General features: G+C 38.7%; 3 protein-coding genes across 3 annotated transcripts in view; 1 reads left to right on the top strand and 2 right to left on the bottom strand.

Annotated features, from left to right (window-relative positions):
* Nucleotides 1-214, top strand: part of SAMD14 (sterile alpha motif domain containing 14) — an 18,041-nt gene extending 17,827 nt beyond the window's left edge. Inside the window, exon 9 of the mRNA XM_015810414.1 lies at nt 59-214. Within this exon, the coding sequence (XP_015665900.1) occupies nt 59-214 (156 nt within the window). The remainder of the gene's footprint in view (nt 1-58) is intronic.
* An 8,513-nt stretch (nt 215-8,727) lies between these two features.
* Nucleotides 8,728-30,791, bottom strand: PDK2 (pyruvate dehydrogenase kinase 2). Its single transcript, XM_015810415.1, has 12 exons — nt 30,561-30,791; nt 24,867-25,008; nt 17,963-18,034; nt 17,448-17,632; nt 17,175-17,264; nt 15,932-16,009; nt 15,737-15,766; nt 13,305-13,381; nt 11,823-11,921; nt 10,283-10,390; nt 9,147-9,260; nt 8,728-8,945 (listed from the first exon to the last, which is right to left on the bottom strand). The coding sequence occupies exons 1-12, from the start codon at nt 30,679-30,681 to the stop codon at nt 8,805-8,807; spliced, it is 1,257 nt and encodes a 418-aa protein (XP_015665901.1). The 5' UTR covers nt 30,682-30,791; the 3' UTR covers nt 8,728-8,804.
* Nucleotides 30,792-41,998: 11,207 nt separating this feature from the next.
* Nucleotides 41,999-72,089, bottom strand: part of ITGA3 (integrin subunit alpha 3) — a 71,838-nt gene continuing 41,747 nt past the window's right edge. The window contains exons 3-25 of the mRNA XM_029283050.1: nt 70,929-71,011; nt 68,704-68,944; nt 65,771-65,854; nt 63,889-64,096; nt 63,602-63,795; nt 62,524-62,612; nt 61,737-61,870; nt 59,756-59,842; nt 58,128-58,195; nt 57,415-57,548; nt 56,694-56,840; nt 55,351-55,448; nt 54,469-54,634; nt 52,314-52,382; nt 51,833-51,912; nt 50,988-51,065; nt 50,187-50,289; nt 48,651-48,831; nt 47,958-48,067; nt 46,780-46,893; nt 46,357-46,455; nt 43,664-43,789; nt 41,999-42,109 (exon numbers count right to left, since the gene is read on the bottom strand). Coding sequence (XP_029138883.1) covers nt 41,999-42,109; nt 43,664-43,789; nt 46,357-46,455; nt 46,780-46,893; nt 47,958-48,067; nt 48,651-48,831; nt 50,187-50,289; nt 50,988-51,065; nt 51,833-51,912; nt 52,314-52,382; nt 54,469-54,634; nt 55,351-55,448; nt 56,694-56,840; nt 57,415-57,548; nt 58,128-58,195; nt 59,756-59,842; nt 61,737-61,870; nt 62,524-62,612; nt 63,602-63,795; nt 63,889-64,096; nt 65,771-65,854; nt 68,704-68,944; nt 70,929-71,011 — 2,804 coding nt within the window. The remainder of the gene's footprint in view (nt 42,110-43,663; nt 43,790-46,356; nt 46,456-46,779; nt 46,894-47,957; nt 48,068-48,650; nt 48,832-50,186; nt 50,290-50,987; nt 51,066-51,832; nt 51,913-52,313; nt 52,383-54,468; nt 54,635-55,350; nt 55,449-56,693; nt 56,841-57,414; nt 57,549-58,127; nt 58,196-59,755; nt 59,843-61,736; nt 61,871-62,523; nt 62,613-63,601; nt 63,796-63,888; nt 64,097-65,770; nt 65,855-68,703; nt 68,945-70,928; nt 71,012-72,089) is intronic.

Below are 72,089 nucleotides of genomic sequence, written 5' to 3' on the forward strand. Positions count from 1 at the left end.
ACTAAGTTTCCTCTGCATGACTTGATTTTACAGCTATATCCTTCCTCCATTTCCACAGGCACTTGGTGTCAGCAACTCTCATGATCGGTCTCTTTTAAAAAGAAAGCTGAAGGAGCTGAATGCAGCTGTCGAGAAAGAGAAGAAAGCCCAGGAAAAGATGGAGAAGCAGAAAGAAAAACAGAAAAAGAAAGAACAGGAACAGAGGAAGAGTTAAGCAAAGAGGAGAAGGGGGGAATTACCATTTCCCAACATAGGCTTAGACTCATTTTCCCCTATTCCTATGGAGCATCTCTGGAATGAAGGGGATGGACATCAGCATTCAGGAAAAGGGAGAGCAAGATGCAAGCATGGTCCTATCAAAGGTTATGGGTTTGGGTGGGACATTGGGCGAAGCTGAACTTGCTCTGGGACTAGATAATGGTGACACCAGCAGTAGGAGCTTGGCACATCACTAATGTTGGATTGGCCACAAGGGACAGAAAAGACAAAGTTGATGCAAATAGTATCTCCTCTACTATGCCAGGACAATCCAACTGCACTTTCAGGGGATCAGCAAGACTCCCTTCTGCCAGTGGTGCAACGTGGAGGTGGGTGATGATGCTATCTCCCCAGCCCCTGCTCTGTGTAATACCTTCAGATGACACGGCTATATCTCTATATTTCCCTGTTGATCTTATTCCTCTACACAAAATTGCTCACCTCAAAGGCTTTGATGGGCTCATATTCTGTGTCAGTTAGATATCCCATCACATCCTCCCGCCATTTACCAGGGGAACATAGCTGCCTTGCAAGACACAAACAAGGGACACACAGACATGCATGCACACACATACACAAACACTCTCAAAACACAAGGTTGAGACAATTGCATAAGTTTCTTTTAGGTTCCCATCTACCTCCCTCCCTCCCTCTGCACCAGGAGGGCAAAGCAATCTTTGCCCATTCTTCGCATATGCCTACAGAATGATATTGCTGGGAGTGGATGGGTAGGTTGCTCACCACTTAAGAGACCAAACTTATATGGGGGGAGGAGGAGCTTTAGATGCCTGGCAATATACAACAAAGAATCACGGTGGAATAAAAGAAATGTTGCATTGTCGGCTGGTTTTGTGCATTAAAGTTATTGCACAGATAAGTGGAAGGGCTCCCCTTCTCCCCGTTATTTCCTAATAGTCTCATGCTGGCAGGACCGCTTTAAGGTTGTTTCAAAAGGAGAGGGCAATGGCATAATCTGACACTTCAAAAAGACCATTTTTTTTCTTAATACTGAATTTCTTTGACTCATTAAGAGGACATTCCATTTTCTTCTTTGAGTTTTCTGGGGGGAAGGGGGAAGGGAAGAAAGCTGGGCATATGGGAGAAAGAAACCAATGCATAAAATGCTTTCCCTCACCCTGAGAGAAAGGGCAAGCAGAGCACTTACTAACCTCAGAGGTTTTGCATCTTATTTCAGAATATTATTTCGTATTTACTATGAAAGTGGAAGTCAGAATGAAAGGAAATTAAAACTACTTCACTGCATATATTCCACTATAAGGTCTGTTCTCAGATGCCTTCTGAAAATTTAGGTTTGTTTTATCAAATTGGCACATAATATTCGCACACAGGGCAACCAGTGCATGTCTGCAACCTGCAGCCCATCATGCAGTGAGACACACACACACACACACACACCCTGCTCACTTTCTGTCTCATTTTGCTGAATGTGCAATAACCTTGTGGGATTGGAGGTGCTCTCTAAACCTTTCTGGGATATTGCTGATGAAAAACAAACTGTGTTCTGTTAAGAGAATGTAGGTGGCTCAGGGGAAATGCACTTTGCCTTTCCCGTGCTTTTAAATTGCATGGACAACTCAGCTCATATTTGCAGCTCCTTCCCTCTTCTGGAAGGAGCAGAACAGCAATATTTAGACTCTTGTCTTTTCAACTTGGGGAGGTTCTACGGCTTAAAATTGATGCTTTAAATTTTGTAAAGTGCCACTTGTTCCAAGAAAGGCAAACTATCCAGTTCCAGTCATTGCACAGATCTGCTCCTCAATATAGCCATCCGTTGAATTTCTCTCACAACTGTGTTATGCCAGTCTTGAATTACATTCTACTACTTCACAGAAGCCTATAAACACCCACACTCAGGACTGTGCAGAGATGTCTGAGCCCACATTGATCTAAATCTCTAGAAAGAACTGGTTTGTTCCCAGTTAGCAAAGGGGAAAATAAATCTCCATTCTTATTAGGAAGCTTCTCCCAAGATAAGTTTTTCAAAAGGTGAACTGTAGAAATCAATAACTATAATGCACAACCCTTCCCACCTAGGCCACTAACTATCAAGAGTTTCTGTAGAAATACAGAAATATGAAAAAACTCGAACTAAAATTTGCAACTGTGGAAGGAACATGCACCTCATATTTGTTTAGGTGTTGCTCCCTAGAGAGGGAAGGATGGATCAACTGAGACTGCAGAGTTTGTCTTCATTAAGAGGACATTCTGTTTTCTTCCTGGAGTTGACTTTCTTTGGGTCAGTTTTCAAATTAAAGAATCCTCAGTGGATTCTAAGAAACCTGCAACCCATAATCACAGGCTTCACTCTTCTTGTTTTGTTTCATTGTTTATGGATATTAACTGTCCCTCAGTCCCTACTCTCTGAAACGTCTTAAAAGCTCTCAGTGCTTTGGGCAGTTGGACAGCAACCTGTCTCTTTTTGTCCAAACTCAGTCTTTCTGCCAGGATCCTGCATTCTGTAGAGAACTTCCCCCATAGATTCATCACCCAGATATCTGTTGCAGTTGTGGGAACTGTAGGGTCATTCTGAATTGAGGGCAGACCTATTAGAAAACAGAACCTCTATCACAGTGCTTATACTGACAAGAACCAGAAAGCCAAAAGGCCCCTATCCCGCCTTTCCTTGGGTGCAACTCCTGCTCTACCACTATTTCTCAGCTAACGTAACTGTACAATGACAAATATGAAGCAATACTTTGCAGACATTTTTAAATAGGGATAGTAAAAACAGAATAAAAATCTGTCCTGACTTATCAAAACTGCTAGATTTGTGCTTTGACCAAAGCCCAAAGGGTCTTGGCAAAAGATCCAAGATATTTGGAGGGAATATATTGACTTGGAAATTGGGGCCCATTTTATCCCTGAGAAACCAATGATGGCATAATGATGGCATTTACCTTCCCATCTCAGCCCAACATTTTACTTCCTTCATTGCTAAATGTTCATGCAAAACAGGGGGAAGCAACAGATATTGCAATAAAGCCACTATGTGCTTATGCATATTGCACACAATATTTTCTTTTTAATTTCTACTTTGCTCTAAAGTATTGCCATATGTACCTTTGCATATTCATAAAAGAATATTCTCCTACTGTCTGAATCTCTGTAATGACTGACCTCTGCCCACACAGCAGGGACTGCTGGCAAATCTAGCCTGGTTCATCTTCAGAACTTGAAGTGTCAAACAGCTCTGTGATTTATGTATAAAATATTTAATATATGCAATTTTAAAAAGGCAACCACTCTCTTTCTCCCCCACACATACATTAGTAATCCCTGCCTCAAGTCCTGAACATTGTGAAGTTGACCATTTCACCATAAGCTGCCTTTGTGTATTTGGAAATACCACTTGTTTAGACAGTAACATCTAGGAATCCTTTATTTATGGGAAATTATTTAGATTAAAACTTTGTTCTTTAAACTTTCGTTCTTTAAAAAAAAATCATAGCAAATAACATTCTAGGGAAAGGTCATCCTAAGGTGAACCATTGTTCCAAAATTACTCCTATGTAAATAATAAAACAGCATCACCTTGCCAGCTTCCTGCCTTGAACATGACCTTCCATGAACAGGTTGGCAGGCATTGGATGCCAGTTTGAAAAATGGCCCCAAACTTTGAAAGAGAACGACTCAATGATTGTACTGTATCCAGCATGGGAATATCTTGGCACTGACCATGTCACGTACTTCTCCCTAAATACACAATATCTCAAGACATTTTGCAAAGTATAGGGACTTGAAAAAGAGACAGAGGGAGGATGCTTCCTCAAGGATGCTCCTGCAGTTAAGGAAACATTGCATCAATTTGCACATGCTCCAAAACAATGGAATAAGGTGGGGTGTTTGTTACTGACCTTGTTCCAAATTGAGAAGAAAAAAGAAATATTTAACTGCTTGGCTCAGTGCTAGTGCGAGATATTCCTTAGGGTTCCTCTGTCCACAGAAGAAAAGGCTCTGCCATTTTTGGCCAGCAGGCCTGAGAGCCTTCTTGTGTTCCTTCAAGGGACTAGGAGGGAAGCTGCTGCTTTTCTGTTGATCAAGTTGACAAAGCAAACAACACCTGATTCTCCCTAAAATAGGCCTTGCATGAAATGTTTCTTGTAACATTTTATTATGCCACTTGCTTTAGTTCCCACAAGAGTGGACAACCTGAGGCCTCAGGACTATATAGGGTTTTTGAAGACTTTTTAAAAAAAAAAATACTCAAGATGCTCTCCCAATCATAATTGCTAAAAAAAACAGTGGCCCAGTTTGTCATTTCAACTTGAGAAACTTTAAGGTAGGCTGAACACAATTTTACAAAATAAAAAAGGTTCTCACCCAAAAAACACCCTCCTTCCCCCTATGAAAATCTTGCCTTGAACTGTATGTCTTATAATTCAAGTTGAACATTTAATATAAACTTCTAAAAATGCAAATATTCTTCTAATGACTTTAATCTCTCATAAATTGACAGTGAAGTGATTAAGGCATCAGGCTAGAAACTGGGAAACCATGAGTTCTAATCCTGTCTTGAGCATAAAGCCAGCTGGCTGATCTTGGGCCAATCATTTCACTCAGCCCTAGAAAGGAGGCAATGGCAAATTACTTCTGAAACATTTGCCAAGTAAACTGCAGAGGTTTGTCTGGGCAGTCCCCAAGAATCGGACATCATTGAACAGAGGAATTTTAAAAAGGAATAGTCTATATGAGCTACTTGGCTAAATTTTCCCCCTTACTCTTAAATAGCGAAGGAGTTATTCCTCAGAGAGCTATGGAAAAAGGAGGCTTTGAAGGAAGTAAGGAATGTTGAGTAAGGTAACCGATAAGAGTATTTATAGCTCAGGGTTGAACTGTGGGATGATTGCTACTCTATGAGCTTCATTGTTTTCTTGCAGATATTTCATTACCAAATTAGATAACATCATAGTAGGAGGGAGTGGGGTTTGCTCTTATTTTAAGTAATGTAAGTAAAGTCTGAAAGCCAACTTGGCAACTCTGGGCAAGTCAGCCTAACCCACCTCATAGGGTTGTTTTGAGGAAACAAGGAGGAAGGAATATTAGACATGTTTGTAGTTTTGAGTTATTTATAAAAAGCAACACAGGAGGACAAAAACAAATAAGTACAAATTTAAGCCCATCATTCCTAAGTGGGGGAGCAACGTTTTTCAGGACTTAGGAAGGAATCTAACCCATACAGGTTTCCAAGTATGGTGAATAATGGCGAAGTGGCAATAAGATTTGTTCTGGCTTTGTACAGTGCTCAATGTAAGCATCTTGTTTCTCTCACAGCTAATTTTTCTTTGGGATCTAATCATCCCCTCAACCAGGTCTCCCTAATCTTCCCTTGCACACATTTCCTTTGTGGAAGCCCAATCTCTTGCTTTAAATCTAACACCCAGCCCTATTTGTTGTTGATGTTGCATATCCTTAATAAATTTTAAGCACTACCTAAATAGGTATCTGGTCAGAGATGCAATCTGGGAATCTGCCTTACAAGACCTGTGAATCTGGTGTGCAAATTATGTATCACACATGAGCATCACATAAGGTGTGTATATGCCAATTGCAAGTTTAAAAAATCCAAATGCTGTGCAGTATGATTGCACATAAAGACACCATCCAAAAAAGGAAGAGGAAACACAGTATTCTAAATATTTTTTAAAATTGTGTCTTGGGGAAAAGGAGAAGGGATAGCTATGGTAAGTGGAGTTTTTGCACAAAAGAGCTTTGTAAGTCAGTACCAAATTGACAAAGGCTTTACAGAGTGATTTTCAGTAAATGAGGTGAAGGTGATCCAGTGAATTTTAATCAGCAGAAAAGGAGAAAGGGATTTCTCTTCTTTTGGCCTTGCTTCTAAAAGCCTAACCGAGGGGAAGAAAACTTGGTGGTAAACACCAAATAAAGAAAGTAACTGATAGATCAGCCTGGATTGGGAAGGGCATACCTAGTTGTCAGAGAGACAGCCTCATACATTTTATCCATGGTCATGCCCTTCAAAATATAAGTCTTTTATGCCTTTTAATAACATTTGTTAGTCAGAAAAGGCGCTACCAAACTCCTCCTGATTTGTTGCTATTATAAACTAATACAACTCTCCTTCTACAATATCCTTCCAAGAAAATGGTAAAGTTGCCACCAGCCAAAATGCTGCCTAACTCTGCCTAAGGAGAAAATGGACAATTTCCAGATGTAGCCACATCCACAGCAGATGAAGTTTCACCAAAATAATGAAATGTGTATTGTGATGACACAAGATAAGCCCTGCCCCTTAGTACCTGCATATGAGGTTGTGATCTAAGTACAAAAGATAATTTCATTTGCATTGCAACATCATGACACACAGATTGTCATTTGCCCTCCTCGTGCTGCCACCTCAGATGCCCATACCTAGATGTTTTCCCTGGAGGATTTTGCAACCGTTTATTGATTAGGAGGAGGAAGAAAGGCAAGTCAATTCACATGGGCAAAATTTCTCTTTCCTCTTCCAATTCAAAGCTTTGTGACATGTGGTCCTCCATAATTACAATTATTCTTAGCCCCATGCCCACTGATGAAAGATTACAAGAAAGAAGCTCAAGACCAACTCTTATCCAAATTTTATGTGATTCACATATATCTCCACTAGGTGTCATCATAACATGTTTGAGTAATAAACATCTCTCCTACTCATATCAGAAGCCAGCAATACTGAGGACAGCTGCATCCTGCATAATTGAAGACAACATGTTATGAATCAAGAGACATAATTCAGGAACAAAGGTGAGCTTCAAGCACACAAGTAGAATGCATGTTGTTTTACTACCATGTACTACTATTGATGCCAATGAAATCAAGTTATACAACCAGGAAGATATATTTAAATTTAATGTTTTTTTTCTTAGCTCATCAAAAAAAAATTGATACTATAATACTGTAGCAGCAATGGGACCTTGGCACATATCTTGTTCCTCCCAAAGAATTAAAAGTACATTTAAGCATACAAACACAGGCCCTTTCCTGGTCAAAGTGCCCAGCACAGAGGATGGGGCAGTGACAGAAGGGTGGTTTATTACTACTTAAAATGGTAAACAGGCGAGTGCAACTCTGGGGGATTTGGGCAGACCCCTTAAGCATAACATCTGCTTAGAACAATAGCACAGGATAAAAATAGAAGGCCGAAGCAGTTTTCCGCCTACAAAACAGTTCCACTTGTTTTGAAATGGGGATTAGAAAAGTGAGATCATAGCAAAGAGCGGCTGGAAAGCAAACAGCTGCCAAAGGAGTGGGGTGGGTGGGCTGGGGGGGGGTCTATACAAGAAGGGAGGAGAGAGCTTCTCCCTGTATCCATAACATAACTGATTGCCTCTGAGTTTCTTGGCTAAAAAGCCCCTTTTTTGCCCATAGCTTCTAAGCACTGGAGACATTTGAACCAGAAATATATCCTACAAATAAATATATTCCGTTTATTCTGTTGCAGCTGGAGGACAGGAATGAAGCTTTCAGTGTTCCCAATTTACTCTTCAACAGACTCTTTCTTTGGCATTTCTTCTGCCTCCAGTTTTCTCCCATAAGCCACCCAATCCACTCCCCAAATGTATCACAATACTTTTTCTGTGGGGAGGAGTATCTCCTCCAAAATAAGCAGGACCTAAGGATCTATATTCCATCACAAGCCAGTCCAGGAATTGAGCCATGGTGAGCAAAAGTGCAAGTAGTAAATGAAACAAACAAGCACGAAACCATAAATCTCAAACCATCTGCAATGCTAGCAAAACCTTTTCCTTAGGTCTCAATGTATCTAGTGCAATCTAAGTCTGATTCTTCCAGGGCTAAAATTCCTGGTTCTTGTGCTGCTTTCCTCAACTTGCCTGAGATTCAGACTTGTATTGTGAAAAGCACACAGAACATAATGCAAAAATATCTACCACTGAGAGAATATTTCTTACTTCCAGAGCAATATACTAAGAAATAAGCCTGTGTTTTCTAATGTCCTTGGCTCTTTGCAATAGATGCACTGAACTCTGCCATCCCTATGTCATGTTTTAAACTTCTTTGTGCCTTCTGCTTGGATCTTGGTTCACCTGAAGAAATGCAACATAATCACATCCACACTTTTAGATTCTTCTTTTCTCTCTTCTTGCTTCCCGATTTTTCTCAACATATTAATGCTTAGTGGTCAAGTTCTCTCTGCTTCATGATTACAATGCAAACATAATAAAAAGGTGATGTGCGCAAATATTAAAATAGGAACAAAAGGAGATCCTTCAGAGCCTTCCAATCCAATAGATCAAAAGGCAGGACTGTAGTGAGGCAAAGAAATTCCATGCAGAGTTATGTTGATCTAGACTACACATTTCTGAAAAGAAATCTGAGAAAGTGACCAGGATGCTGTCTAACAGGTGAAATGGCCAGGCAGCCAAGGGGAATACTCCACAGAGGTCTTACAACACAAGGTGGGATTTATGCTGGTGATTATCATTTGTTTCTTTTTCTCCCCTCACCAAAGTTTGGTTTTTCCCCTTCAGAAGCAGGGTAGTGCCCTTTCTGGTAACAGAGAGGCTAGCTTAGGTGACTCGATAGGTGGACGTGTTCTTGGGCTCCGTACTGGGCACACACCAGTCATCTGCCTCCTGGATGGTCTGATAGTGACGCCATGCGGACTTGTTATACACTGGAAGCCTTTCCACAGAGTCTGTTGACAAGGCCTAGAAGGATGTAACATAGATTAGGATGCAGTTTTGATAAAATCACATGCAGTGACCCACCTGGTATCACTGGCAGATTGTCTGCTTTTATTTTTAGGTAAGGCAAATGATCTCAGGAATGAGAGGCAGAATGAGTAGGAAATAGGGACATGGGACTGGGACTGGGAATATGAGCAGGAAATGAGCAAGACACCAACTCACTTTCAAATAGATGACAGCATCTGTTCCAAATCCTTCCATGGAGAATAACTGAAGGTCACCTTGGAAATACTTGGCATAGAGTCTAGAGATAGGTAGCCCATAGCCAAAGCCGGCCTTGTTTTTGAAAGAAGAAGAAAAAAATGGGTTATTCATTGTCAATAACACCACATTGTTAAGCATGCTTGTTACTTACCTCAGGAGCAGTGTTTCTCAACTTCAGCAGCTTTAAGATGTTTGGATTCAACTCCCAGCATTCCCCAGCCAGATCTTAGGAGGGGACGATCATGGCTGGCACGCTGGGAATGTTGGGAATTGAAGTCCACACATTTTAAAGTTGCTGAAATTGAGAAACGCCGCTTTGAAGAATTAGTTCTGTGCAGTCTTATGAGTCCTATTATGCATCCCTAACTTCGTTGGCATGAAGCACACCGGGAGCCAAGATGGTTGTCACAACTGGTGATTCACCACTGCAAACACACCCACTTACAAAAATATAAAGAAATGAGGGAGACCAGGGGATTCCAAATTTTATTTGAGCAATGGTGATGGGGAAGGGGATGTTTAGTCCTTCTCTTCCCTGCCATTTTCATGTTATAAATGGTTCCCCAACCTTAATTTTAGTCTTGATAAGGAGAAAAAGTAGCTACTTTTATTCTTTTCCCTCACAATGTTGTAAGTTCTGAACAATTCAAATCATGAAGATGGCATGAAAAAAAGAGATAATGAACTTCCCCTCCCCCAGATATAATTTTAAGTCTTATTTTACTGTCACCTATATAATTTTAAGTCTTATTTTACTGTGGCTTTCTTCCACATATTGTTCTCAGAATTTAATTAGAAATAAATAATATTTTTCTTTCCTTACAGTCCTATTGCTCTAACATCAGAACATTTAAAGTGATCCCCACTTTATCCCTTTGATGATCTTTTATATTTGATCCCATTTCTGCAGTGATTTCTCTTAAGACTGATAAAGCACAGATTTCTACTGGTCACTGGCAAAGGACACTTTAAGGCAACATTTATATTTTAAAAAATCAAATTGTTTGAAGCCAACTGCCATGACTTTTTAAAAGACTGTTTGCAATACTAAATGGCTTGACATCCACAACTTTGGCCCACTTTATAACACATACCAGGGGTGTCCCTCCGGAGCCCAGCTCTGGTTTGGGTGCTGTGGAATATAAGTAGCTGAAGAGTCGATCAATCTTGCGGAGAGGAACCCCACCGCCTCGGTCACTCATCTGCTCCACAACAGAAGGATTAAAAAAAACAGATACAGGCAGAAGTTGTACAGGGAGGGAATGGAGCTAGGAAAGCCATGCACCCTTATTTTCACAGACCAGATCTTCATTTGAGGAGCTTTTCTTTAAGGAAACCAATTAGCTGGCAGTACCTAACTGGCTATAGCCAGTCTTGAAAAATGAAAGCGGGTGCGCACACACACACAACACAACACACACACACATTGACAAATCATTGCATATTGCTGCCAAGAAAACCTCATTGTGTCAATGAAGTCTCCAGATATGGGGTCTGACTCTAATCAGAATTTACATTTATATTTAAAGAGGTAACTAACAAGTCCAATTAAAGGTTGAGAGAGAGAGACAGACAGAGAGCGAGAGGGAGATAGGTAGATAGGTAGATAGATAGATAGATAGATAGATAGAGAGAGAGAGAGAGAGAGAGAGAGAGAGAGAGAGAGAGAGAGAACCAGAAGTGAATTTGTCTTTCACCAGACTGAGCAAGCAAACAGAGTATATGGACCCAGCCTTCTGTTCTACAATGATGTGTTTTGCATTCCTATTTAAATTATAATAATTATTTCCAAGTTTGCATTTTTACATCTAATTTACGCAAATTTATGCAAATTGATTTTCTTCTTTATTGTCTTTTTTGACAGTACTGAATTAAGTAAAAACATCTTGATATCACGATCAAGCCAAGACAGTACAAGCTGAACAGAAACTAGAATAATGTGGTGCTTAGAAGTAACAGACTCCAATGTAACGACCAGAGCAGCAGTTCAGGACCTGTCTGGCCCAGATCCAAAACTTGTTATCAAATTGTTTATGCTGATACCTTTTATCATGCAAACGGCCAATCACAGAAGCCTGTAATATTCATTCCTTCCAAACCATCCAGTTGTATTTTTTTGTATTATGTTTATATTCTGTTTTTTTTTCTAGGATGGCTTTTTCCAACCAGAATGTCCTGCAAACAGGTGGGCTCCCAGCATTCGCTACTTAGGGAGTCGCTTCGCTGATTGGGAAATTCTGAGGATGAATTCGACACATTCAGAGGATGTCTGTTTGGGAAAGCAACATTTATGATTCTTTCTCCTCGGCTCTATTTTACCCTCACAATTATTCAGTAACTCAAATTATATTGAGAAATAGTAACTGGGTCACGGTCACCCAGGATTTGTAGCTGAGTCAATAACTGTATTTCTGTTCTCATTTGCTTTCTCACTTTGGAGAGAATTGGATGTGAGTGATGGAGAAACCTTCTTCTCTCCTAGAAACTTGGGACTTTGAATATGAAACCAGAAATTGTAAGAAAACTATGAAACAGAGTGATATTCTTTTACTGCCTCGCAAACCACTAGTAGCTGCAGCTTCTGCCTCGCCTGTTCACTATTGTATATCCTTCTTCTTCTATCGGTTCACTTGCCATGATGGAGAGATCCTCCTGGCCCAAAGCCACCATCACTTTGATGGGTGGCAATGTGGGGCTGGACTCGTGGCTTTCTACAGTGGCCCTCATGGCATTCTGGAAGACAACAGGAGAAAAAGAGAAATACGTTAGAATGCTCTAATGAACGTCCCCGGGCCCAGCAAGGCCCTCTATGTACTTATTCTTTAAAATTATTAGGGTTGCCAGGTGTCCACTATTTGAGCGGACAGTCCACTTTTTTCACATTATGTTCACTATTTTTTTTCACAAAATAGTGGACATTTTTTTTATTCAAAAGCTTTATGATAGAATGGTACGTAATCTAAAGCTGTACAGTCTACTTTTTTTACTACTTAACCCCCCCCCCCGCTTGTCCGCTATTTTTTGGAAGCAGACCTGGCAACCCTACAAATTATGAATTAAAAAACAGAAAGAGAATATAGAAATCATTTGGTCCAGGCCTGCAATACAGGCTGGAAATATGGCAAGCAGCTCAGAAAACCTTCCAGCCTCTGTTTAAATACCTCCAGTAAAGGATAATCTCTTTTACATTAGTCTTTGGCCAGATGTAGACACTGAGACTGGTGCTCTAGTTATAGCTTAGAGCTGTGTGCGAAGCCATCCTCTGCTTCATCGTCAAATAAATCTTGCTGTCAGGAACTCTTGTCTTAATGCTTAACCAACATCTATCTCTTGCAACTTCCCATTATGCTCCATTGGTTTTCTGTTGTTGTTGTTGTTGTTGTTGTTGTTGTTACAATTGTTCAGCATTCTAGAGCCATTGGATAGATCCAATCCTCAGTAAGCTATTTTCATGGCACCCTTCCACTTACTATTTCTTTCATAACATTTTTATTTTTCTGCAAAATAGAAGAGGCACTAACTGTGCTAGACACTAAGTTCTGCTTTCCTAAAGATCATCACTTCGGACATTAGAAGGAATTGGAGAGCTCAGGGGATGAAGCAGAAAGTTAGACTGGTTAATTAGGCCTTTGGCTTAATTAACTAGTTAATTATCTCATCTCAACATTCTATGGGCAATGGATGGAAGCTTCCAAGCATTTATGATGTGGCTGCTGGAACACAGGCGTACTAGCCTGAAGCATTTGTCAGAAGTTGCAAATGCTCAAATAGAAAATATGACTGAACAGAAAATCAAATACTTTTGAGTATCCACTACACAAGTGGGACCATATATGAGTTGGTATAGCTCTATGATCTTCGTGGAGTACCTAAATTCCTGAGTCACTCCTTATTGGGCAATCTCAAGGTAAAGACTAAAATTCCCCAAGGTGCTAGGATGATCCAATGTTGCATCTGAGATACTCTGACACTAAATGGAGCAGTACTCACTCACACACACACACACACACACACACACACCGTAATATTTGACCTCAAGTTATAGACCTGATTTCTGGCTTGAATAACAGCACCAAAACATTTTACAGAAACAGACTCCAACTCCAAGAGAATTACCTTGAACAGTTCAAAGAGCATGTGGTACAGGTGAGATGGAACATAGACCATGTGGATGGGTTGGTTGGGTTGATTAGCTAGAAGCAGAACAAAGGTAATTAAGATGGCACTTTATTATTTTGTTTCTGTTATTTTTTTGCCATATGCCAAACATCCATGCTCCTTGCTGCAATAATATAGAAGAAATAGGGTTCTTCAACACAAATTTGAAGTTCATAATCACATCAGTATGACTAGATGCACTAGTCATGACTGGTCCCATTACAAGTAGTCCTCAACTTATGGTCACAATTTAGCCCAAAATTGATGTTGCTAAGTGTGACAGTTGTTAAGTGAATTTTGCCCCATTTTACGACATTTCTTGACACAGTTGTTAAGTGAATCACTGCAGTTCTTAAGTTAATCACACGGTTGTTAAACGAATCTGGCTTCACCATTGACTTTGCTTGTCAGAAGGTTGCAAAAAGATGATCACATGGCACTGCAACTGTCATAAATATGAGTCAGTTGCCAAGCTTCTGAATTTTGAACATGTGATCATGGATATGCTGCAACGGTCATAAGTGAAAAATGGTCATAAGTCACTTTTTTCAGTGTCATTGTAACTTTGAACTGTCACTAAATGAACTGTTGTAAGTCGAGGACTACCTGCACTCTATAGTATCTTCATGCTAAAGTAAAGATGCCTCAGCCATATAACTAAGTGCAGAAAACTTCACAAGACGGGCAGCTTCCTCAAACTTCATTGGTCCTCTGCCTCCCCAGGCTTTTTGTTTGATTGTAAATTCTCAAACTTCTTTTGGTCAAGTAAATTATCAGGTTTACCTAACTTTCTGAAAAGTTTTACCTGATTTATTTTAATCATTTTTCCAAAGACACTTACATTCAGATACTCTGCCCAACACTGCAGTTTGGTTTCCTGATATGATTAGGCTATTTCAGAACTTTCCTTGGATGATTTCAACATTATGTTTACACATTTTGCCACCAAGTCAGGAATATTTACTTATCACATTTACCAAGTCCCCAAACTTTATATTATTCCACAATGAGGCTATCATATTCAAGCTGCAAAAATCTGGACAACTATTAGATGACAACAAAACAATACCAAAAAATCTTAAAATTTGGCTGTGTGATGATTGTCTGGATTTTTGCAGCTCAGATATAATAAATTTACTCCATCTGGTCTCTCTTTAGGATGATTTTCCATGCAAAACTATATCTATGGAACCCCCAGTTCTAAAAGACTCTTCAGATCAGGCAGTTGGTGTAAAACAGAAAAAAACATTTATATATATACATCTGCTGGTTTAGACCACGGGCCAATGTTTGTGCGCGTGTGTGTGTACGCACACATGTATGTTTGTATTTTTCTTTCCTTTGAAGTGCCAATTGGGGGCTATTGGGATTTTTATCTATACAAAGGTCAATGACTTATCTAATCCAACAGCCTGCTCTTGAAGTGAGCCAACCAGATACATTCAGAAAGCCAACAAGCAGATAAGTCATGAAGACAATAGTGAACCCTGACCACATGCAGTTGCTCCAGGCACAGATACCTAAGGCCATGATACCTTTGGTCATGAAGGTTTCATTTACCTATTTAACAATCACTGAAACTATTGATAAATTTCACTTTCAGAAGCTGAACTAAGCTGTAGACTTAGAGAAGGATGGATTACATGACTTTCATATCATTTATCTGTTGCCATAAAAAAAGAAGAAAGAGGTAGTGACTGATTTGAAAGCGAGGTAGTAAGAATTAAGCATCAGGCAAGGATTAAAGTTGTACAAGCTTAGGAGGCAAAGAATAATGATGCACAGCTCTCAACTAGTTTCCTGTCATTCACTAATTATGCATGGATTTTGGAAGAAATGCTGGAATGCTACTATTACCCATGTGAAATTTGTTGATTAAAACCAGAAATAATTGTGCTTTCTCAACCCAGCATTTTCAGGGACTCAAAGAACTAGCTTAAAGTAACATAAGACGATGCCTGTTGGTTTAAGCCAGGGAGCCATTCAGCCAAGCATCCTGTGTCAGGCAGTGACCAACAGCTGCAGCCAGGAAGTTCACAAGCACAGACAGAAGACAGAAGTCTCTCTACCACTGCTGCCCTCCAATAACTGCTATTTAAGATATGCTGCCTTGGATAAGATTCCAACATATCTGGAAGATACAGATTACCTGCAATAATCCAATCTCATTTTATGCTCTCCTGTATCTCCTCTTATTGCAGTTTTGGGGTATCAATTGTCCATACTATTTTGCTGTTAAAAAGGCAGTCACTGTCATCTGTTTTAAAAGGTAAGGCAAAAAAGAAAGAAGCCCAAAGGAAGGGAAAATGGGATTCTAGCAAAGCTTTAGTTGCCAAGCCACAACAATAACTCTAGAGTAGCTGCTTATCAAAGGCTCATCAGCTACTTACTATGCCACTTGTGAGGTGTTGTTCCACTGGCTAAATAGAAGAGGAAAAAATGGAGAAGGCTAGCAGTCCCTCTAAAATCCCCTGTGCATACAAGAGGCCATTGAACAGCCTGTTTGGACAATACCCTCCCTCCCACTTGGCTTATTTGTTCCTCTTCTTAACTTTCCCACTTTTATCATAGCTTTGCAAACTCACCATTCACCTCCTGAATCTCCAGGTCAGGAGATGCCAAATAGTACTTGTCACATAACAGTTTGGCCATGTCATAAGCATCTGCAGCAAGAAACACAAAACATCCGTTATTACAGAAACACAGCTGCTCTTCTTTGTTGAATTCCATAACCTGTCAGCTTTATCATAAATTGGCAAAGATCATCTACGTGATGAGCAGATTAAAAATTCCATATTACTTTCATGCAAATTACTGTAATTTGGGCTAAATTAGCCAGGGAAGGAATATATTGCCTCCCCCAAATTTTCAGAGCTTTGAATTTTCTCCTCCTTTTTAATCCACATTTCCTTCTGAATTCTATTTAAGAACCACCTAATTCAACCAGGAGGGACTATGAAAGAACAGCCTAGGTGGGTCAGAAGACTATTAGAAGATCTTCTCTCTTTTGCGCTAACCCCATGCAGTAACAGGAAATCCAGCTTCATGAACTGTCCTTCCAGAAATACAGGACCATATTATATTCTTTTTATATTGGCATGATATAGATGCTTGCAATCCTTTTTGAGCAGGGATTTGCATTTCCAAAAACAGCAAGGGAAAAGATAAAGAAGTGAAAACATCCTAAACTGGTATTTAAATTGTACTTTAAAAACTACAGTTTAGCAGTAACCATTAAAAAGTTCTGGTGGCTGCATAAAAGATTTTGTAAAAACTATGTATGTCTTGGGTGTAGAGTACAGGGAACTTTTAAGTTCCTCCAAGTTTCCACTATAAGATAAACCCTAAGAAATTGCATCACAAATCTGTTTCAACTTCTGTTTCCAACACTGATACTACAATTGAACAGTTTAGCTGTAGTAAATCTTTGTACTTGGGAGGGCCCATTTTCTTAGATATTGCCTGGGTTACCTATTATATTAAACTATAGCTTGTTTAATCATGATTTATTAAACAAACTACAATTAAATGCTTAGCACAACCTACTAACTTAAAACCAAAGTACTCACATTATGACCTACAAAACATATAAACCAACCACTGTTTCTTCTGTGAATTTAGTCAATTGCCTTTTCAAGCAAGCCACACATCTTATGTTAATCCAAGGTAGGCAACTCCTGGCCAGAGAGCTGCATATAATCATGGGATACCTTTTTTGTGGCTCCCTATTTTTGGAGACTGGAGACGAGTTAAGGAGCAAAATTTATTTCTTAAGGATTCCAGAGGGAGAAATTGATGCTGCTGCAGGAATCAAGGAAGAACACTCACCTCTAACCACATCTGATACGTTGCAGTGGGGATCAATGCTGCCAATGTGCTTGGGATGGGCTGGATTGGTGCTGCCATCAAAAATCAAGGCTGTGAAAAAGAGAAGATGCAAATGAAGGGAGGTGGCCATCATATGTCAAAAGTAGGCCATTAGATGGTGCTGCCTACCAAGATACAACTCTAATTAAGAATTCATCCCTTAATACTAAAACCAAGAGGAAGGGAGAAGAAAAAAGGAAGAAAAACAAATCTGAGGGGGTTAAGATAACTCACTGTGTTGGTTGAGCAGCATGCGGATAGAAATACGGCTAAGATAGAAACGATCGAGGAAGTACTGGATGTTTTGGTTGGAAACCGGGTCATCACCATAAGCTTCCCTATATTCAATTACACCCTGTGCCATGGTAGGGACCACATCATTGTGACGGTTGCGAATTGTGACCAGAGCATTGGTGAACCTAGAGTGAGACAGCAGCATTCCACAGAGACTGAATTTTCCATCTATTTATATCCAGAAATTACACTTTGATTTCAGAATTCATGCAGAAATAATCCAAGGGTGATTCAGACTTAATCAATTTATCTAATCTGAGATTTTTCAGGTGTCTTGAATTTTCACTCCCCAAATTCCTAACCAATGAGGGTAATTTGGCCTGTAATTTGTGATTTTCATTAATAAGACACTTGGAACATGCCAGACTGGAAGTTTGTATCAGCTCAACATTAAAACTAAGAGTTCTAATGATACATTTGTGTACATCTTAAGAGGTTTCTAAATTCAAACTCACTGTCCCAATATCCTTTGGTCCTCTGGATCTTTGTCAAGGAACACCATGATGTCCAGCAAGCTCTGCACATACCTGGTGGAAGGAAAAAGTAGGGAGGGGGAGGGAGGGAGGGAGGGGGAGGGAGGGAGAGAGAGAGAGAGGAGTCATATTTATTATATAAGAACAACTGTTTTTTATTCTGATTCTGTTAGGACGTAATTGATAACAGATAAGCAGTGCATCATTTAAAACAAAACTATTACATTGACTCACTTGTCCAAAGATGGTTTAGTAAAATAAGTGAGCACAAGACTGTAGTCCTACAATCTTTGAATTTTTGCTACCGAAAGATCTTTGATATACTTTTGCTTGACTTACAACTATTTGTTTAGTGACTGTTTGAAATTATAATGGCACTGAAAAAAGTGGCTTACGACCAGTCTTCGTTCTTATGATCATTGCAGAATTATGTGATCAAAATTCAGGTGTTTGGCAACTGGTATGTATTTTTGATGGTTGCAGCATCCTGAGGTCATGTGATTGCCATTTGCAACCCTCCTAACTGGCTTCCAACAAGCAAAGTCATTGGAAGAAGCTGGATTTGCTGAGCAACTGCCTGATTCATTTAAAAGCTGCAGTAATTCACTTTACAGCCAAGGCAAAAAAGGTTACACAATTGGGTGTGATTCACTTAACAACCACCTTGCTTAGCAATTAAAATATTGGTCCCAATAGTGGTCATAAGTGAAGGACTATCTACAGATGTGATGCTGGTTGATTAATCTGCATGTGCATAAAACATGCCTTCCATACGTGTTGGGTATAATTTTCCTCGTGTCAGTCAGGATGGTGCAAATTATCAGATAAGAAGTAGCAATATAAAATAGCAGTTGCAGAAAAAGGCTGTTTTCTTTGTACTTTGATGAAGCATGTATATTATACATGTTTCAATGAGAACCATCTTAAGCATAGTGTTTTCTTGTGCATGAAAGATTAGAAAGAGCAGGACTTCCAGTTTGCGTTGCGGCGAGATGGGATGCAGAAAGGCAGGGCTCTGCCTTCCGTGCCTGATTTCGCCCTGCTGGGGGCCTTAAAAAGGGCCTAAAATCGCCCCGAAGAGGTGATGAAGAAGGGAATCTTGTTGATCATGGAGAGATGGCAGACTTTCCATTCGATCTGAGGAAAGCCCTCCAAACTGGTAGGGGAAAGACCGGCTACATTCTTGTGGCCGGCCCTTACCTGCTGACAACCGAAGAAGAAAAAAGCACTACTTAATACTCATAAACAGCATTTTTGGAACTGGGTGAGAATATTGATCCTTTCTTTACTATTTTACAACTGAATTTCCTGGGAAAGGCTCCCAAGAAACTAAAAACGTCCGAACAAAAATGGAAGCGGTGTTTTAATTTTATGGGGGACAGAAACATACAATAAAGCTGTCAATAAAGGAAAATATTTTGGCATACCTATTGCCCTGACCTTCTTGGATTATAAATACCTACTGAGCTTGGACTTTTAACTTCAAGAGCTAGTGGGAGAGAAAGAAAAAATTGACCTTGGACAATGCCTGGCGAGGAGAGACTTTTGAGCTGTTTTCAGAGAGGTTGAATATTTTGGGTAGTATTGAACAGATTTATATTGAAGAAGTTAATGTTAAATACTTTAACCCAGACAACATGTTGTTTACTAAGCACTAAAGACTGTAATTTTTAAAAATTAATAAAATGTAAAAAAAGATTAGAAAGAGCTTGTCTTTGAAGATCTAGCACTTGGTGCAAGTTCTTGTTTTAAAAGTAAATACCTGAGAAGAAAGTAAAACATCAATTAGATCTTAATATATATATATATCAGCACACTGGATGCCATACCAAACATTCTTGGATGGCATTTATAAAATTTCCATCTGTCACTTGCAAAAAGGCCTTGTTGCCAGATGTGCACAGATACTACAACTATACATTACAATATCGTAAGTTCTTGGGGAAAAAAGTGAGTATGAAGCCCAACACCAGCTGAAGAATTGGCAGCTGGGACTTCACATTGTTGTGAAGAGATAATAAAATCAAGCTTATTTGACAATTAAGTCTTACAAAATGAAACCATTTTTTATCTATGACAGGTTGGAATGTCTTGGAAAAAAGGAGGTTAGGATTCACTCCTCTAGCTTCTTACATATTAACAGTGACTCCATTTCTCCAAGTATTTCTAAATAATTAAATATACATATATAATATTAAACATTATTTGCTCTAGCTTTGGTGAATCCTTACAACTCGACAGATAATTGACTTGTATTTATTGAGCACATATAATGACAACAATTACAATTATGCAAGCACTGGTCTAAAGGCAAACCAAACAATATTAAGTGGGAAGTATCAAAATAACAGCATGAAGTGCAGAAATAATCAATGAGATGAAAAAGTATTTTGAAGAAGGTCTGATAGATAGATCCAAATCACGGTCACATATTGCCTCCGGTATCACAGACAATATAAAGTTCAGTTGCTACAGAACATGAGTAGGAGAAAAGCAGCACTATCCTGCCTCCTATTTGGCATCTGGCTCATTCCTGTAAGAATGAAATGCAAGATTAGATTAGCATGATGTTCTCAAATAAGGTTCTTATCAGCAGGTTTGAGGAAACCCAAATTTGTAAAAATCCAAAATAGTTAGGAGCAAAAAACTCAGCAATTTTGTTACCTCTATTGGTGCTGTCTGCATGCTGACTATTTATTAGAAATACCCACATATTCATAGAAAGAAAACTAGGAGAGGAAGAAAATAAAGTGGAGTATCCTGGAAGAGGAGATCAGCTGATGGTACCTGAAGAAGAATATACAACAGAGCTGCATTTTGTTGCAAATCCTTTTTAATCACGAGAAGACATTGCAGATGTAAGCCATGTACTGTTTATTCTAATTCGTTCCTCACAGTTGAAACTCTGCAGATAGAAGATCAATATATCAGGGATAAGCTAGATGGAATTTTAATGGCAGTATAATATTATTTTTCTCTTGCAGTGGATTAGTCCATAATGCAAGCCCTATTTCTCCTACTGTGCAGATTCAATTTATTCACAATCTGTTCCTGGTTGAAAAGATTACTTCCTTTTTTGAAATCATCAGCATAAGCCAAGATAAAGGTTCATTTGTTATTTTTATATTTCAAGCATAGGCAGGGATAAGCCTTGTCTTCCTTAAATCCTTTTGATAGCAACATTAGATTTTGTTTTTCATTCTGCATCCTGGAAGCCCGTTTTTGTCTGCAGTTTTTCTCACACTACTCTCCTTTCCAATTTGAATGAACTTTGGACTTTTCCCTGTAAATTTCTTCTCCTGAGTTCCATATAGGAAAGCAGTCTTTATATTCATGTATTAATTGCCATTCTGTAGCTGTTTCTATGCTTGAGAGAATTCTGACAGAAATATGTTGCACAAGTAGGCTGAAGGTTTCCTCGGTCTTCTCAGTATTTCTGGAAATCCCTTGGTCTGTATTTGTAGCATTGGATTTTACTATGTGTCCTATGTTTGATTCTGAAGATCTACTTGTGCTTCTTGTAGTACATAATTCCTTGGTTGTTCAGTCCAGATCTATTGTTTTAGTCTCACATCAAAATAAGCCATTTTAATTGCTGTACTTTAAAACTTCTAGTGGGTAGATCTAGTGGGTAGTATCCAACCATGATACCTTGTTCAATTCTACAGTTCAGTTAACTACAGTTGCACTAAAGATGTTACCTAGTTGGGTAATGAAACATCTGCAAGAAATCAAACAAGTTTAGAGAACACTAAGGACTCCACAATTCAATTCCAAGCTACAATATTCTCTTCTATTGGTACAGTTGTTGTTTCCTTTTATCTTTGGAAAGATAAGCATACATTTAGATCAGGGGAGTCAAACTGCCAGCCCGTGGGCCGGTTGCATCATACAGAGGCCACACCCACCCTAGCTCCGGCAATGCAGAAAAAGTCGTGATACGTCGTGACATGTCACATGATGCGGCGAGTTTGACACCTGTGATTTAGATCCAAAAATCCTAAGGTGATTTAATTTTTTTTACTAAACTATAGTTTATAATATTGTTTTCCTCCTGCAATGGATTAGTCCGCTATGCAAGCCTTATTTCTCTTACTGCACAGAATCAATTTATTCACAATCTGTTCCTGGTTGAAGAGATTTCTTCTTTTTTAAAATCATTAGAATGAGCCATGATAAAAGTTCATTTGTTTGTTTTTAATTTCAAAGGATCAGCCTTGCTTTCCTTAAATACTTTTGCCTTCCTAATTTCTAAGGAATGCCTCTTATGACTTTACCAGTAACTCATTTGGAAGGTAGTTAATTGCTGAAATCTTCTCATCAGGCCTATCGGCTAACATACGGTAGCTCTGCATGTGTACAATGGGGATTTATTTCCTTCCTTCCTTCCTTCCTTCCCTCCCTCCCTCCCTCCCTTTCCTTCCTATTTTGTTATAGTATAAAGGGAACAGATGTCTCATAAATAATCAATTTTTTCTTTAAATCATAAGACATCTGTACATATAAAAATTCTATTCCATTATCAGAATGTAAACCCTGTGGCTTTCTTCCAAATTTTTTTTTTTTAGGTGAACCATACATTGTATGACTTTCTGAATATTTCATTCTAATGCCTTATCAGAAATAAACAGGAAAAACATGATGCTTTATTCAAGAAAAAAAATTATAAAAACTCCATTTCCTCTATTTGACTTAACAGGAAGGGAATAAAGGTCAATGTGGATTTTCCCACCCAGTCTTATTGTGTTGCATTTCGATGCTTTCAGCATAGTTTGCACTCTGATTCCTGAAGACAGTTATATAAATGCATCGAACAGTCCTGATTGGCATATTTGCATTTTGGAAATTTTGGAAATTTTGAATTTTACAGAGACTACCTGTAAAGAAGTTTCAGCTACATTTGTGTTTCCTTTTTATATCTTATGCCTTTATCCCTTTGGCTTACTACTTGTTATTCTTTTTTACGCATTCTTCAGACTGTTGTTTACACGAGAAGGGGAATAGTGTGACTGATTCATAAATATGTAATTAAATTCAAATAATGTAGCTAGTCCCTCGATGTCTATATTTAATGACGTTTCTTGTGCCACATTAAAAATATGTATTGTGATTCATCCCTTGAAGGGAGATATTTTTTAAGCATTTTATGATTTTGAGGCAAGGATTACCTTGTACAGGACTGTAAAACACCTGGGTGTTCAAGACCACAAGGCCAATAATTATGACCCACCATGCCTCTGGAGGATGGCTGCTATGAGGAAGTACTGCCATGGAACTGCAGGCTGCAAAGGATTAGCAATCAGAGCTTTCCCACAGGAAAACAAAAACCAGCTCAGAGTTGGGATCAAGGGCAAATAAGAATTAACTTGGCTCTCAGTTCCTTATGTGCCTTTTGATACTTCTCCTTGGCACCTGCTTGTTTCCCTGACAACCGCAATGGGATGTGGACAGAAAAGAACAGGGAAATTCAGAGAGGAACAAACAAGCTCTCACATGTTGCTTTCCCCAAGTAGGCCAAGGGTCATGCTGGCATGTTAAAGGGCCACATCCTATTTCTTTTGCCTCCTCAATGCTAATGTAAAACTCCAGCAAGAGAGATTCATTCAAAACAACAATTCCTTTTAGCAAAACCGTGGAAAAATAAAGAGCAGTAAATAAAGAGAGGATAAGTAAGGAAAGAGAAAGAAAATACATTTAAGGCCTCCAGGCTTCCCACTGTTCAGTTATAATCTTTTTTCTCTAGAGGTGCATCTATTGTTCTATGTCCAGAGGTGGTATCTTCTTTTAAGCATGGACCATCAGCCATTGTTAACTGCATATTGTCTGGATGAGGCTGAAAGTGGTGGAAGATGCTGGACAACCACAACTACAGCAATGGACACAAACATGGTGCCCATAAGGAGCTGAAATTTCCAGCCATTCTTGTTTATTATTGTTTCCCAAGACGGCCAGGGGATTTATGTAGGATCTATGAAACCATGGCTCACTGACATATGAGATCTTTATGATCTCTGGAAATCTCAACCAACAAATTTCCTTTAACAATTCTGCTTAAGAAAAATAGTAACTCTTATGCAACTGAACAAATGAATCCTGCAGCCTTAAGTTTATGCACAATATAGATGATTTGGGGAGAGAGGATTGGAGACTCTTGAAATTTTTCAAACATGTTGTGATCATTTTCACAAATGGGTTGTCCCAGAGAGGTTTGCTACTTCACAAAATGGCTATCATGGCCACTGTAACTAATGTCAAAATGGTGAGGTTGCTCGCTGCTACTTTCCTTACATTTCTTTGGGGGGAGGGAACTGATAGATGAAACTTTGGACAAAGCTCTGGACTGCAACTATATATAGTTTTCAGATAGCCATAAGACCCAGAAGAATTCCAGTAAAATTAGGCAATGCTAATAGTTGGTGTTTTCCTCTGAGCAACGCCAGTTTTTAATTTAATCTTTTTTCCAAAATTAAAATTACCTAAAAATAAAAACAGGAGAACAGGTAACCTGTGTCCCACTGAGTAAAATCTGTCCACTGGGATCATTTTACCTGTCCCTGCTTTACAGAGTGACAGGATTTTTTGGGTATGAGATGCAAAGAGGCCACTTGCAATTCCTTGTAAGTTGAAGGAAAAAGGTGGGGCAACTATTGTGAGAAGCTGAAGGTGGGAAGTCACTTCTTTATATATTTCTTTCCATTTTCTATAGTTTTAGTTTTCTTTCTTTCCCACAGTATTTCTAATTCTTTTTTTCCTGCACCTTCTATTCTTTGTTTTTATTCTATTTTGTTACTGTAGTTTATATTAGTTTTCACTATTATAATTATAATATATAATAAAACTACTATTTAAAAAAAGAAAAGAATGAGAAAAAAGGGCAGGAACTCACCAACTCTGCACCAGCTGAACAGAGGGAGTACTCAGTACACGGTCAGGGAGAAGGTTGATCTCTTTCATAATATTGGCCAGTCGGACAGGAAGCTCTTGGCGAAGGAATATGAAGGAGGTCTTCTCACAGGCATTGCTGGATCCTAAGTGAAAGAAAAACAAAAAGACACACAGAGCCATTAATAAATCTGCATTATTCAAGTAATATGTTCTTTTTTCGAGATTCCAAAATTATTATGTACTACTATAATTTCCCATGTAAAGAGTGTAATAGGACGATAATGATTCAAATGATAGCCTTCTGAGATTTAGTTCCTGTAATAACTGATGGGTCCAAATAACTACAATTTATTGCAAATACTGAACATGCTAGGAGAACGAAATATCTTTTCACATTCTCTTCACGCATCAGATATTTATGAACAAACTGTGAGAACACATGATTGTAGAGAATAACTTTAACAGGAAGACATGATAGTTTTAAAAAAATAAGGGGGACTACACTGAGATTCAAATATTATTTTTATTTATTAGATTATAACTTTTCTCCAAAAATTCAAGGCTTATATGAGGATTGCCCTTTATTTTATCTTCATAGTAACAGTGTGAGTAGCTTGGGCCTATTAATTTATCCAAAGTCCTACAGTGAGATTTTGCAGCACAGAGTGGACCAAATCTTGTTTCTCCTCAACACATCAATCATTACAGCACATTAGTTCTTACGCTGGCTTTCAGGAATGGAAATTTTATATCTAAAGCACTTCCCTTTTATGGCTGCTACAAAGTCCATATATTTTCCATGCTTCATCAACACTTAATTGCTGAGATTTTTAGTATCTGACTCATGTCATCTCCAAGGATGGAATTTCCATGAGATGTTTTCTCAATGTTATTCCTTTACCCATAGTTTCATAGTTAATACTAATGGGAAAAGGCCACATTTACGCTATATAATTTTACAGTTATAATTCAAGATTTCCAAGTGTGTAAGAGAAGAGGTTTGAGAGGCTGCCACAAGAAGGAGGTGGTCAATTTATTTTCCAAAGCACCAAAAGGCAAAACAAGAAACAATGGATGGAAACTAATTAAGGAGAGAAGCAACCTGGAATTAAGGAGAAACGTCCTAATAGTTAGGATAATTGACCAGTGGAACAGTTTGCCTTCAGCAGTTGTGAGTGCTTCATCACTGGAGGTTAAGAAGAGACCGGACAGTCACTTGTCTGAAATGATATAGGATCTCCTGCTTGATTGGGAGGTTGGACTAGAAGACCTCAGAGGTCCCTTCCAGCTCTATTCTGATTCTGAGAGCATACTTTTTCACTTTTGTAGTATGCAGACAATGTAAGAGAAGTACATATTATCTTCATTTTAAAATAACTATTCCATTTAGAATAATGATCACGGTAACTTCTCAATGCAGTATTTTAATTATGAAACAGCTTTTAGACAATTTTAAACAATAATGTAGACAGTTTTCCTTTCTGCCTTTTATTTATTCAAACAAATGTGTGAAATCAGATCACAGTCTATTCAGGTCTGAGATTTTTACGTTTTTAAGTCTTCTAATCCAAATACCAGAAAAAACAACATGGTTAATCTCCTATTTCAATGCAAGCAAGCTTTTTGTAAGGGTATAGAGTATCTCCCTGCCAGCTGGCATTTTTCCAAAAGGTTGTTCTATTTATCTCCAATTGCCTTAAGATGATGGAGCTCATAGTCCAGCACTTCTGGAGGAGACTGTCCAAGAAGAAAACTACTCTGAGCAGGGAGAAGGAGGCACGCAGATTCAAAACCTAATCACTTGCAAACCTGATCACTCTTTTACCCCCTGTAAGGACTCAAACATGAAATATAAGATAAATTTACAAGCTAAACAAACCCAACCAGTTTATTTTACAAAGGTCTTAAGCTTTTAGAAAATCAGAAGCACTGACAGAGAAATAATCCACTTTAATCCCACAGAAAGTAAAAAAACCAAGATTATTTTCAAGAAGACCTGAATTGCTGGGAGTGCTGTGCCTTCTTTGTACAAACCAGTCTTTGCCAACCTACTATTCTCTTTAATTATTGCATCAGAGCTCCTATCATCACCAGGCAGCAAGGCCATATTGGTTGAGGGAAAGATGGGGTTTAGATCCAACATTTCTAAAAGCTTGGGCAAGGCTGGATTATACAAACAAGGCACGGTATTGCATAATTATTATTTTTTAACTAGCAGGTAAGCAACTCATCTTGTTTTCTTGAATATTCAAAATTTTATTAATATAAAATATAAAAATATAAAGGTAAATAATAGGAAAATAAGGGAGAAGGGAAAAGTTTAGGGCAAAGGGAAAAAAGAAAGAAAAAGTATTGACTTCTGATTCCTTTTGTTACAGTAGAATAAGATAATAGCATCAAACCTCAACTTTTTACTTTTATATAATGCAAACTAGCAATTTTTATAACAACAAACCTATCTAATCTACAAAACTGAAACTCAAAGTTTAATTTTTTTCCATTTCAAGCACAAAGTCCAAAAGCTGTTTCCAAGCCCAAACAAAGTTAATTGGGTTATTTGCTTTAATCAAAGCAGTCAATTTGGCCATCTCTGCTAACTCCATCAACTTTTGCAGCCATTCATCCATTGTAGAAATCAAAGTATCGTTCCATTTTTGTGCATAAAGTAATCTTGCTGTTGTCAACATATATAACACCAGTGTCCCAATTCCCCCCCCTAAATCTGGCAACTCATTTTGTTTTGAAGAGACTATTCACTGTTGAGCCAGCACAGAAATGTATACATATGATAAATATCAGCGGAGAATGACAGCTAGGCACAGGAAGACATGATCAGCAACAAAACACAGAGAGGTTTAGAATTGCACAGGCAAATGAAACAAATGTGAGGCAACTGCTAAGTTCTCCCTACTATGTTTCTATCTGACCTCTCTAATAAAGTCTATAGAGATCTGATCCCTTTAAAAGCTACATATGACATGTAACTGACAACTAGAAAAAAATGATAAGATAGGTAATGGAATAAAGGGTGAGAGTTCACCCACTCCATGTCCTGTTGCATAATTTTACCAATCAGATTCCGTAAGTTCTTTATTTAGCAACACTGCATGGAAGAGTATCAAACACATTCACCACAGTTCAGATAAAGCAGTGCAGGAAAATCAAAGAGAATATAGCTTGGGGGTGGAGTATTAGAGGAGGGCCTTAATCTTTCTGGCACTGAGACCCTCCAATCAGCACGTGTTGTCCTTCAGCTCCTTCAAAGGACACTGCAAAACTCCCTCCCCCAAATTGGCAGCTGAGACGCAATTTTATTGAGCAGAATTTTCCTTTGCTTCTCCCCTTCATAAGTTAAATCTTCTATGCTTTCATTCCTTCAGCTTAAAATCCTTGCTTTTTGCCACTCAAAAACTGGAGGATCTTAATTTAAGTAAATTCAATTTAATGTAATTTAGGTAAAAATATGATATGAACAATTGCAGTATTTTGGTAAATGTAACTGAGGTGTTTAAGACTTTCTGAATAGCGACAGCATACATAGTGACACATTTGGAAAATGTTGAGAAATATTCTTAGCAAGGGTCACACTGGCTGGAAATATTAAAAGCTAAATTTCACACATCTAGAGAGTTATCTAGACAGTACAATGATTATGGCACAAATGTTACACTCTACCCTCAGGCACGGAGGTCACTAGGAGACTTTCAGCCAGTTGTTATCTCTCAGCCTAACCTATCTTCCAGGTTTGTTGTGGGGAAAAATAGGAGGATAAGAGTGGTATAAAATATGAATGTAACATGAAGCTCCCAGGGCGAGAATGGGATATATACCTGAACAAATTCCCAGTTGCTCTGATTAATCGGTTAAGAGTGGGGTTACTGAGAGCTGTAACCATACATTCCCATTCCTTATGTATGGTTTTATTTCAAAGTCTAGTGAATTCCTGGTATTAAGTATTTATAGCAATAGAGGCAGGTTTATATTGACAGAATCATTGAGTCTATAATCAACTGTTCAGGAGCATGAAGTTAAGGCAACAATTCCTTAAACCACATAAGCTTACTACATAGAAATTCCTACTACATTCCTCAAGATTATGCAACGGGACCTACTAATTTAAATACTGCAAATAGTCTTCTACAAATTTCAGAACCATACCTATGGACTCCAGGGTTGAGGAGCCTGCAGTTCTCTGGAGGCTGTTAATTTATGACTCTCCCTAACCATTTCCTGTCCTGGAAGTTAACAGAAGTCCCAGGTTCTCTTTTTTTCTACGTTATCTATTTTTTCATCATTTTAACTGGAGATGCCCAGAAGCAAACCTGGGGCCCTCTGTTTGTAATCTTTGTATGTGATCCAAAAAAATGCTCATTAGGCATTTTCCCCCCAACAGATAAGGAAAGAAAGAAACGGAGCTGAAGAAGACATGGCATAGATAGATATGCCATGTTTGGGAAGTCAAATTGAGAAACCATTTGGCATATTCACCCAGAGAAAGAGGTGATTTAAGGTCATCATACTATACACTTAGTAACCCTCAGCACACAGCAGAAGAAACATAAGGATCCAGAAACGAATTGAACAGGGGAAGTTGTCACTCTAAATAGCTTATGAGCATTTAAGCTTCACATCAAACCCTGCACACATTAACAAACTTCTTTCATTTCATTATTATTCAGTATCTCTTATTTCTATTGCTGTTTCTCCACAGAACTACACAATCTGTATAAAAATCTCATCGACAAAGGGTAACATTACATGGATTTCATGTCTACACTGTTAAATTTAATGCAACAACACAAGCACATTTTTACGTTCATATATATTTGGCAGTCATCCTACTCTATTCAGTGAGACTATCTGTGGGGAAATACGAACAGTATGATATATGCACATAATTTTTAAGGTCACAGGGATCTTTTCAGGTCAATCTTGATGAATAATACTTTGATCTTGATCAGAAAATTGGAATTGGATGTTCAATCTACATGAACTAATAAAAGAGGCCACTGGTTCCTCCTTTATGATTTCCTTGTACACTGCCCAGAGTTAATTCTGGTGAAAATTTGATTAATTCATTTGAAGCTCAATTGTCCCATTTTAACTTCTGGTATACAAGCAACCACCAGCAGTAATAAAAAAACACAACACAGCTACATCCCTGCACTAGTTTGCTTATAACATCAGTGAACTCAGTAGGATTTGGCATACAGCTAAAATGTACAGGATTGCAAGGACAAGTGACTTTGTTTGAAAGTCACTTTAATTCTAAAACTCCCCAGAAGTCAATTACCTGTAAGATAAAAAGCAGATGAGCTAATACAACGAGAAAAAAATTCTTCCAGAAGGAAGGAAGCAATTTCAGGGCAATCACCCCATCACCCCTAAAAGCAAAAAGATGTGCCGGGAATTTGGGGTCTTGCTGGTAAGAGAAGCCTGATGGCTTCAGCCAACCTTCCCCCGACTTGGCCCTCTTAAAAAGCCCAGTCTGAAACAGGCTGTTGGTGTGCATGAGAAAGAGAGAAGCGGAGGGGGGGTGGTTGTACTCCACCCCACCCCCCCAACATCGCTGTGCAACGGCAGGGCCCCAGGGTACTCTAGGTGGGGAGAATGGGACTTGTAGCCCAACCCATTCGAAGGTGACAGATTCAAGAAACCGGCTGCGTCCCCCTCTCCCTCTCTGGCTCCCACGCACCGAAGTCGAGGAATTGCTTCATGGAGAGCGGCGACGGAGAGAATTTGCTGAAGTGCTCGATATACTTGGGCGCCCCGGCCAGCGCCGACTGGCCCTTCATCAGGCATCGCAAAAGACGCATCGCGGCCCCGCCAGGGCCTGACAGGCCACCTTCGGGGGAGAAAGCTAGCGGCGGTAACCCCTTTCCCAGCACCCGGAAGCCAACAAGCACCTCGGCTCTTGCCTAGCCTCTCGGAGAAGCCAGCCCACCGACTGCCAAAAGAGCTGGTAGACCTAGACCCCGGACGATCCGCCCCTCGCCAGCTGTCGGCCAACCACCTGCAAAGACTTCGCATTCCGACAGCTGCAGTCCAATCGCTGCAGAAAAACAAGACATTTTCAGCCAATGGGGAGAGAATATCACCACGTGGCAAGGGGAGGGGTGGGATGCAAGTGTCTCATGGCTTTTGGGATGCGCCCATTTAACTTTTCACTGCCTGCAGCTTGGCAATATAATAACTTTAAAGAGCATCTCAGCCTTGGTTTGGCTTGCCTTTGAAAACGGAACTCTTTAAACACCACAGGCGTTTGTTTGAAATATATTCTATAAATCCAATTCTTAATTTAAGTTGTTACAAAACTCTTCCTATTATGGAACACACAGAAACGTTGCATTTTAAAAAGTAGAGACCTCTTTTAACAGCCCAGCCCAGAATCGTTACTAATATTTTCACTGAACATCACAAAATCAAAAAGCAAGTTTTGAAGGATTTAGAGTTTTTCCTCAAAAAAGATGGTAAAGAAAAAAAAACAACCAGAAGAAAGGAAGATGCTGTACAATCGGATGTTGTATTCTCAAAATTGGCAAATCAATTTAGTTTATTTTTTCCTAGATGCCCTCTGAAACTATCAAGTTTAAATTGTCAATTTTAAATGCCTGGAACCTCTTTCTACATTCTGTTTTAAGATTATATGTAGACCATATACAGTGGTGGGATTCAGCCAATTTGCACCAGTTCGGCAGAACCAGTAGCTAATTTTTTTTTGCCCAGGCCCAGAATGGACTTCCGGAAGTGGCATCTACACAGAGAACCGGTTGTTCATATATTTGAATCCCATCACTGACCATATAGTCCTCAACTTACAGATAGTCCTCAACTTACAGTCATTTGGTGACCCCTTGCAAGTTACAACGGCACTGAAAAAAGTGACTTATGACCATTTTTCACAGTTACGAACATTGCAGCATCCCCATGGTCACATGATCAAAATTTGGATGCTTAGCAACTGGCTCATATGATAATTGCAGTGTCCCAGGGTCATGTGATCACCTTTTGTGACCTGAAAAAGTCAGTGGGGAAGCTAGATTCACTTTACAACTTTGTTACTAACAACAATTGCTGTGATTCACTTAACAACTGTGGCAACAAAGGTCGTAAAATGAGGGCAAAACTTACTTAACAACTATGTCGCTCAGCAACACAAATTTTGAGCTCAGTTGTCATATGTTGCGAACTACCTGCAGTATACTACAGAGCTACTCCTATATCCCTCCCTATTTTTAAAAAACATTATTATTCATTGACAACAAATACCTGAATAGCAAACTGAATAAGCAGGAAATAGATCCCATTTTTCTAATTGTGCTGAAGCAGGATGATTGTGTGTGTGCATACACACCCTTTTATACTTTTCCCCCTTTATGGCCCAAATATAATAACCCATTACAGTTTCCTTTGTTTAGTTTTCCAGTTGTACCAAATGTCTCTGGGCTCAACATCAAAATGATACAGTGGCAACTCTGTTCTCCATCCTTATTTTGGAAGTATGCCTTCTTATGGTACAATATGATTCTATTGGTGTAGTTGGGAGAATTCAGATATTTCTATCAAATGTAAGGTTAATAGTGTTGAGTTGTGTTGACTTATTTAACTATTGAATTATATAACCCACTCTAAATAAAGCAATCACTTCCTATTAACATCATTCAACTCAGGAATAGACAGACACTGTATTCTGTAGGATTGGAATCCCAAGTAGTAGTAGTAGTAGTAGTAGTAGTAGTAGTAGTAGTAGTAGTAATAATAATAATAATAATAATAATAATAATAATAATAATAATAATAATAATAATAATAATAATGAAGTTGGAAGGGACCTGGGAGGTCTTCTAGTCCAACCCCCTGCTCAGGCATGAAACCCTAAACCATTTTAGACAAATAGCTGTCCAGTCTCTTCTTAAAAACTTCCAGTGTTGGAGCATTCACAACTTTGGAGGCAGGTTATTCCACTGATTAATTGTTCTAACTGTCAGGAAATTTCTCCTTAGTTCTAGGTTGCTTCTCTCTTTGATTAGTTTCCATCTGTTGCTTCTTGTACTGCCTTCAGGTGCTTTGGAGAACAGCTTGACTCCCTCTTCTTTGTGGCAACCCCCAAGATATTGGAACACTGCTATCATGTCCCCCCTTGTCCTTCTCTTCATTAAACTAGACATACTCAATTCCAGCAATTGCTCCTTATGTTTTAGCCTCCAGTCCCAGAATCATCTTTGTTGCGCTTCTCTATACTCTTTCTAGAGTCTCAACATCTTTTTTACATCGTGGTGACCAAAACTGGATGCAGTATTCCAAGTATGGCCTTATCAAAGCATTGTAAAGTGGTATTAAAACTTCATGTGATCTTGATTCTAACAGTCTGTTAATGCATCCTAGCACTGTGTTGGCTTTGTTTGGCAGCTGCAGCACACTACTGGCTCATATTTAAGTGATTGTCTACTAGGACTCTGAGATCCCTCTCACAGTTACTACTGAGCAAGGTACCACCTATACTATACCTATGCATTTGGTTTTTCTTGCCTAAATGTAGAACCTTACTTTTTTCATCATTGCATTTCATTTTGTTAGATAGTGCCCAATGTTCAAGTCTGTCAAGATCCTTCTGTATCTTAAGCCTATCTTCTGGAGTTTTGGCTATTCCTGCCAGCTTGGTGTCATCTGCAAATCTGATGAGTTCCCCATCTATCTCATCATCCAAATCATTGATGAAGATATTGAAGAGCACTGAGCCCAGAACAGAACCCTGGGGCACCCCACTACACACTTTCCTCCATGTAGATGCAGTTCCATTGAGGACCACATGCCGAGTACGGCCTGTCATCCGGCTATGAATCCACCTGGTGGTGATGGTGGTTGTGATGGTAACCCACATTTTTCTATCTTATCAAATAGTAGGTTGTAGACAGAGACCATATTTGTGCACAAGATACAAAGCCTTCCCAATTAAACCGATAAGAAACACAAACTTCTCCAGTAGCTTTAGAATCCATTTAATTTATCAGAAAGTTACTGATAATTATTAAGTACTGATACAAATACAGCACTTATTATACTGGCATGGGAGGCAGGAGGAAGAGGACCAGCCCTGCCTCCAGTATAATTGTGGTATTGTCATGAGGGAATAGTAGGGATCAGATCATGTAGCCAACCAAGCACACCTTTTCCTGATATCACACTGCTGCTTCAAAGGATTCCCTATGAAGCTACATGCATATATCCATGTGCTCTATCAATCATATTTTGCCCTTCAAAATGTGGATTTCTGTATAGCACTATCAGATGTCAAAATGAATCCAACAGATTGTTGATCCATTTTCCAGCGGACTTCATCCTTGATATTGTTTGATAGTGACAAATATCCAAAGCTGAAATCTGGGGAATTTAAGTCAGTGTACTTTAAAAAGCAGAAAGAAAATAAAAACCCCAAGTTACAAATCATAATATTTTTATTCATAAAATAGACACTCAAGCTTATTTACAATCAAGGCACAATGATTCAAGACCTCCAGTACCATAAACAGTGGGAAAATCCAGTAAACAACAAATATATATATATTCATTTATTTATATATGAATGTATTTATGTACACATCACTAAAGATAAGTACATTCTTTGTAATTTAAAACATGCCTGGGAGATGGGAAGGAATGGGCAAATTAAATGTGACTATTGTCAGGGATGAATACATAGTGAATGAAACCAAATTTCCTTGACAATAACATGTGGAACAAAATCCAGAGAAGGTCAATTCCTTTTAAGGAAGTTTTTACACATCAAAATAAGCCCCAATTTTGGTAGTCTAGGTTCAATTTTGTTTAGTGCAGAAGTCAGCATCCATTCTTGGCTCATGGAGACAAGATAAATTAAGGCAGTTTTCCAGCCCATTGCTTTCCAAATGCAAAGGACTACAAGTACCATAATCCCCTGCTGTTTGGGAATACTGGGAATTGCAGTCCATCACATCAAATACTAGTGTATTTGCCTAGAGCCTAGATTAAAATACAAATCTGAAATGTTGATCAGCATGATGGATAATTAGATGTGAACTAAAAGCAAGACTTTAAGGTACCACAATGATTTTTGTTTTCTTTTGCTGTTATAAAAATCATCAATTCCAATGGTAGTTTCATTTCTCTGAGCTGGCAAGTCCAATATTGTTTCTTATTAAACAGTGAATTGCTGGATACAGCCCAAGTCAGAAAAGTGGAGCATTTTTTGGCAAGATTAACTTTGCAGAAGCTGTTTCCCATAAATCCGTAGCTTTCTTATGTGAAGAATAAGGCATTAATTTCTCCTCTTGATTCGAAATGGTAGCCAGGGAAGAGGTAGTGTGTGGGTGAACCTTGTTCTCTCTTAGTTGCCCACTAACTGCAGCCATTCTCATCTCACTACCCATTCCACTGGATTTCTCTAAAAGTTGCTTACTATTGAAAAAGAGTTGCCTAGTTTTAAGACTCTGTTCATTTTGCTCTTTGATCCAGTTCAGTTATGAGGGAAGGTCATGCCTTAGACTTTCTTTTTAATTAATTCACACTTCATCCAGGAATGCACAACTACTAGCTTCAGTAAGCTCTAGCTGAAAATTTTGGAATCCTTTTAGTGAAAGAACAGATGTCAACACCTGACCCACCTGGATATCTTTTTAAAATTGCTCTTAAAAACAAAATCTGTCCTAGTATTTGGAGATGATGGGATCAAGACACTATATAAACATCCCTCTGTCTCACTGACATTGCATCGTTGTCAAATGCTGTGAAAAGCATGGAGATCCTCTCCAGGCTCACTGATGCAGGAAGAAGCCCACTAAAAGATGCTATCAAGGGCCTCCTGTAGCTGGGAGCTAGTCCTGCAATGAACTACTCCTTGGCATGTCTCAAAACCAGCCAGTGATCAAAATCATTAAAAATAATTTCTAAGTTAAAAAAATAAAATGCTATCCTTCTCATTTCAAGCTTTCTTAGTATTTCTTAAAAATAAGATAACAAAAGTACTAATACTAGTGAAACCACCCTTCCTGCAAGAGAATTAAAAATTAAAAAAAAATAATAGAAGGCCTAAATTATAGCCAGTCATCCTTAGTTCAGTACAAGCTCCAGTGCTGAAATATCCAGTACTTATTCTGTAGGAAGGGTGAAAACTGATACTGGCCCAGAACTAAACAGGCTTCAGCCGCACCATTCGATTCAAGAAAGTTTTTTGATAAAACCTTATTACTAGGGGAAAGGGAAATACCACCTTGGCTAAATAGGACCTAAAAAGAGAGGTTGGGCCTGGGGAAATTGGTTGAAGATCTTATGGGAGCAATTGCAAGCCCTATACATCCTGCAAGTTTTCCATGCTGGAGTCAGGAAATATGGCAATTGCAGTTATAGAAGGCAAAATTCATTCAACCTCCCCTCTAAATGAAGTATGGCAGAGTATGATTAGAGTTGTAGTCCAATATATCTGACTGATGCCAGGTGATGAAAGGCTGAGGGGAAAAATGAGGCAAGCATTAACAAGGATCAAAAGAGAGCATGGAGGCATCTATAACTGTCAGCAAATGAAAACCAGCAAATAAAAGTACTTTGTTTTTTAAAATATGGCTGTATGCCTGCATTAGAAAAAAAACAATACTTGTGAAAAGAATCTCCCAAAATGTCCTGATCAGATGCTCTTGTGTAAGGACAGGATGTTCAAAGAGAACTGTCCTAGTGTAAGCCTCTGATAAGGACACACACACAAGAAATTTGGTTTGTGGTTACTGAAAGAGGGTTCCGTGAAAACAGAAGGGCCTTCTGCAATAAAGCATCCCATAAACATATTATGATGATTTTGCAAGATTATCATATTGAGTAAATATATAGGCACATCTTGGGAGGAATTTTAACTCTACAATATCTGCTGTGCATGAAAAGGATTTTTTAATCCCAAGAATCTTTGGATGTTGGACAGACCTGCCCCAAACCCTGGAGAACTGTTGCCAATCCTGAAGATTCTGCTAAGATAAATCATCCAAAGTTCATTTATATTAAGACAGTATACATTGTGTGAATTTGAAAGAGAAGCTGCGTGTTGGCTTAATCAAGATACATTTTTGGGAACCCCAGGGATTCACCTGAAGGCAGTTTGACAGCTGAGATTAGATGTTATAAGCTGCTAAAATGGAAGGCTGTGTGGTAATCACACAGAAGTTGCACTGAGCTCATGAGAGGAATAGTCAAGAGTGGGGCTATAATAAACAGCAATTTCATTAGATCACAATCTTTCCATATAGGCAATTAACACAAGTGCTTATGCCCTTTTAGTGCAAAATGAAGCTGATTTTCAAATCTGCCCTTCATTCTGCTTCATGGAACTATATTTCCAAGAATGCTGGTAGTGGTGTTGGAGTGTTGTGGGCTGGGGGGGGAGCGGGGGTGGGGGTGGGGGAAGAACCCAGCAGTGCAAATGAAAAAGCTACTCCTTTGTGCCTAAAATTTTATAAATGCTACCATCTCCACCTTGCAAGAATAGTTTTCTCCCCATGATCAAAGTGTCTGGAGAAAGGTTTGGGTCGTAATTGACCAAGGACATATAACTTACTATAAATAAGAGTTCCTTGGTTGGTCCAGCAATATTTACAAAGGCAAACCAAGCAGCCTAGGAGTGAGCATAGGAGAGGGGGAAACTGAGGCAGATGTCAGTAGTATCTTCCCGTTTCCTGCCAGTTTGTCACCCATCGCTTCTTGTGCTTTGGAGGCAAGAAACCGCCAGCTGGCTGGTAGCGGTCCTCCTGCCGGATACGAATGGCATGGTATTTGGGCATGATGCGGTAGTAGCGGGTTGGCTTGAAAAAGTTGCACTGCGGATGGAGAGAAAGGGGGGGGAGGATAAATACATTCAGTAGCAGAAACCAACAGTGAGAGAGAAACCTCAGCTGAGAACGTGAGAGAGAAAAGGTTTCAGAGACAAGAGAGGACAAAAGAGCAGCAAGAGATATTTTCATCCATGAGAGAAAAAGAACAACCTGAGCCAATACATTTGACCATTTTATCAGGGATAGGCTGATTTGGGAACTGAAAAATTCTGATTCTTGGCATAGCCATTTTGTGTGAACCAAATAAACAAAAGACTAAAAGGATCAAATGCGTAAATGGGGTGGAAGTGGGACCTTATCTAACCTTCTAGCCAGCTTCAGAATGAGACGCTGATTGGGGCCCAAGGAGCCTGCCCATTATAGTTGTGAGTTGTGACAGTCATTAAAGGTGGCACTCAATCATCTTGCTTAATGACTCTAATCCCTCTTCTCCCCGTGGTGATCATTAAGCAAAGCACAAGGTGCCTGGGGGTGGGGGAATCCCTGGGAGGCCTAGAGCAGGCCCAGCTCTGCATGCAATATTTCCCCAGCTCACACACATGGTCTGCCCTGGGCCTCCCGAACTTCAAGGCATCCCTGTGCTCCGCTTTTTACCCCAGTGGGTCTCACACACTCCCTCTCACAACCCATTATGAGTTGGTTACTTACCTTTTCCATGGATCTTCTACACGGAGCAGCTGCTCTGCCCCTTGGCCTCCCTATATAGTACAGAGGCCATGTGGTGTCATCCAGGGAGTGGATGCAATTTCAGGTCAATCACAATTCACTACTCTACGATAAAACAGCCAAGCCTCTGCCTCAAACTTTGGGAAATTGCCAAGTCTTGAATGACTTTTCGAATATTATCATAGTGGGAACTGTACCTGAAGCATACCTATAATGTCTAATCTCACCAGTCAATCAGAGACAATCAGAGATAAGTGGTTCTCCAAATAGCCAAGTCTTAAGTTATAAAGGGCTTTATAGATCATAACTAAAACTAGTAACCAGTGCAGGTTGCAAAATAATGGCATCACATGGGCACAACATGGCATGCCCATCACTCCTGCAGCATTGCATTCTGAACCAGTTGTAGTTTCTGAATGGTCTTCAAAGGCAGTCACATGTACAGCACACTGCAGTAATCCACTGTGAGTTAATTAGGACATGAGTAATTGCTTGACAGGCCTCCCAATCCAGGAACAGGTGCTACTAACACACTAGATGAATTGTGGCCACAATTGCCACTTGCTCTTTTAGAAGCAACTAAGTCCCAAAATAAACCCCAGATTGGAGGCAGGTTTTTACTGGGGAAGACTAAAGATGTAAGACCCTAGAACTGGGGTTGGGAAAGTATCCACAGCCAGTCTCAGCAGAATTGAGTTTTTCCATCTACGGACCTGTACAACCTCTAGACTGGGACCTCAAAAGCATCACTTGGTCTACTGGGATTAAAATATACAATTGGATATTATTGATAAACTGGTGAAACCTGATCCTGAGCCAATGTATAAACTAGTGGCTTAATGCAGATGTGAAAGAAACGGGGTATAAATACAGTACCAAGAAGAAATACAGTACTAAGACAGATAAGAGGCTGCAGTCTCAATCTCCCCTCCCCATCAACATTAACTGGGACTAACAATGAAGAAAGGAGGGGAACCACTGTCAACTTCCACCTCCTGCTGAGGATATTATAATTGGTTCCACAATGGATTGACAAGCACAACCAATGCTATCTCTATACTGCACACCATACAAAAGAAAATGTATTGTGAGCACCTTCCCTCACTACATTTTATGACATCTTGCTTTTTATTTTTAAAATGGGGAGGGGGTGTCTACTCTGCTGAAAGTCCATTTGTTCTGTTCCTATGACAAACCTCTGCTAGCTGTGATGCTGAAATAGCAACAGGGAAACATCTGCAATTCAGTGCTAAGTCACAATAGCTCTAAATAGTATATAGTGCAGTATATAGCCTAGATGCTGGATGCCAAGCTTTAATCTTAGCACAGGTCATTTTAGAAATTACTGCCTGGCTGGAAGCTATTTTTTCAATGGATGTAGAATTTGTCAGATATGGGTGGTGGGTAGGCATTCCTGACTATTGTCTGAGGCATCTTTCCTTAAAAAAATATTCAAAATAATTTTGCACAGGGCACAGACTTTCAAGGATGATCCCAACCACTACAGTAAAATTAAACTCTGAATACTGCATTCAACCTACAAATGTGATTCTGCCAGGTTCTTCAGGTTTGCAACTAAACTTTCCACTTTGTATTCCATTTTGAGGATTTAGCTCATCCATAGGAAGCAAAACAATTACCACCTTCCTTTGCAACCCTTTCTATATCTTCAATCATCCACATTCTCAGCAACCATGTCAGATGGATACCTCCTGTGCTTCACATTTTGTGGGAGCTGTTGTTTCTCATGGTGACTCTCACTGGAAGTATGCTGAAGCAAGATCAGATTAAATGGTTCAACAATCTGTAAACCTTGATACTGGCAATACTGTACAGTGAAAATGGCCAATATATCATGAGTTACCATGGAGTTGCTAATATTTTTTCTGATGAAAGTTAAATTCCCACAGAAGTAATCTATAGTTAGAAGACAAGACTGAAATCTAAATAGTAAAAAAAAGGACCATTATTTTGCAATATTATTTCTCCTTTTTTTCTCCCCTTTCTTTTCCACATGAATGAAACTATGTCTACAGATGGGTTTCCCAGTCTGCACCAGTGTATTTCAACAGGGCTGACCACCTTATCAGTATTACTTTGCTGCGTTGGCTTAACCCATCCCAACAATGGTCACTTGTATTGGCCCAGGAAGTGAAAACAAAACAGAGTCAAAACAAAAAGAAAAGATACATGTCGTTATTTAAAGTGCCATCTTGAAAGCCACCCTCAAAGTACTTGGTAATTCCTAGGAAAAGAAGTTTGAATTAGTAATGCAAACAGATAAAAAGAGAAGCTGCTCTAAATCTAGTGCAGAGTATGAAATATGTTGAGAAGAATCTGCTTTGAGAGTAACTGAAGACAGAGATGCTGCATAGCTGCTAAGTAGAACAGGCAGGCTGAGTTTTAGAATATGGTGTTTCAGCAGAAAGAGCCTCTAATAAAGAGATAGGAAAGTGTCAGGGTCAGATCACCTAAACTCAGATCCTTCAGTTTAGCATCCTTAAGTTTGTCAACCTGAGATGAGCAGGCAGAAAGCACTTCTTTGTTGACCGATGAAAGGCTTCTAGTACTTGTGTCCAATCTCAGAGGTTGATATTTCATACAAATAGATTTTTTCACATCTAAATTGAACTCTAAAGTCTGAACACTTACCCCATTTTATTAGATTAGAGCCAAATCTCCAGATCAGGCTTTACAATAGCTCAGTGGTTCTCAACCTTTTTAATGCCGCGACCCCCAACTGGTCGTAAGTCGGGGACTAAACCGGTCGTAAGTCGAGGACTAAACCGGTCGTAAGTCGAGGACTAAACCGGTCGTAAGTCGAGGACTTTCCCTGCCCGGGAGAGCTGCGCATGCATAGTTCCGCCCCCTGCGCCGGCCAAGGCGTAGCTGGCAAGCGGCAGAGACGGAGCAGGCCGACCACCAGCTGGCCCAGCTCAAGGGAGGTAAGGCACCCGCCGGAAAAGGGGAAAAAAATGGCGGACAGCCTTGCTTGGCAACCCCCGTGAAATGGTCGATCGACCCCAAATGGGGTCGCGACCCATAGGTTGAGAACCGCTGCAATAGCTGTATTTGCAAATGCTTAGCTAGACTAAGGACAGGATTAGCATACTTGGCAGTTCAGGTAAATCATGTTAGTGGTACAATTAGAATGGATTGGCTTTAAGTTAAATCAGATTTGAGACTGTTTGGAGCTACTCTGACATTCTCTAGACAGCCATGTTGTGGAACATGGTAAAATGGATTAATAGAGTGTTAATTATCTCTTCCTGTTGTCAGCATTAGGATGCTTTTTTTTTAAGTAGCAGGTAATGCGCTACTTCCCTGCCAGGGACTGTGGAGAACCATTCCTAGTCAGTGTATATAATCCTGAATGAGATGAACCATCCACCAAAATAAGGCAATCACCTGTGGCCAGCTGTATCAATCCTCTACATTCTCTAACTCAACACTAAAATTACCAATCTAGAAGCAAGAATGAAGAAGTGCAGGGAAAGTTTCAAAAGTGCAGGAACACAAGGAATGAAAGGCAGATCTTGCCCCACCCATCCAACCAACCCACAATCATTTACCAAGATACAGGGTAAAGGGGTGGGCAGTGTCCCCCCCGAGACAGGAACTAGTAGCTGTCGGTCAGCCGTTTAGTTTCAGAAGGCTGGATCTTCATCATGGCTTTCTGGCCCTTGGCTTCATACAAGGCTCGTGTGCTTGCCCTCCGGAAGAAGCCACACTATGAGGAAGCAGGGGGCAAAGGTCAGGGTTGATGGGGGTAGGAAATATAAAACACAACTCAAGTATCCAGATTATGGTCCAATAATGATCAATTTCAGTGTGTGCACTGGAGAAAGCTTGTTTCATTCTTTCACTCCAGGCACTATAAGGTAAGATGAAATGAATCCCTAAAAGTAAAAACCTTCTATTGCAGTTTTGACTTGTCTGAGGCAAGTCCCATAGCAACAGCTTCAAAAATAATTACTAGAAAATGCCCCAGCGAACCAACGGCCCATTACTCTTAAGGATTTGTCAAAGTGCTTCATACCAGAGAGGAAATGCTGTTAATCCTACTGAAATATAGCGGTGGCATGCTTTGGCACTTTGGGTTTCTTCTGGGCTCTCTCCAGCACTAGCAACAGCTCACCAGAAAAGCCAGAGGGAAATATGTAAATGTGCTCATTAGAAGTGGAGGACACTTTGCCTCCCAAATAAAATTCTGAAAGGGTACCTTGCTCTAAGCAAGGGTATGTCTGAAAACATACCCCTTCAAAGCTTTGCAAAAACCTAATAGTTATGATGGTTGCAATTCAGAGATAAACTTTCCTTGGCTAAACTTATGGAGATAAGCAAGGAATAAGCCATCTCATGCCTTCTGTATGGTCTGGACTTCAATTCTCATATCCCAATGACATGGCAAGGGACCATAAGAACTTTAATCTGAAAATCATCAGGTTGCCTAATGCAGGAATGCATTTTGGAAGTGTAGCCCTGTCACAATCATCTCAGAGCTTCTGAATACTTAAGACTCTCTAGTCTGATGATGGGTTCCAGAAATAGGGATCAGGCAGAGGTTTTCCTAAAGCTTTAGTAATGTACACTATGCAGAATGCTCTATTAGTACCTCAGAAGCCCACAAGTGTGCCTACGAAATCACAATGAGTCACTGGACAGAAAAGGATAACTGACTGATATTGCTATGTTATCCTAAGGCATCAATACTATGGAGTCCCAAGCATTTACCCAATTCCTGCACTAATTAGAATCTAAATATAGTTTCTTAGCTATCTAGCCAGATTCCTTATGGTAAAAAAGAGCGAATCAAATGCCCAGCAGAGCCTTTTTGGTTGGTTTGTTTGTTTGTTCTTTGGCTGATCTCCAGAGTAATGTGTTTGAGCTACATACCAGAGGTGACTCAGTGCAGTTTACGTCATTCTGGAGAAAGTTGGAGAGACAAAGTTACTTTGCACCTGCCCATTTGGAACTAGCCTGGCCAGTTTTACTGCAGCCAAATACGCAAACATTTTGTTACCAGGTGAGACCGGTGTATTCATTATCAAAGAAAACAATTTTATATGTACTTTCATCATATTGCTTGGATATTCAGAATTGTTACAATCAGTTGGACTGTGTGGGTTGGTTTGTTCCTTTGCATCATGTAGGCACAAGCCATTAACAACTATTTGCAACTTTGAACCAGCGACTTTCAAAGGTCTTTTTATCTAGGTTGAGTTGGGGGGGGGGGGAGAAGCGGGATTGTCCCTGACCACTATTTAAGGCTTCATTTTTTTACCTTCCACAGCAGTAAGATGATACAACCCAAGAGCAGAAGTCCTGCAGCAACAGCAACTAGCACCACCCACAGCTCAATCTCGGTTTGCTGCTCTTCACTGAGTTCCGAGTCGATGTCTACAGTAAACTGAAATTAGGGCGAAGAAACAAGAAACAGGACAGGTCTTTGCAGAGAAAAAAAAACAGGATAAATGCAAAGTTGGTTTTGAAGAACAGCATGCTCAGAGCTATTCCAGTGGAGAAAAACAAAGGAACATCAATACAAGGCTATTAGCACACTCCCATTGATATAATTCAATCCATCGGATACACATATTTATTCTTAATTACCGTTCGTATTATCTATTTCCCAAAAATCCAAAAAGCAGGACTTCTAATTACCTTTATAATTCTACAATCACCTTCCAGACCTTCAACTAAATGCACAGATGCTGAGATGGGAGATGAGGAACATAATCCAAAAGGAGTGTTCTCACTCCTTTTGGAAACAAATTAAAAAGCATCGAACATGCTAATATCTCACTAAAACTGCACCTACACATCCATGTTGTTTAGACAGAAGGAAAGTAGGTCAATAAAAAAAGAATCCGCCCTAACACTAATGACACCAAAACTGTTACTGCCCTTGTAGAAAGTAATGCTGGTTACTTTCAGCAGAGTGATAGGTCTACTTGCAGAGAGAGAAACAATAGTAGCAACGAAGCTTCTCATTGCCATCACTAGTTTCAATAGATTGCAGGCAGGCATGTATTCACCAATTGCTGTAATTGATCAGAGTGGGATGAGGGCAAAGGGCAGAGAGAGAAAAGAGGGAACTGTGATGTGGGAAGAGAGTTGACATGAAACTGTTCTGGGAACTATGAAGAGAGGTTACTATCATCATGGTCTTTTACAGGGGTGGGGAGGGGGGGAGGGAAGGGCAGCACATATCTTCCTGAATTGCATTCCATGTAAAAAGAAAATAATAATTGTTGCTGTTATTTTATCCAACTTATTTTGTCAACTTAAATGGCAACCTTCCCTTCACAGGGAAACAGCAATACTCCTTGGAGCAATCCAGCATAATTTCTTGACTTGCTTACCATTATACTTATCATTACAGGTAGGTTCAGATTTAATATCCATACATTCAGCCACCATTTAAAGTTATGATGGCACTGAACATGGGGCACTTACAGCAGGTCCACATAGTTACGGCCATCACCATGTCCTCGCAGTCAAGGAATTGTAATTTGGGCACTCAGCTTGCAATTACAGCATCTCATGGTCAATTGCAACCTTCCCTGCCAGCTTCCAACAAACAAAGTCAATGGGCATGCCAACAGGAGATCACAAATGGCAATCACATAACAATGGGACATTGCAATGATGCAGGATTCGCCTAACAAGGGCATCTAGGATAATCGGCACAGTAATTTAGCATGCCTTATATGACCACGGTGAGGACTACCTATATTATTTTAAGCATGGAGACATTTCTTGTACTTAACAAGGGTGGGCAGAAGTAGAATACACATTTGACCTCCACAGGTGAACTGAGATGGATTGGGTTAAATTTTCGGTAATGTTCTTCTCTCCCTGGAAGTCAAAGCACAAATGGCTGTGGAAGCCCAGAGCAGCTGGATGAGAAAGGGTAGTCATGCGCTGGCCCACCTGGATGTCCATAGACCACCCATTTCTGAAGATTCTTCCTTCATGCAACCTAGGATATCTGTAAGGGAGATTTTGTTTCTTTTCCCAGGAAAAATGCGACTTCCATCCACAGACCATCTTGGATCATCTACAGCCTGCCTCTCCTGCAGGCTGCAAATGAGAATGCAGCTCTTATTTTGAGTGAAAGCTTTCAAAAATGGTAAATAGGGCATCTTTAAGCCAGGTCAAGGGACCGAGTGAATGAGCATGAAGTAAACTACACTAAACTAAAGAGTTTCATGAAAGCATGGTAAAATGGTTGTTCTCTTTCCAAATGTAGATTACCAGGTTACAAGGCTGCAAGGTTGCGCATGGTTTTGTGTCATACTCTGAGGGAACTTGACAAATAGCTCACCCTAACAAAGGAAGAGGACAAGGTTCAACGGACTCTCCTTCCAACCTTCCAAGGATGTCTCAATTGTTTGTCAAATGATTTCATCAATCTGCAAAAGCATGGCAGGACTAGGCCAGAATCAGCCTTGAAAATAAATTCCAGGAATATTGCTAGAATCTGATAATTCTGGAGGAAGAGAGCAGTGGGCCATGGCAAAAGGATCTGCCACACCTCCACCTCAATCCATGTCGTTTCCTTCCATGCATACTTTCATTCCTCTCTGACTGGCCAGCAACCTTTTCAACATCACTTTGATGGGACCCTCGGTGTGATTTATTGTGAATTGGTTCTACTGGGTAGTTTTACATGGCAAGCACTGTTTAACCTATTTTCTGGAATCATAGAATATATTGAACTATAAACTAACCAGTCAGATTGGTTTTGCGTAGTATGAGAAATCACCACAAAAAAAGTAAAATTGGATAGTGAGCTACTCTAAGAGCTATTTGGCTTAGCTGTAATAAAAAAGCTACTGCAGAAGGTAAATGAAGAGCTAGCCCAAAGCACTTGAATCATTTCATTAACTGGATGGGCCAGGCCTGGAGTGTGAAAACTGGAATTAGAAAGATCTTGGTGATTTCTTGGAGTTACTTCATCTTTTTACTCACCAACACTGTTTGATTTTTCATGTTGATTGTAGAGGAGTTTGTCCTGAGAAAGAGAGTCACTTGTCCATCTACTTTGACACGATCAAAGTCATTGTAATCCTGTAAGAACCAAAGCAGTAACTTCTGTTTATCTATACATTTGACTCTGAAATGTATGCCTGTGTATAGTAGACAATAAGCCCAATTAATCTGTGAAATAAATAAATAAATCCAGCCACCACGGGGGGGGGGGGAATAAAATCTTGCCCCCTTTGGCACCATTATTATATTAGTGCCTTAGTGATTCTTAGCTGCCAGACTAATTTGCAGCAGTCTATGATTGCAAAAAGAAAAGGAAAAGAAAAAAGAAAATCATTTGCCTCTAGCACATCAGTACAAGCAACATGCTACTAAATGGGAGCAGAAGAGATAAACGGCACTTACCTCAATGAAAGTACTGTTCCAAACTCTTGCTCGGACCTTCACGTTTGTAACTGCTCCGATATTCCAAAGGGGGCATTCAAACCAGATGCAGCGAGAAGTTCCTTTGAAACAACTCTGGAAAGAAAATATGGAACAAGGCAGGGGAAACCGTCACTGGTGAGTCATTCAAAGGGCGTTTGGTATAATATACAGTCGCACGCATTTTTCATTTCTTTCTTTTAAATGGCATTTTAAAACAAGCAGGGTCATATCGTATCATATTCCCAAAACCTCTCAAGCTTCCAGTACCAACTTTTGATAGCAACATTTCAGGGGTATAATGCTGGCATTAAAAAAAACATGGCAAAAATATAAGTAGGAATAAGAGGTCCAAGAAACCTGATCCAATTCCTCTTTCGAATTGAAAAAAAAAAGCAGAAATTTGTCAATAAAATGACATATTAATGTTATTGCCATTTTGTGTCAAAATATTTTTAAAAAGGTAAGAATGGAAACCATTATTACTCCTACCCGTAACCCTTCTCAAAATTAAGATACAGATTGAAATAGTTCTATCTGGCTCCTTTCAGGGACACCAAAAGGCGTGCTACAGTTTGCTAAATATTCAGGAGAGTGAGTTATTGTCCTTAAAGCCAATGAAATTGTGCATCCCTACTCTTACAATTTGGGAGGATTGGGATTAATCTATGGGTTCTTTGAAATATAAATGGACATAGTTTCAGTGGTAAAAAATAATATCTAGATCCAATTCCTATGACATTGTTTCTAAGTCAAAAAGGTTTCTGGATGAAAGCAAAATTTTCATTCAGAATTTTGCTAAGAAAAATACAAGGGCATATTCATTTAGTTATTGTGAACTGCTTGATTTGAGGATAATTTTATCTTTTTACCCAAAACAGATACACAATTTGCCCTTATCCACCACTCCCAAACAGCCATTCAAAAGGGTAGATGCTACTAATATCAGTTTGGGACAGTATAAAGCAGTGTACCTCAACCTCAGCAACTTTAAGATATGTGGATGTCAACCCCCAGAATTCTGGAAATTGAAATCAACACATCTTAAAATTACCAAGGTTGAGAAACATTGATACAGAGCAATATCGGCTGGCCTAGAGAGGCTCATGATGAAGGAATTCTTATTAAGAACAGAAAGGATATCTTAATGAAATGGTTACCAGTGCTGTTTCTGATCTGGCTTTCTTTGAAGACGCTAAGGTGATGGGAATCTCAGCGTTTGGAGATGCCTGCAACTCACGCTTTCTCCGGGCTGGGGAAGTGCTGTGATCTATTTGCTGAAAAGGAAGAAATATTAGCTGTTATTCTGTCCATGAACATCAAGAAGTGTAAAACTACTTGCCCCCACTGAGGTGCCTCATAACCAGGGGATGATTCTTCATCTTGTAGGAATCGGGAGTCTTGTTACTGTTGGACACTTTTTTTTTTTTTTGCTAATATCGTATGCTGTAACATTAAGCATACCAGAAAAAGTTCATTAATTGCAATTCTGTTAATTTCACTTGAGAAACAAATTAGGTATATAACAATTTTAATAATAAGCTATCTTATGTTTGAAACATTGTACCAAATTCACACAAAGCCAAATAAGACAGCTAATCAAGAATCTTCATTTTCAAAATATCTTGAGAATGCAACTTTAAGAAGGCCCACTTGTTGGCACTACTAGCAAGGAATTCTGGGAAATGCAATCCTCACAAAGCACACTACTCAAAGTAAACCTAGTATCTATACATGAATCAGATACTGATATTCCTAGAATGGGCGAGCAAGGGGTTGATATCAAAATATACATATTTATATTAACCGGGGATAGAGCAAAAAGGTGAAGAGGCTGGGAATAAACCCTAGACTCACGATGAGCTTGAGGGGGTTGATGACCTGTTCAGATGGTTCACAATACCAGTCTTCATTCCCTTTTATCAAGATTTCAGTGGGGTAGAGCAGCCACTTTCCATTGCTGGCTTCATAAGGCCATTCAAAGCCTAATATGATTGTTCCAAGAGAAGCTAAAGACTTAGTCTTCGTAATCACCTTAAACAAATAACAACAAAGATATTAATAACATATTGATAATCCTTTTCAAAATTCAATTTGGAAAATTGTTGGAAACTCTTCATGATTAGGCTGAAAATTGCAGTGAACTTGCATCCATCTTTCCATTGACTTGCTCATCAGATGAAAATGAGCCCAAGAGGTAGCAATTTCTGAACAAAGTCTGCTTAAGAGTTAAAATATGTTGTGACTAGAAAAGTGACAAAAAGGAATGGGGTTAAACACTCCTATGCCATAATACTCTTCATTAAAAACTGTAGTCTCCTGAGTCTAGTTTTGTAGATTTTATATTTAATATCTGTATAATTACAGCCATAAAAGAAAGTCCATCCTTGACATTTTCCATTCTATAATAAAGCTAAGAATGTTGGCTTCACTTGATTACATATATTGGTAATTTATATAACAGCAGGAAGGAAGAATAGCTTAAGAAAAAGGTTATTCTTTATTCTCACACCTTCAAACAAGAATAAGGGAAAGGGGTCAGAATTTTAACTATAAATGAAGGGGAATTTTCAGTCATTCTCCTTTCTCTCTCTATCTCTCCCTCTCCCTCTCTCTCTCATCATCTCCCTCTTTCTCTCACACACAACTTTCTGTGATCCATACAAAAATGAAATCCACAAGTTCTTTCAAACATCTATTCCTGATCCTCTCTTCAAGTCTTCTTTTTCAGTAGCCTGGTTTGAGAGAGAGTTTTTACTTGTTTCTATTAGATAATTAGACTTAGCCATTGTTTGCTCCTAAACCCAGATGAGAAGGAACAAAGGTTGGATATTGGGCTACTAAGTTTAAATTAAAAAAAGGCACAGCTATGGAAACAAAGGATGCAATTTAAGGTCTGATTGAAATAGGCAGGGACCAATCATTGCTTAAGCTTCTGAACACCATAGGTGGAGCTTATGGTAAATAAATAAGTATTGGACAATTTGAAGTCATAAATCCTTGTCTAACTTTGTCATGATGGGATCCTAATCAAGAAAATCTATCCAAATGGAGTACTGACTAAAAGTGGTCCTCGCTTAACAACATGTTGTTTTACAACTGTTGGAAGTTACAACAGCCATGAAATGGGTGCTTCCATAAAATCCATTCATTTTAACGGTCATTTTCTTACAGTAACTGGCAAAAAATGCCCCAGACCCATAAAAAACATCATGAATCACATTCAGTAACGTCCATCTCGCAGACCAGCTGTGGTGTTCCCTGGTCACATGACTGAGAGTGATTCATAGGTTTTTTTGGGGGGGTAGGTTGGCATTTTTTGCCAGTTTCTGGAAGAAAATGTCCATTAAAATGAATGGATTTGCTTAATGATCACAGCAGATACTTACCTGGAAGTCCAGCTCAATGGGACTGCCAACATCTTCTTCATGCTTCATGGCTGATTCTCCTATGACTTTCCCACTAAAGTATGACTGAAGCCACCGGTTGATTCTACCGTGAAAAAATTGAAAAGTTGCAAGAGAGATTTACCACGCTTAGGTTTTTTTTAACAAGCTAAATGATTAGTCCATAGTTTCCTGGGAACTGTCAAGCTATTCTCCAAAGCACCTGAGGGCAATATAAGAAACAATGGATGGAAACTAATCAAGGAGAGAAGCAACCAAAACTAAGAAGAAATTTCCTGACAGTCAGAACAATTAACCAATGGAACGACTTGCCTCCAGAAGTTGTGAAAACTGGAAGTTTTTAAGAAGAGATTTGACAACAATTTGTCTGAAATGGTTTAGGGTTTCCTGCCTGAGCAGGGGGTTGGACTAGAAGACCTCCAAGGTCCCTTCCAACTGTTATTCTATTCTATTCTATTCTATTCTATTCTATTCTATTCTATTCTATTCTATTCTATTCTATTCTATTGTCTTATTCTTATTCTTTCCTCCAAACATATTAGGATTGGAACCTTCTGGATTTCTGGCCTTTGACCATTTTAGCTGAGAAGTCTGAAGGCTCCAACTGTGATACATCTGGAGAACACCATGTTGAGGAAGAGTAGCCTAGAAGCCCAGCTATACTCAAAGGCTAGGTTTTCTTTATGAAGGTAGACATAAATTGGGAGCCATCAAATTTTGGCATAGAACCCCCTTTCTATAATTTTCCTTTCTTAACTTATGTCAACACTTTAAGATACGCACATGCTTAGTGATGCATCAACTGTGTAGTCCACTAACAAAGCTGCTGTCACTAGTTGGAGATCTTCCTGATAGCTTATCCTGTACAAAATACAATAGTCAAAAGGTCTATCAGATTATTTTTAAAATTACCCCAAAGAACATAAACCATTATTACATTTTGTCATCACTGTAAATTATCCTAGAGGTCTGAATCTAATTATCTTAGAAGTTTGAGAGGAGTCCACACAGTGGTTCCTCTTCCCATCAATTGATACTAGTGTTGCTATTTTTTGTACTACCTAGTGCAATACAAGAAGTTAAAAAAGTACTAGTGTGGTTCTCCTATGAACTTTATATATTAGAATAATCCAATATTACAGCAGGCATGGTTCATAGTTATAGACTACTTAGTTTCTGCCACGAAAGCCTATCTGTCCCACATATGCAGTTAAACATCATTTACAGACCTGAGAAAATAGAGTGGATTGCACCACTTAAACTACAAGTAAAAAGTACAGGTAAACTATAGTTAAATATATACTTTGTTGGTTTTGCTTAAGCAAAATAAAGCATAATAGCAACAGCCTACCTGAAAATATAAATATAGAACATTCCTCCTTCCTACTGTTAATCTTCATAATAAAGTTGTAATGTATAAGTTTTCCCCCATCTTTAATATGAGTAACATTCTAAGTGGTGTGATCCTTTGTGACTTTCTTCTCTTAGGTATATGCTGATCCATCTGGTTTCACTGGAGGCAGGTTTGGTGTGTGTGTGTGTGTGTGTGTGTGTAGGTGCAAGCTGTTTTAGAGAGAGAAACTATCTTAGTCATCCCTGATAACTATTGATAAGAGGACAAGACTCACGTGGAAGGTTGAATCTGGACTGTGATATTCTGGGTAAATAAGGTAATTCCACTAATTTCAAATGTGATAATCAGTTCTGCCTGGAAGAGAAGTCAGATTGTGCAATATTTTGTTAAGGTTTGGATGACATATTTTACTCAAGTTTGTAATCTGAGGTTCACTAGACTGCCCTATTAACTACACAAACATCTGTGGCAAGAAAGATCTTTTATTGGCATCATTATTCCACATTACCAACATTCACCAATAGCTATTACAGTAATTCTTTCAATGCTAAGAATTTGTGTTAAAACTAGGATGTATATTTAATCTAGTGAATAATCTCAATAATTTAAAAAATACTGCTGTTGATGCTTGCTATTTTTTTTAAAACCTTATGGCTGAAGGGGATAAGATGGTCCTGAGCAATCAGGAAAACACCCTATAGATGAGACCCACACAACAGAGACTTTGTAAAGTGTCCAAATCAGAAACAATATACCTGCTGGTTCCTTTTGAAGGGATTGCCCATTTCACATATCACTGTCTCCTTAACAGTGCAGGCCCCACTCTGAAAGGAATAAAAGATGCACTTCATTGTCTGACTACCTTTATTTTACTTATGTATAACTCATATATACGGTATACATGCATACATATACATACACACACACACACACACACACACACACACACACTGCAAATGGAGAAAGCATGGGAGCCAAAACACATTCTTCCATGTCTATATATGCATGCGTTTATATAAACGCATGCATACATACATACATAGACATGGAAGAATGTGTTTTGGCTCCCATGCTTTCTCCATTTGCAATTCCACTAGAAATGAATTGGTTCTTAAGCAATTATGAAACAAAGTAAGTTTTAAGCACAGCCCAGGGCCTAGATATGGCTATAAGAATTCTGATGTAGCCCCAACATCCCTCAGATTCAATATATTACAGGAAGAAAAAAAAACCTTTGCTGACATATTTTTTATCAATTAAATAAACCAAACAAAAAAAAGGAAAGGAAAAGGAAAAGAATGTGTTGATATACATATACAATATGAACTTTACAGAAATTCAAAGACTGAAATGAAAATGATGGTCATAAAAAGATTTTTTAGAAACAATTTCAAAAAGGCAAAACATGCAAAAATATAAAGAAAAAAATGCACTAAGAAAAAACATACAAAAATGTGTTTTTTAAAATCCCAACTGTTAATTGGTTAGACTTCTATTATGAATACATACAGTAAAAATTTTCCACTGCTGCATATTTTTAAACTTCAGTCTCCTGATCCTGCAAGGATGGCAAGATTTCTCTCTACCAATTTTGTGCTGCATTAACTCTTGCCATTGTCAGCATGTATTTAATAAACTGAAAAGATTTCATTTTTTCTCTGGGATCACATCTAATAAAAATATTTGGGTTTTAATCCAAATTTTATTTTCAAAATTTTTTGAATTTTTTAATGTATTTTTACAGTACTTTTGGGTCTTTCTACATAATTACCATCTATTTGTTATGGCTTTTAAAATTTATTTTGTATGATTTATCTATCTTGGCAATAATTGACAAATTTATATATCACCTGTAGACTATTTTATACCAATTTTCCCTTAAACTGTAGCATGTTGGAAATTTCATTGATTCCCCCCCCCCCCCAATTCTTGCCACAATTGTTTCACAATTATTACTTCTTTGAAATTTTGCAGCCACTTTATCATGCAGTTTGTTATTTGTTCTAGCTCCGGGTCTTTTTTAAGTAAAAGTTTATAAATACATCCTAATTGATTATCTTGATTCTATATAAGAATTTCAAACTCTGTCATCTCTCTCAGGGTCTTTCTTTCTTCTTTATATTTTTCCAGTTATTTGCTATGGTGGATTCCTTTCCTCATTAAGAAACCCTTATTGTTTCTTTAATCCACTACATTTCTCAGTTCAGATGTATGATAACACTTAAGTCTTGTTACAACACTGAATCTTACTCTTGTTTTTAGATTCCCATTTCATTATTGTCCTGCTCCCTTTTTCTGAGATTTTTGATATAGCTTTACTGCATAAAAATGTTGCATTCCCTTTTAAAGCTTTTGACAGATCTTAGTCTGTTCACTTAGTTGATACAATTCAACCATGGCAATACTTGTTAACCTTCAGGAAAGTCACTAGCATCATCTGCATAGTAAGTGGAGATCATGAATCCTGAAGAATATTATTCCGATTTGTTAGAAAGGCTTCTACCCAGGAATTAATAAAGAAAAACACCACTTCATGCAACACCAGTAAATTTGTGTGAGAGACAGTGGCGTAGCGTGGGTTGTCAGCACCCGGGGCAAGGCAAGTAATTTGCGCCCCCCCCTCCACAGTGGGCGGCGACCCGGCGGCTCAGATCGGATTCGCACAGGCAGGGGCAGAGAGCTGCGAGTGCGAGCGCGCCCCCCCAGATGTTGCGCCTGGTGCGGCCGGCCCCCCCTGCAGCCCCCACGCTACGCCTCTGGTGAGAGAGTACCAAGGACTCCACAGTTCAACCTTAGGTTACATGTATTTTCCTCTATTAGAACTTGTAATTTTTTTCTGAAAAGCCGCTAAGCGCAGAGCTGAATGGAACAATAGCTTAATGCTATCCCAACTTTCAAAAAATATCTCACCGGCCGAACTGAAGAAGGCAGCAGAGAGGGTGGGAAAGTGATATTGAGGAGGGCCTCATGAGCATCTTCTCCATTGATAGGTGATGTTGGTTTATTAGTAACTTTGATGCTCAAATTCAGTTTCTTGACTTCCGAGCTGTACTGTAACACCTGCACACCATCTTGTCTACAATGGAAAAAAATAGTACAATTGAGGGAAGATGATAAAGGAAAAAAAAGCATGTATGTCCCTCCATTCAGTCCTTAACTTTGGTCAAAAGTGGCTAGGACAACAATGGATAATTTGGTACTCCCCAAAGATTTAGAACTATAAACTTCATAATTTCCAGGGAACATTGGGATTCTTTGAAATCATCACCCAAAACTCCTAGGTTAGACCAACTGACTTATCCTGCCTTAGAGCAAGAGTGGGAACTCATTCACTGTGTGCTTCTGCCCCAAGGTGAGAGACAATTTCTACTGAAATGCTTCCAGAACTGTGCAATGTTCTAACTGTCTGATGATGAAACTTCACTTATTTAGGTCAGCCAGTAGACGGGTTCTAGGGCAGGTCCTCTCCCTGAACGATAACAGTAGCATGCATTAATCATGATTTTACCCAGTGATTTTTTAAAAATTCTGCAGATACATCATCTAGGAGCTATTTATTGGCCTGAAAGGAAGCTCTCAAGAAAGAGTCTTCCTTTAGTGACGGTGATCATGATGACGATAATGCAGAAAGCATTCAAAAGTAGACAGAATTCATCCCAAATGTACGATTATTTCCAAAGTCAGTATTTCCTCTTATTTAAACATATGTGTAGCATAACTCTGTATTATAATGATTAGTCATTTCACATGCTCTTCCTCTTTCTCTTCCCGCAATAAGCCAAATTCTCTCACCTGGGCAACTTTTGGTTCTTTTCATTTAGAAAGAGTGCCTGAATCTGCAAGTTGCTATTGCATTGGCTGTCAGTTCCACACTCCTTCTGAAACTGAATCTGAAAATAGACATTTTGAGTCAACAAAATAAGACAAAAAACAGGGGAAGGATGTTCATTTAGTTTGTAGGCTTGCATTGTGTATGTCAACTTTCTCTGACCTGATGCTCTCCAGAAGCACTGGACCGCAATTCATGCCGCCTTCAAGAAGCATGGCCAGAGCAAGCTATTTTAAAAGGTAAACTGGAATGCATTAGAATGGGAAGGAAGACTTTTAGAAGAAGGGTTCTGTATGTAGGGAGGATCAATCCTAAGTCCAGTTGAAAAATCATCTTCTGTAGAGGGTGTTTCCAAGGGCAAGATTGAATATTTGAACTGTAAATCACCCAGAGTCATTTCGGAGATGGGTGGCTGTAGAAATCAATCAATCAATCAATAAATATGATACACAGAATAAACTCTTTGTTCTTCCCAAGTGTGAACATCTAAAAATGTTTCACCACTTACTCCTCAGTTAGACTTTTGGGACAAAGAAAGCTTTTAAAAGTCTGTTTATTATGATACAAAGAGAAGAGATTTTGAGTCAGATAGAAAGGCCTCACAGACTGCTGAGTTAATGGGCATTGTTTATGATCTCTCCTCTCAATAAGTCTACTTTTTTATAGTCACTGTCTCCAACCTCCTTTTATGTGTAACCTTCTTGAGCCAATCTATTTAGCTCTGGTTTTTCCAGGAGTTCCCCCCCCCCCCAAAAAAAGAAGCAACAGCCAAGTCTAGGACTTTTATGGGTTGTTGTAGGTGGATTTCCACCAATGTCTAAAAATGCAACTCCCTAAATTTGGTTCAGTTAACCAAAAGAATTATATTAAGGTGATTAAGGGTAACTGATGCTGAAATTATCACATTATATTTATACACATACTCTAGACACAGTTTAGGTTCAATCTAGTTAAAAGTGTGTAAAACTTTTTTTCTAGAATGAAACTTATTCTAAAATTTAAAGATAATGACTAATCTGTTCCACCAGATGGTGCCAGAGGACTGCTTGGTAGGTGAACCATTCAGTGATACAGAAAACTGAATATGCCTATTTACAAATAATTTTCATCTGCATGAATAAGTGCAGGGACATGCACACAAACTCTTCCTACACACACACATCACCTGTTTGCTTTTTGCAAAAGCCTGCCACTGACTATTAGCTGAACAATGCAACATTATTGTGCAATCTACATGGCCATTTCAATCGAGGAGAGGAAAGGTGAAAAGAATGGGAGGAAAAACTAAAGAGAAGAAGGAACTAACCTCAGTGTGGTTTTCACGAGGCTGATCCTCATTCAAAATAGGAAATGCATTAAGAGAGCGCAATCCCAACTGGAATCGTCTAGGCTTCTCTGAAAGAGAGTACTTCATAGAGAACGCAATGGGGTGCAGTTTGTCTCGTACTCCATCCTGCAAAATGAGCAATAAATTATTTCAGAGAGCCCTCAGTTCTGAACTTCTGTGTAGTTTATGAAGGGACACGAAGAAGGTCCTCTGGCAAAAATGATACTTCAACATCACATTTTATTTTGATGAAACTTTCCTCTTTGTTCTTGGCATTCTTTTGTTGAAATATAATGAAGCTTATCATGCTAAATTATCCTCCCCTCTCTGTAAGTTCAACCGATACGATGGTTAGAGAAGCTTTTCACCAGCCAAGTGAAATATAACTATCCAGAATTTCAACCAATGTTGCTATTATACATCCAAGAAGCCATGAAAGATAACTGCTTTACACACATATTTATCAATTTTACAAAACCTCCCCAATTTTTCTAGGCAAAAATTCTGTTCTTATCATTTATAATACTGTAATTACATCACTAGTCTATATTTAGCAGTCCTTGGTAGCACCAATTTACATTTAAAAAAATCCTATACTGCTGGTCCTGCATAAATACAAACAACCAAACTTAAACTCTCTAGGAAGATGGTGTTTAGCTCAGCTATCCCATTTTATGCCTTGAATTGAATTATTCCTAACCTGTAGGAGGACTTTCAGGTTTTGGCACTTGCTTGGCATGGAAAATTGTCCCTTGTAGACTGCAGAGTTGGTCTCAGCAAAATATACCCGGGGTGGCCGGCGGCCCCTGTCAGCTTCCACAGTGTAATCCAGCTCTGTAGCCAAGAAAAAAAATGGATCAGAAACATTACCAAGATCCAGCAGCCTAGATCCTAGATCCATTCAGCAATTGTTCAAAGTTATGATGGCACTGAAAAATGAAACTTATGACAGGTTCTTGAAGTTTTAGCCATCATAGCTTCCCTGCAGTCTCAGATCGCAAATAGATGCTTGGCAAGCAAAATCAATGAAGCAGCCAGCATGAAATCATAAGTCATGGTCATGTGACATTACAGTTATGGTGATTTAATAACTGCAACTGGAACGGATGTTATACGTTGGCAAAGTCATGTGACATTTCACTTCACCACACCACTTAGCAATGGAGGTGCCAGTTCCAATTGTAGCTGCTAGGTGAGGAATATTTGTACAAGAACAATCCTACTTAATTTGAATCAAGGGAATGCAACAAAAAACAAATATGCCACTAAAGATACTGGTAGAGAAACTGGCTCTCATACATTAAGGATAAAAATTCCAGGGCCAGCAGACATTGGCAATGAACGAGTCCCCCAAGCCTCTTTCTTCACAAATGGATTCTCCTAAATGGAACAAATCTTCCCATTTTTACTCACTGATAGTTTCCTTGTATTTGGGGTCTCCAGCACTTTGGGAATAGGAGAAGCAGACCTCTACCTTCATGCTGTAAATGAGATGATAAGAAGGGAAAGGAGAAAGAAATAAAAACAATGTGCTCAATAAAGAATCGGCAGGGACAGATAGCTGAGGTTCCTCCAAACAAAGCCCAAAGCCCAAATGCCTTGCTTTTATAAAGAAACACATCATCCTAAATTTAAAGTTACACCATACAACAAAGGCATATCAAAACTAAAGCAATAGCACTTGACTTATATTAGGATGTCCTTTATCTGGTAATTAACCAGTGCCAAACTTTTAGAATTTAGATGGATTGCCCTGTTTTGTCTGCAGCAAGGAATGATGTTTCAGATGTTTTTCTTTGAAAAATCAGTTCTTGTGAAGAGAAGAGGAAAAAGTTGCTTCTTCATGCAAAAGGAAGATCTCCTTCTCTCTCTCATCTGCTTTGAATCTGAAAATTGTCAAAGCTGCGGTTCTGTCTATTTTGGTCAAGGACAATTTCATCTTATTTATTTACAGAATTGGCACTCTATAAAGGAGCTTTTCCAATTTGGTGCCCAGGAGATGTACCTACACTGTGATTCTCAGAATTCCTAGTCATCAGCTTCTGGACAATACCAGGTTAGGAAAGGCTAATTTTAGCAAATAATTATAATTAACTAAAGAGGGAAATGTTATGTGTATATAATGCTATGACAATCCACTTTAGAGAACAGATGCCCCTTTTGTTCATGTTTTCACACCCTTAACAATATATTTTCATTTTGATTCAGTGCTACTTCATATATTCTTAGAAACTGACTTAAGAAAAGCTAAGAAATGTGTTCAGTGCATAAGGCAGACTGACAAGTTGGATACGATTTTATATGTGCCATCTCTGCAATGACTTATTTGAGGAAAAATTGCTAACCAAAACAAAAAGGAACCATCATGAATTTAAAGTTGGAAAAATAGATGTTGACAAAATCAACATTAATAAACCACATCACCCTTAAACTAAGTCCTAGTTTAGAAATTACAAATGCCTAACACTTCCAGATATTGAAGGATGCCAACTCGCAAACTAATGGCATGCTGGATAGAACTATTGAAAGAGCGAAATGAATCACATCTGCAGGGTTAAAATTCCCTCAGCTGGCTTAAAACCTGAAATAATGTGCATCTTATCAAGTCCTCTATCTTCTATGGGACAGGATGCCCTGTTGTAAAAGCAAATCTACAAGTCTCTTATTCAACTTCTACTCTTAAAAACAAACAAACAAGAGAAAGGACTCAGCAATGTCCCCATACAGCTTGTTCCAATGTGGCCTTTTACTCTGTTTGCCAGATGTTTTTCTCATTCAAACTTAACTTGAATCTCACCACATTTTGTATAAATACTCTTGTTTCTCCTCCCTGCACTTGGTGGGGAGGGCAAACAATTGTTCTCCTAATTCTTTCCAACATCCTCTAAAATAAACTGAAAGTTGGCAACATGCTGCCCTTTCATCTTCTTTCTGTAGGCTAAATATACTCAGTTGTATCATATTTGTGTTGCCACACACCTTGAATATCTGTGTATTCAGGCATATAAAAATGAAAAGAAAATTTATAGGAATGTTATTACCAAGAGTTTTGAGTACATTTACTTGGGTCCAGAGGGCTTGGAGTAACAGTAAAAGTCTTGTTTAGGATATTGATCACAGGACGGGCTCTGCAGAAAGGCAAAGACGATAGGCATAAGGAAAAACAACAGTGCAAAGAATCAATACATTTTTAATTAAAGTTTTTAATAAACATAAAAACTAATACAAATTAATTAGAATAAAAGAAAAAGTTCAGAAGGTGCAGAAAAAGAAAAGAAAAACAAAACAAAAATGAAGAAGTAGTTTCCAACTTTCACCATATCAAACATAAACTAATATAATAACTTTTTACTCACTTTTAAAGTTCCAAATAAAAATAAACCCCTCTTACCTCCATAACATAACTTTTATCTATACATAATCCAGAAATTGTCACCTTTTCAATCCTGATTCAGCAAAAAGTTCATTAGGAAGTACCAGAAATATCAAACAAATAATTTATTCCTGATCTAATAGTCTAATTTTACTGTATATCCCTTCTTTCTGTTCTTCAATCTTGAACTTTAAAACATTCCACATTTAATGGCATTGCAGGATTTGATCTTTCATCAATTTTTGACATTCAAGAGGAGTTTTCAAAGCTTTCACCAGCTAGCCTGTAAATCCCATAAAAAGGCACTGTCCAGAACTCCTTGTGGTAGCTGTTTCCTGTTCAAAATCTTTTCTGGTTTTGTCTTTTGTATTTCCATTTTGGTTATCTCAATTTTGTTATCATCCTTGCCTTCAAACTCAATAATGTCTATGTCAGGTAAAGCCTTTTAAAAAATTCTCAACATCTTGTTAAAAAAAATACCCACTGAGATTTGTATACTTTTTGAGGTTTTAATGATTAATATCACAGTGGTTAGCCATCAAAAATATCTTTAAGATAGGACAAAGTTATTGCCAGTTTAGCCATTTTATTTCTTTTCCGCCTGGTTTTTTAATTCCCTGTAGTGTCCATTTGCAACTTTCATCAAGCCTCAGTTCTGATACAGGTTTGGTTCTGCTTCAGTAAATTATTTAATTATACAGTATATTTGTTTTCAAACCTCACAACAGAAATAACCTATATTCCAAACATCTGGTATTACAATCTGTTAAAAAAGTTCTTAAATTAAAATCCCCCCTCCGTTTTTTTTATTTTTTGCCATATGTATATCATTTTAAATTCTTAAGTCTTGTTTAAAATTTCTTAATTTCAGAGAAGGTTAAACTCACCAGGTATCAAATTAAGCTTGCCGTTCTCAAAGTCTCTAATATCCATAAAGTGCTTAAATTGAACATTTCTAAAATTGATTAAAACACGAGATTGGCTGGTTTAGTGTTCCTATTAAAGGCTCCCCTGTGGCTGAGAGCAAAGATGTCATCTCCCTCAGCTTCTGGCACTCAAACCCGTAGAGACCATTGTTTTACAGTCTCCTAGCAATGAGCTGGCCTTCAGAACATTTGTGAGGAATCTCTCCTTCTCTCCTTCTCCAGAGAGCTTCGAAGGACCAATCTATGGCTGTTCTTTCATCCTATGCAATAGCTGTTATTTCTGCTCATTTGCAGAGGCATCTTCAGTTAATCATGATTTACAGCAGAAGCCCAAAAAAGAATCAATATGGTGCAGATGTAGTGCATAAATAAAATAAATGATCCCTAATCATGATGGTGATTTCAATTACTCGGTAGTAAAGAAAATGTACTGTTACATGTGATCATTTGTTCTCTTCCCCAGGACATGATTCCCTTTTGAATCAGGGTAATTGACAATACAGTCTTCCTCAAAATGATGCTCCCTAGATGAGTGGCACATTGACTTCCATATTCATCAATCCATCAGACCACAAATAGCTGAGGACAGCAGGCTGGAAAGACTGCCCCAACAGAGAGATTGGAATTTCCTTCTTCTTAAAAAAGATTCCCCTTTTTATTAATCAGAATCAATAAATAGGAAAAAAAAACATGACAGCTTTTAACCTCTTTTACCACACTTACCTGAGCAGCAAGATATTTTCTGAGAGAGTTCCCACCAGGAGATCAGGATAGGAATTTCCATCCACATCCATTCCACCACTGAAGGAGTAACCAAAGGTCTTGATGACAGGATTAAAATCTTCCCCACTAATGATCTGCAAGAGGTGCAGAAAATGAGAGGCAAGAAGGATATTTACAAATGAGACCAAGATCTCTGCTTGGTTTGTATATACTGCCATCCATGATGAAGATGTTGGTGGCCAAGCATATTTGAATGAGCAGTAGGACTACTATTAACATCATTACAATATATTGATCTAACTGGAGAGGAGTTCTGGGACTGTAATGTATATAAAAATATCTTATAAATTGGAGGCAAAGAAATCTTAACCGGAAAAGGCTGACACCATAATTAAAAACAAGAATCTGGGGCTTCAGCTCTCTGATCTCCTGAAAATGAGGGACAACTAGCTGCTTCTCTAAGTCTCAAAGTGGAGATACTTGCAGAAAACTTGGTATCTTATCTTGTATCTGCTTGAGATTAGAGAAATTTGGTCATTATCAAGGGTGACCAGTTGGTGTGCTAAATCTTGGCTAAGTTTAACATGCTAGAAAACTGAAGACTTTCCCAAAAAATAAAAAAGGAGGCTACAATTACTTCAATCCAACAAGATTATTAACCTACCCATTGTGGTCTTTCCTGTCACTGATTGAACAATATGGGGAGGTGCCACACATAATCTTAGAAATATGCTTCACCCAAAGAGATAAGGATGATAAAGTGATAAGATGATAAAGATGCCTTTACCTGCTGTGGCTTATTAGGAAGGCCACCTACACCACTCTGGTAGATGTATATTTTCCCGGAACCTTCATAGGGTGCCCCAATAGCAATATCTGAAAGGGAAGAGTACAAAGGAGAGAACTTCAATTTTTATGAGATCTTACAGTTCTCATTATACTTCATCTAGATAGGTTTCTTTTTAGGTTCCCACTGGAATTGTATCAAACGTACTTTAACATAACTTTTCAAAACGAGTAATTGTATTGCTTCCCATCACTAGTCAAAAATCTAACAAGGAATCTTTTGTTTAGCCCTTATAATAGTTCAGTCATTATTCAAAAGAAAGCTTGAAGGAATTCTGCTGAGGAAGTGATTGTAGGTGGGCAATATAGATTCTCGACAATTAAGACAAAATCAATGTGTGTGTGTGTGGTTGAACTATAGCTATGAAAGGAATTTATTTCTCTTTTCCTGATATCAGATGTATAGTTCAGATGGCCCTTATTTAATGAGCTTTCATTCAGTTTTTTCAGGCCCAAAGAATCAAGAATGATATGTAAAGTTACTTGCCTACAGACAGAGTCTTGCCAGACTAAAGCAATTATCTGCATAATTATAGATATACTCTGTGACCTGCTACGGAGGGTCTGGCTTTGCCCTCTTTCTGCCTACCAAACATTCCAAGTTCAGTCTCTTTATCCTCTGGGAATGAGTCCTTCCCTCCTTCCATTCCAGACTACATTCTGTGACACTGTTCAAATTTATAAATTGCACCGAATGAGCAGAATTTACAACCTGTCCTTGAAATTCTAATAGTTGTCTATTTTATTGTGTTCTACCTATAATACTAGATTCTTCCAGACTGCTTGCCTTCCCTTGGAGATAAACAGATAAAGTTCCATGGAACTTAGGGGAGATTGTGTAAGTCTCTCATGGCTGTACATTGACTCAAAGCTAATTCCCCACTTGATATTTCTTCCTTACTTGACTGGCAATTTCCCCACAAACATTGCTTTAGGCCATAAGAAAGGATACGGTCCAGCAAGATGTGCCTCAGTAAATAGTAAAACATAATACTGGGATAAGAGCAAACAATTCTAACCTTGGAAATCATCTTTGTTAATGTCGCCAATGTGAGCCACAGAGAAACCAAAGGAAGAACCACTGGGTCCAGTCAGTGTGAGGTTGGGATGGCTGGAAAATGCTCCCCCAAGGTTCATGTAGACATAGACAGACCCACCCTTCTCCTCCTTCGGGTCAAAGTAGTGTGGTGCTCCAATGATTAAGTCCTGCCACCTATTAATGGGGAAAGGCAGAGGAGTCATTTTTGCCTATATATAAAAAAATCCATTTAATATTTCTTTCAAGTTCTCCCTCCCATTGACTCACCCATCACTGTTGAGGTCAGCCACAGCAATGGAGCTGCCAAAATAAGAACCCACTTGCTTCCCAAAGAGCAGCAGTCTCTTCTGAAGAGTTTTGTGACCATCACTTGCCATCACAAAGACGGCTCCAGTGTGATTATAGCGGGGGGCCCCAATAATAAAAGAGAACTCTTCTTTGTGCAGTACATTGGTGCTTGCTTCTGTGGCATATCCTATTAACGTGAAATAACAAACATGTTATATCTTTGATCTCTCTTCTTCAAAAGAGAGAGAGAGAGAGAAAGAGAAAGAGAAAGAGAGAGAAATTGCCTCACTTTTATTTATTTGTGGATTCTAGGCAGCATATTTAACTAGCATAAAAACAGTTATAAACATAAAATCAGATAGACAGACCCAACTAAAATAATCTGATTAACAACAAAATCAACAAACAGGAGCCGTAAACAAAACATAGACATCAATCCCAGGACTGGGCCAAAGCCAAGTTTTCAGAACTGCCAGAACCCTAGAAAGAGGGTGCCGTCCTTATCTTTTGGGGGATGCTGATTCAGAGCACCAGGGGCCACAACAGAAAAGGCACACTTCTGAGGTCCCAAAAAATAGCAGTGTTTAATGGAGAAGAGACTTGGAGCAACTCACTTGGTGCAAGATAGGCTCCAGCACAAATTAATCAATCAATTTACACTCACTGGTCAGATTTAGATCATTCTATTTTCAAGTGCATAGACTTAGGAATGAACAAGCTTCTTGGAAGTATTCATAATCTTTGCTTGTGAAGTGCATGCAAATTAAGCAATCTTCCACTAATTATAATTCCCCTTTTAGAGTAAGCCATTGAAAAAAGATGTAATCTAATGATGGCCTATTGAGTTATTCCAAAATTAAGCAATTGTTTTTAATTATAAAAAAGGAGAGTAGAAAAGCTTTAATTACATAAGTAAATATAATCATGATTTCATTCTGGGTTTGGCTTTTCTGAAAATATTAATTATATTTTTCTTGTTTGGCCAAGAACTATATTAATCTATTTACATCCTAAATCTACTGAACCTGACCATAATATTGTCCTGCACATCAGTCTCTGATTCTAAAGCAAAGCCTGGTGACAACTAGACCTTTTTATGGGGAAAGCTCTCCACTTTAATCCTTCTTGACCTCTTAATTCTCTAGTCTGAGTAAGGCGCAGACCCAGTGATCAAAGCCAGTTTCAAATGAGATGTCTTAATTAATAAATCTCCATCTTGAATATCCCAGTGATCGTCAGAAAGGAAGCTATTAAGTTTTGACCTATACGAAATTTGCTTCTTCTCCGAAGGCCTTTCTATTCAGGGAATCAGCCAGGGCTTAAAAATGAATTGATGTTAAGCATGTGTGGCCCGTCATGTATTTAAATTGTGCTATCTATGTTCAGCACGCTGAGTGACATTGGCTGTGAAGATACTACATATGATACTACATATCACAAATTATTTCTGGGATTTCTTTTTTTAGTCCAGTGTGTTCTTGTCAATTACATGTTCACGTCTGATGGGACCCAGGAAGCATGCTTTCTGTGTCATAGCTACTGCTCTCTGGAACAATATCCCTCCTCCCTCTCCCCAGGATACATATGGCTCTCATCTCCATCAAGCCCTGGCGGTGCTCTCAAGCCTGGGATTAGAGTCTCTGTGGAGCCACTGTCTTTATGAATTTCATTGCTGTTGTTTTGTCTGGGCAGTTATGTTGTTTCAGTTGGATACATATTGGATATATATAGAGAGAGTCTTTTTGGAGCCTTAACAAATCCAATAAATAAAGAAAATAAAAATGAAGTGCAGGAGAGGGAGGCACTCCATTGCACTAAATCATATTTTCAGCCTGACAAAGTGAGAGTTGAGTGCAATTACCCAGGTAAATGTGTCTAGTTTTCTGATCTAGATAGGATAATTCCACTTGGTCCCAAATTCCTGGGTAGCTCACATAAGTGGTTCCTGTGTAAAAAAAAAAAAAAGTGCATACAATCTTTAGCATTCTGATAAAATACAAATCAACAGCCACTATACCTTTTAATGCTGTTTGAAAATATTGTTTCCTTTCTTCCCAGGCTCTCACCTCTCAGTCACATCAGAGAAGTGTGATTAAAAGCTTCTGTCTCGGCTTTGTGAAGAGACATGAGGGGCTGAGGGTTTTTAGGTGTTAAAAGCAAAGGCGGAGTGATGTCTTCCCCAATGGTACTTACACATTCTCACACTCACACAAACACAGATCCTTAGCAGATATGCTCCAAACAGTGGAGAATGCTTTCATGTTGTGTTGAACAATTGTCATGTATACTCCCTGTATACGCAAGGAGATGGACAAGAAAAATACTTCTTTCAATATTTCCATTTTCAAACACCAGAAAAGGCCTGAACAATTCAGCATTATTTTGAATTCCTGCATTACTCTGAGACAGTGATAATCAAACTCTTCTCTCTCAACTGCTTTTTGCTGGAATACAGAGAGAATAAGGATTGTGAGATTTATGAAGGGGGAGGAGGAGGAGGAGGAGGAGGGGGAGGAAGAGATGATTCAGAAGTAAGAACCAGAGATAGTAGGAAAGAAAGTTCAGCTGATATAAAAGGGAACAAACTGAAAAAAATGGGAAATGAAATGAAGAGGCAGAAAGCTGAGATCAAGAAAGAAAGGGATTGCACTGAAAGCAAAAGGCAGAGGGGGTGATTATCTGGGCTATGCTTGGACAATATGACTATCAGAATCAGAATCTTCTACACTTAATCAATTTCCATAAGTTGCAGTTGACGTTCAGTCATTTTCTAAATGTGTAAAGGAGACAATCTTCTTCTGTCTTTTCCACTTTTCTAGCCGAAAAAAATGGTTGGGGAATTCAAAGTGATACAAACAAAATGTAGTCACTAATGGTCAGAATGACTTTATCTCAGTCTCCACTTTTTTCTGCCTCTTTTTCTCCCTCGACCAACTGGCTGTGAGGAAGAAAAAGGAAAAGGATGTGAAAGATGGCACATGAAAGAAGTCCTTACATGCAGAGCTGTTTTAGCAAATTATCTTGGAACAGGTGAAAAAATCAACATTTCAGTCAATGCTTATTCAGAAGACAGTTGACTGTGGTTAGTTCCCTCCCTTTTTTCAAGCAAATATATTTAATTTTAAGCATCTTAGTCCATTCATTTATAGCAACAGCAGCAACAACAACAACAATACTTGGTTGATTAATCATTAGCTCATATCAGAATTTATTCTAACTAAATAATGCCCTAAAACTAAGAAACCAGCATGGCTGCATAAAGAACTCTCTGATAAATTAAAAGATAAAAAGGACTAGTATAGAAAGTGGAAAGAGGGGCACATAACTAAGTCAGAATATCAACAAATAGCCCGAGCCTGCAAAGATGAAGTGAGGAAAGCTAAGGCTCAAAATGAACTAAGGCTTGCGACCAAAGTCAAAAATAACAAAAAAAGCTTCTTTCAACATGTAAAAAACAAGAAAAAAGTGAAGGAAATGATTGGTCCATTAGTGGGGGAAAGTGGCAAGAAGGTGACAAGCAACAGGGAGAAAGCGGAACTATTTAATTTGTTTTTTGCATCTGTCTTTACACAAAGGGAAAAACAGACCAACCTACCAAAAATAGTGCCATAAAAAACAGAATAGAAATGCAAGTTAAGATAGGCAAGAAGAGTTAACCAATGTGGTCCTCAATGGAACTGCATCTACATGGAGGGAAGTGTGTAGTGGGATGCCCCAGGGCTGTTCTGGGCCCAGTGCTCTTCAACATCTTCATCAATGATCTGGACAAGGGGATAGATGGGGAAATCATCAAATTTGCAGACGACACCAAGCTGGCAGGAATAGCCAACACTCCAGAAGACAGGCTTAGGATACAGGAGGATCTGGACAGACGTCAACACTGGGTGCTATCTAGCAAAATGAAATTCAGTGGTGAAAAAAGTAAGGTTCTACATTTAGGCAAGAAAAACCAAATGTACAGGTATAGTATAGGGGGTACCTTGCTCAATGTAGTAACTGTGAGAGGGACCTTGGAGTCCTAGTGGACAATCACTTAAATATGAGCCAGCAGTGTGCTGCAGCTGCCAAAAAGGCCAACACAGTGCTGGGCTGCATTAACAGAGGGATAGAATCAAGATCACGTGAAGTATTAATACCACTTTACAATGCCTTGGTAAGGCCACACTTGGAATACTGTATCCAGTTTTGGTCACCATGATGTAAAAAAGATGTTGAGACTCTAGAAAGAGTACAGAGAAGAGCAACAAAGATGATTAGGGGACTGGAGGCTAAAGCATATAAGGAAAGGCTGCTGGAATTGGGTATGTCTAGTTTAATGAAGAGAAGGACGAGGGGGGACATGATAGCAGTATTCCAATATCTCAGGGGCTGCCACAAAGAAGAGGGAGTCAAGCTATTTTCCAAGGCACCTGAAGGCAGGACAAGAAGCAACGGATGGAAACTAATCAAGGAGAGAAGCAACCTAGAACTAAGGAGAAACTTCCTGACAGTTAGAACAATTAATCAGTGGAGCAACCTGCCTCCAGAAGCAGTGAATGCTCCAACACTGGAAGTTTTTAAGAAGAGACTGGACAGCCATTTGTCTGAAATGGTATAGGTTTCCTGCCTGAGCAGGGGGTTGCACTAGATGACCTCCAAGGTCCCTTCCAACATCATCATCATCATCATCATCATCATCATCATCATCATCATCATCATCATCATCATCATCATCATCATTATTATTATTATTAGAGACTGACACATGTGAAAGGTGTAAAACAAAGTAGGGAATAAGCTATTAAAGCCACAAACCTTGCCAATGGTAAGCTCCTGGAGCTCCAAAATAGACGAAGTTGTCTGTGAAGCCACCACTGATGCCCATTTGGCACATGCCTGTATTCTCCAAGTCTGAGTTGGCAGCACACATCTCATTATAAGTTTGCCACGAATCATTCACCTGATGGCGCAAGTCATTGCTATGGATATAGCATGTCCCTACCATGCGTCTCTGATGTTCACTGCCAAAAATCCGAGTGTACCGGTGAGCACAAGCCTTGAAAAATAAAATTAAGCAAGATTTTAGTCCGAAGTGAAAGAGACTAAGGAATTCCAGGTTCTGTGAAAGACACTCTATATGGTTTACACAGCCTACCATAACACATATTTTTAAATTTGTTAACTATATCTGACTTTGTACTTCTTAAGTATTAAACCGGAGTTTAAAAATCACAATGCTTGGATTTTTACGGTATCCTAATTCATATCATGGCTTTGGAGGGGAAAAGCCTTCTGGCTTGGAAATTCTCATTCATATGGGGTGGAACTGAATCCAAATCATAATCAAACTTGAGATAACCATAACATTATATTAAGCTTTTCTATAGGAATAAATGACACAAAGAGATTATCCACTGTTAATTTTGTTGAACTTTGTTCAAACTGTGATTTGAAAGTCCTAGAAATCCTTCTACACAAACAACTTCAAGCATCAGCTATACCCACTGAATAGCAACAGGGAAGAAAGGGAAAGGAAGGGAAGAGCAATTATGCAAGTTTCCTGAGAAAGCTCAACTCCCTGCAAAGGAATCACGCAGATGACTTCTTCTGTTACATGGAAACAACTGGCCCAAGTGGTATCCGCAGCTTGTTCACCAAGACCATCTTGCTTTCCCTGCCCAGAGCTGTTTCTTGAATTTCTGCTAATTCCTCCTGAAAATGTTTTTGAAAGATTTAAATGTGCTGATATGACAGAGGATCAGAACAGTCAAGGGCTGTTATTGCCTAGAAGGTAGAAGTGGAGGTGGTTTACATGTGGGAGAAAAGGCAAGGATAAGCCAAGAACGGTGCGCCTGTCTGGAGAATATTTTTAACGATGACAGGTACTTCTGTGATACTGTAAGAAGAGACAAAACAGGTAGTCCTCTAAGGTAAATTTCCTCACTTATATGAATGGAATTTGACACCTTATCCCTAAGTTGATAGGACAAACTTGCATTCTGACTCGCTTGAGCACCACATCATGGACTTAGGTAGGAGCATTCTTATTTTCATCTATTCATCTTTGCTAATTAAATATATTTGTTACTGGTCTTGAAATACCTTCATAAAAAAACACAGGTCAAGGTCAGATAACATGCTAGTATAATACTATTAATGTTGGACTGCTTAGATTACTTTTTTGTATTTTCTTGAAAGGGCCTCAGATTATCTAAGACAAGCTCAGAACTCAGATAGCTTGCCTTAGGCCTAGCAAGGGTTCTTCTCTTGACTGGCTTAGAATACTTACCCTAGAAGTTCTCAGTTTTGGTCCCTAAATAGTATCAGGTTTTCTTTATCTCAGGAATAAATATTCCATATTGTGGAGACTGCTACTAAGAAGGTACACTTATGGAATCCTATTTTCACCACATTGTGATAGGAACCTATTGTAGGCATTCTTGGGATGAAAGCACAGGGCAGGTGGGTTCTGATTGAAAAAGACTATTCTGCAAACACATGGGTTCCAAGTCATGTATGGCTTTAAAAATTAAAGTCAGCACTTTGAGTTGGCCCTGGAAACCTATCGGTAGCCAAAGCAGCAACCTCAACATAGCTGTCACATTGCTGAACCTAACTTCTCCCGTCAGCAATTTGCCTGCTGTATTTTGAACCAACTGCAACTTTTAAATCAACTTCAAGGATAGCCTCATACTTGCATAGGGCAGGTAGAAGGGGAATCTAAGCATAAGAAAACAAAGTTCTCTGTTCACAAAGGAAACCTTTTGGTTAGATCCAGCAAGCCTCTATTAAAATTCCAAAGGTTTTCCTCATCAGAGTTCTGAGGTAGTTATGGAGCAAATGGTATGGCATTATAGCAGCACATGGGATAAACAGCAAGAAAGCATAGGAAAACTGGACAGCTTATAATATTTTTGGTCCAGTTTCCCACACCACTGATTCTCCCCGATTCACATCATTAGCTCAATAGATAACTTTAAGGCAGAAGGGAGGATTCAAAAGCAGCAGAAATCATCTCCTCTCACATATTTTATACTCACCATTATTCGCCCATAAGGCTTACGTTGGCTTGCTACCACCACCCCCAGCCACATGTCTTCAACAATATTAGTTTGCAGATCACCTAAAAGTACAGGGAACGAAAACAAAAACAAAACCCCCAAAGGAAAAATATGATTAGAAAAGGATCCACCTTCTTGCCATATTCCCTTTTTTATATTGATTTTATTAAACATCACAGTTGAATAATAAAAACCAATACAAACTAAAAGCATAAAAGTATAGAAAGAAAAAAATAGATGCAAAAAAAAAAAATAGAGTAGAAAAGAAAAAAATAATATAGGAAAGAAATGAAAAGAAATATATAAAGAAATTACTTCTACCTTTATCACAAGTATAAACAATTTTAATAATTTATCAAAGGTCACTTTGGTTTGCATATTTCCTTCTAATCACTTTTGGAAATTGTTTATTTGCTGCTTTTCAGCTAATGTTTGCATCAACAGGTTTTACAGTATTGGGTGAGTTTCCTTCAATCCTTACTTAAAGAACTTTTAAATACAAGTGTAAGCACTTAAAATATTATTTAATAAACAGCAAAAGGATGATTAAAAAATTCATATGTAGATAATTTAAAGGACTGATTTTAGAAAGCTACACTTGGACTAAATTTGAAATAAATGTGGGAATTATAAGAATCTTTCCTATAGGAAAATGCTTTTGTTTTGAATAAAAAAAACTATAAGATTAAAAATTGGACACTAGAGGGAACTAGAAGTAAAGAATACAATTAAAGAAGAACACTGGAATTCAATTTACAAATACAAAATGAAGTAAAATATTCTAACATTTTGAAGGGTATTTTAAGAAGTTAATTTTACGATTTTCTGCCAATGTAGATAGATTGTGCTTATAAGATGTTAAGGAAGAGAAACAAGTTTTAACTGACAAGATTGAGACTTATTTGAAAGTGAATTTAAAGACAGGCCATAAGAATGACATGGGAAAAGATGTTACACCAGATATACAAAAGTAAACTGGTTGATGTCTTAATAATTAAAAGGGATATACAAATAACAAACCAAGAGAGTGATCTGGATAATTTTCCTATATTAGAGTTACCAAAGAGGCTTGTAAAGCTTTGAAGAATTTGGTGAGAAAAGTCAAAGAAAAATGAAAGGAAATCAAGTGCTAAGATATTA

The sequence above is a fragment of the Protobothrops mucrosquamatus genome, unplaced genomic scaffold, assembly GCF_001527695.2.
Source record: "Protobothrops mucrosquamatus isolate PMUCROS unplaced genomic scaffold, P.Mucros_1.0 scaffold10, whole genome shotgun sequence".
In the NCBI taxonomy this organism is placed as follows: Eukaryota; Metazoa; Chordata; class Lepidosauria; order Squamata; family Viperidae; genus Protobothrops; species Protobothrops mucrosquamatus.

What these genes read in the sequence shown, in the direction of transcription:
- PDK2 (XM_015810415.1), bottom strand. Translation starts at nt 30,681, where the DNA reads ATGCGTCTTTTGCGATGCCTGATGAAGGGCCAGTCGGCGCTGGCCGGG. An exon ending in GAAGCAATTCCTCGACTTCG is followed by an intron (nt 25,009 to 30,560) that starts GTGCGTGGGAGC and finishes TCTTTCACTTAG; the next exon opens with GATCCAGCAATGCCTGTGAG. An exon ending in CATGCTGCTCAACCAACACA is followed by an intron (nt 17,265 to 17,447) that starts GTGAGTTATCTT and finishes TCTTTTTCACAG; the next exon opens with CCTTGATTTTTGATGGCAGC.